Source organism: Mus caroli, unplaced genomic scaffold, assembly GCF_978045245.1.
Source record: "Mus caroli unplaced genomic scaffold, Mus_caroli_1 scaffold_3, whole genome shotgun sequence".
Classification (NCBI taxonomy): Eukaryota; Metazoa; Chordata; class Mammalia; order Rodentia; family Muridae; genus Mus; species Mus caroli.
Genome location: NW_028227258.1, coordinates 140,401,960 through 140,474,048, shown reverse-complemented (window position 1 = coordinate 140,474,048; position 72,089 = coordinate 140,401,960).

The following is a 72,089-nucleotide window of genomic DNA, read 5'->3' as shown; positions in this document are numbered from 1 at the left end:
CTGCCTGACTCATTCTGCTTGAAGTCACAGAGGATTAGCAATAGGTTCAGGTGAGGTATAGATTTGTTTACTGTGGCTTCCTAAAGACAGGGCCGGTGCACAGCACCTAATCAAGGCTATTTGCAGGGTTTGGAGGGAGATCAGGGCAGCCTGAACTTTTGCTGCCCTTTAGGTCACACCGGGAGAGGCCGCCCCTCCTTCTGTGGGATCAGCAGCAGCAGCTCTCAAACCTTTTTATAGCCACTCTGCCGCTTAAATTAACCTGAAAAGCCTTTCGTGGCCAAGCCTCAGCACAGGTTCAGGCAACACGATAAGACTTTCCTTAATTGAGATCTTTGCTGAAGGATGCTTGTGCCTTTCTCCCCAAGCCCAAGCTGAGATTTTTCTTTTCAGTTATCTCTGAGGTTCTTATGAATGCATGGATGGAAGCATATATCCGATTTCCAGTGTCCTTCACATGCTCCTTCAAAACCTACTCACTGTCACAGGTGAAAGAGAAAGGCTAAGTCGCTCAAGCCTGCAAGTGCAGGAGGAGCAGAGCAACCTTGGCAGTCACTCAGCACAGAGTCAGTCACCCAGCCACCATCGCCATCAGAGGGACTGTCTCAAGGTGTTTCCCAAAAGCACTTCAAAGTTCCCTGTTTGCTAATTAGTACCAAGTGAGATCTGTTGGGTGAGAATGTTACCCATTTCCCTCTTCTAGTGCCACTACAGCTCCTTTCTCCCTGCAGAAACAGTATAGATTATAAGTGAATTCATAGTTATGTATTTATATGTAAATATGCATATATGCATATACACACATTCATACATATGTAAAATCACTATTCCTAGAACTATTCCCAAAGGAAACTACCTCTTAAAATGGTAGTTCCTCAACAACAACAAAAAAGACTGGGTTACAGTCTTCATTGCATATTATAGTATTCAAAATATTCAGAAGGTAGTGCTCTCAGAATCCTTCTCTCCTCTTGAATGGAGCAGCAACAATGGAAAGCAAACAAAAATGGTTAGCACTGCATCCAGGCCAGGTGGCATAGACCTATAATCCTACCACTTAGGAGGAAGATCAGGAGTTCAAGACTAACCTCAGCTACATGAAGCTAATGTGGGTGACAAGCAATCCTGTTTTAAAAACAATAACAACAGCACGAAAATTTTTACATTGGTGGAGAAATGTTTAAACTAAGCTGATATTCTTTTGAGGAAGAAAAAAAATTACCATGAAGCCTTCAAGTCAAAAACAAAACAAAACAAAAGCCTTAAGGAAGCTAATTTAATCTGCTTACTTATAACCTACAACACCAAGAAAATAGTCTTAGCCAAAAATGACATGCAATTAGGTATCATACAGTGCCCTATCTGCATGAAGCTGACTTGGGAAAAGCAGGCCAGATGTGAGCAATGTTAGAGGGGAAATTCTAAGAGAAATTCAGCAAACAGGCAAACTCTTTCTAAGCTCAGATGCCTGGGTATCTCTTTCTGTGACACAACTTGTATTTTACAAATAACAGTCAAAAAAAAAAGTGATGCTAAACATGAAAAGAGTATTGGGTCACATCTGATAGAATTTTTACAAACAATGAAGGAAGAACAATGTTTGCTGGGGAATCGCCCTTTTACAGTGGTCGTAGAAAGCTTGATGCAGAGAATACACCTGAGAATCTAAACACTGAGTACTGAAACAATGATGGCTTGATAACATGGTGGCCAGCCATGAAATCATAAGAGCCTGAAGTCGAATTCCAATACCCATGTAAAAAGACAGATGCAGTTGCAGGAAGCAGAAAGCCTGTCACTGACCAGCCCACTTCACCTTAATCTGCAAACTCCAGACCAGTGTCTCAAAAAGCAGGATGGATGGTTTCTGAGAAACAATACACAAGGTTGAGTACACACACACACACACACACACACACACAGACACACTGAAAGCAGTGATTTCTCCATGTTGAACAATAGAAATATTAGTTTGCCAAGAACTTAGAATAACAAGAGGGAGAGCCTGACAGGCCTGCTCTCTGCCTTTCTTAACCCCTCTGGCACTTACTTGTACAGGACATTTTAAAGTAAACAATAGTTGGGTGATCATGTTATCAAATTCACGAATTAAAGGTGGAAAGTAAAGGTTCTGAAAAGCAAATGGATAGTTGAGTTATTTAGGCATCAGACTCACGTCTCTTCTTTCTCAGTAAGACAGTGGCAAGAACTTCTATCCAAATAGCATCCTTCAGCTGTCACACAAATTTGCTTTTGCTGAGGGTCTCTGTAAATACTTTTTTGTATTCTTGTAGGTGCTATATCAGCTGCATTTGATATACACAGGTATACATATGCAATAGTATGCATTCTGGTGATAACATTTGGGTATTGTTTTTCTCTTTTGAATATATAGATTTTAGAACTGAAATTAGATAATCAAGATTAATGATAAACATTTTTACCATTTAAGCAATTTTAACAATCAAAAACAAAAACAAAAAACAACAAAACAAAACAAAACAAAACAAAAACCCACCCAACTTCATTTTTTTACTTGTTTGATTGTTTGGTTGGATGGTTGATGTTTATAGAACATTCACTCCAGAGTCCAGATTACCCTGAAACTTACTCTATAACACAGGCTAGCTTCAGCCTCTGAAATGCTGCAATTACAGGCACATTCCAAGGACCCTGACTACTGATGAACTATGTTTATTATAAAGTAATAATTCTACCTTACCATTTCAGCCTCAGACAATGTCCATGTTGATTGGAACCCATCATGACTACCTGTACTGTGAAGATCAACATCCACAAGCAGTGTTTACAATAGTGTGTATGTGTGTGTGTGTGTGTGTGTGTGTGTGTGCGCGTGCGCGCGCGCGCGCGCGCGTGCACACTGGTGCACAGGTATGATTGAATGTACACAGATGAGTCCACAGATAGATCCAGAAACGTGTGACTCCATTGACAATAACATTTGTACTCTCCATGATAAAATGAAATATGAGGTTTGGAGAGACAGTTTAGTAGGTAAGAATGCTTATTCATGAGCGGCTGAGTTTGGGTCCTCAGTACTCGTACTCATATAAAGCAAGCTGAACTTAGCCAGGCCTGCTCATATCCCCAGTACTGTGCAGAGCAGACACAGGCACATCCTCAGTGACTGCTGTTTACACAAGGATCAGTTGGTGGACCTGCCTCAGAAGAATATGGCAGAGACTGATGGAGCACGGCACTGGATATTTTCCTCTGGCCTCCATACACATGTGTATAGTCATGTGTACCTTCATGTGCATGTGCACACAATCACACACACATATTAAAGGGAGGGAGGGAAAGAAGAAGGGAGGCAGGGCGGCTGAGAGGGAGAAATCTAGGAATTTGGAGTTCTAGTACATTAGGCAAATACAGCTGGGGATCAGATTCTGCTTCTTGTTGGCTGTGCAGTTTTGAAGGGGTTCATTAGCCTCTTTGATATGTGGATTTTCACCTGTAAAATATAGGGAACAGTAGTTACCTAAATAGTGTAGGGATCACCAAATTCTTTCAGGGGGAGAGATCATAAATATCACTCACATTTATCTTTATCATTGGTTTATCAATGTCAAGATATTCGGGATGCAACCTAAAACAAGCACTAAGATGTGCTGAAGAAGTAAACAAGGCAGAGGTTTAACACTTTAAACACACACAGAGATGCATATAAAGACCTACTTCCAGGGTGATGCAGGGGAGAGATCTCCAGCTCTGTTGAAACCTCTTCTGAATGCCCAGATATTTTTAGATAATTTTCAGAATGCAAAGCTGACACATGCCAAGAGGCATAGAACGAACACCCAGGAATATTTTGCTTTGATTTTATACAGGTTATTTTTACAGATTTGTCTTGCTGTGTGGATTTCATTGTGAATGAAATGAATCTGCTATCTTGCTTCCATGGAAACCAGTTTCTTTGTGATTGGCTGAGCCGTATCCAGGCACTTCAATTGCTCAGAAAGGACAAGGGCTGTTAATATTTAACATATGCAGTAAAACCCACCAACTCTATGGCATTTGTTATGCAACTCACATCAACAGAGTGAAAGGGATTCAGATCAGCTTAACATCTTCTCACCCCTGAAGTACTTAATGGATTTTTTTTTCCTTGGTAGAGCTCTACATAAAGAAAACCAGAAGTGGGAGTGGAGGAGGGGAGGCTCGACCAGGAGGAAGGAGCAACCCTGCAGCTCCAGGTGTTACATAAAGCCTTATCTTACTTGAAATGGACAAGACATCCATTGCATTTGTTTATAAGACAGAACAGCTTCTAAATGAGAAAGGTTTGTCCAAAAGGAATATTTCTATCATTTAACATTTAGTCGAGATTCAGAAACTATATTTCATCTCCCAGACAAATTTATGCAATCATGAGCACTCAGGGTGATTAACCAGGCTAGATGAAGAATTAAATGACAAAAGGAGACAAGGTGCTCCCAGGGTCAATGGGACTTTAGAGGGATTGTTGTTGTTTTGGTTTGGGGTGTTTTGTTTGGTATGTATATTTGAAACTCCCATCATGCCTTGAACTAAGAATAGGGTTCTTGAGGATGGAAAGATGGCTCAGTAGTTAATACTGACTGTTCAAGTCCCAGCACTTACATGGCCAGCTCAAAACCACCCATAATTCCAGTCCTAAGAGATTCAATGCCCTCTTCTGACCTCCATGAGCATACATGTGGTAAACACATGTACAAACAGGTAAAACACTTACCCATATAAAATAAACAAATAAATGAAAAGAATGCTAAAATGAAAACAGTCCTTGCAAAAACCGGGAGGAGCTGAGGATGTGGCTCAGTCAGTAGAGTATCCACAAGCACAAATCCCTGCTCTCAATACACAGCACCACATAAAAACAGGCATGGTGGCATACCCCTCTAATCTCAGTGCTTGGGAGGTAGAGACAGAAAGGCTGGAAGTTCAAAATCATTCTCAGCCACATAGTGAATTCTAGACCACCCTGGAATACATGCGCCCTTTAAAACAGAAGTTAATACATTGAAGAAAGTCTCGGTCTCCAAACATTAACTTCCAGCTCCTCACCCCCTGCTAAAAGCAGCCATTCCCCAGGTAACAGGGCAACAGCAGCCTTGAAGGCTAATATTGACATCTTTTATTTTATTTTTATATCTCATTTGAGATTGCTTTAATTTCTCAATTCCTGATAAGGAATACAATTTGAAAATGTAAATATTTATATGAAGGTAAAAACTTTTAAAAGCTTCAGAGAAAAAATTATTACATTTTGACCTCACATATAAATAACTCTAGAGATCCATTGAAAAGTGTAGTATATAGTGCTACTCTGCAAATGTCTACTCTAGAGTGATCTGAAGTGAGGTAAGAGTCCATGTGTCCTTCTAATGGCTAATATAGGATAAAACTATATATAAAATAACATCTTAAATATAACCAATTAATGTTGATTTATAAAGTACTGCCAGAATATATATTAAAATATTAATCATGATATCATGATTATTTCTCTGTATTTATACAGTTTTATAAGGTTGTTTTCTTTCATTTAATGTATATATTATCCTCATGTTTTCACAAGGGACATATTATTTTAAAAGTAAAAATTAGGTATTTTGGAGAAAGCAGCACCATTTTCTAAGTTTTCTATCTAATAATAATCTTTTGATGTATAACAGAGTCTTATCCAATTAAAATAGCATGTGTCTGATTCTTTCCAAGTACACTGCAGCCTGGGAGAAAGTATTACAGACAGTCAAATCTCACTTACAAAGAGAAAAATGAAAGCCAAGGATTAGCTGGCTTAGCAAGACAGCAGAGGCTGAGAGTTAGAGATGGAAGGTATGTAGAGACCTGAGGTACCCAACACTTAGATTATATATTATATATATTATATATATTATATATATTATATATTATATATATATATATATATATATATATATATATATATATATATATATACACACACACACACACACACAGGTAATTTTCATGTCATTTAAAGCCAAGTCAGAAATCTATTATCATGCCTTAATTCTTATGTTCTATTCTGCACATGATAATTACTGATGTATATTGTCTGAGTTAGGGCTATTACTATTGCTATAATAAACCTTAATGACCAAAAGCAATTTGGAGAGAAAAGGGTTTATTTGGCTCCCACATTATAGTCCACTACTGAAGGAAGTCAGGACAAAAGGTAGAGCAGATCAGGAACCTGGAGGCAACAGCTGATGCAGAAGTTGTGGAAAGATGATCCTGACTGGCTCATTTCTCCTGGCATGCTCAACCTGCTTTCTTATAAAATCCAGGACCACCATCCCATGGGTGACTCCACCCACAGTGGTCTGGGCCTCTCCCACTGGTTACTAATTGAGAAAAATGTCCTATAGTTAGCTAGTGTGTGTGTGTGTGTGTGTGTGTGTGTGTGTGTGTGTGTGTATACATTGTCATAATATATCTCAGCATTGTGGTGCACACCTATAGACCTAGCACTCAGGAGTTGGAGAACTTGGAGGCAGGAGAACTCAGGAGTTTAAGATCATCCTTCACTATATAGAGAAAGTCAAAGCCAGCCTCTGAGATCTTGTATCAAAAGAATATAAGAAAAAGGCATAAGGAAACATTATTTTTTATTGCTAACCCACCCCCACAGATTAAAAGACAAAAAATTGTCAAGTACCCAGTAAACATTTAATTAACTTATAACAATTATTTCTTTATTATAGTGTTTAAAACTCATTTATTTATACAGTTGAATGTAATTAAGAATTAAAAGTTGATGCTTTAAATTCGGCTTTAACTATTTTCCAAAGTTTGGAACTCAGATGTAAAACAGACATGTTTTGTGGGCATTCTCAGAGCTTTAGTGCACAGGTTACAAGTGAGAAATAACCTGACCATTTATCTAGTTATGCAAGGCAGTTAATAGTAGGCAAGGCTTGTACAGCACTAAAGAGACATGACTGCATCTCTAAGCACAATGGACATTGGCGGGAGAGAGGCAGCTTCCTCCAATTCAGCCATGTCTCCAGTCTCATTCTGGACTACCTCCCACTTTCTGGGGTTGCTTACATGTTGTAAGAGATCTGACTCCATACTATATACAATGGAAGATGGCTCTTTCTTCTGTCAGACAGAGCCAGGAGAGTCCAATGTTTCAGCATCATGAATGAAGTTGTGTTTGATGACATTCCTCCCTTGTCCCCAGAGGATTCATGTCATGAAACCAGCATGCACGCTGTCTAGCACATTCCCATTCATCATCTGGAGACATAATAAGTTGGGTATCTCTAGTGGGAGAATGGTTTGTGTGTATTTGTATGTCTGTGTGTGTGGTGTTCATATGTGCACACTTGCATGCAGAGGTCAGAGGACAGCATAGGGTATTATTCGTCACGTACCACTGACGTTTGCTTTGACAGGGTCTCACAGGCTGCAGCTAGGCTGGCTGGTGGATTCACTGGCTCTTGCCTCTGAATGTGCATTTTATATCCTGAGCACTGGGGTGCCATAATACCCAGCATTTTTTTTTCTGGATATCAAACTCAGAGTTTGATTTTTGTTGTTTTTGTTATTGTTGTTTGGTTGTTTGGTTGGTTTGGTTTGGTTTGGTTTTCTGTCTATAGTATAAGCACTCTACCAGTTGAGCCATCTCCCAGGACCTGGAAGGTAATTTGAGTCTTTGCCAACAAAGTATCATTTGGTTAATGAACTCACACACATGCACACCTGATTTATAACAAAGATGTGATTTCCAAAGCCCAGGGGTTTACGAATAATTATCCTAATTAAAAAGAATAAAATAATTTCTACCCTTTACATCATGGGCAGAACATACGTCATGCTCACTGCTGATCAGTCAACAACATGCTGGGTCTCCGCCATTTTGCCTTAGTCATACTGAAGCTGTCTCTGGTGTCATTTTTAAAAATCTGACTCTTTCTTTCCCTAGATCCTAAACCCTCCACATTTTCCCACACAGGGTACAAACTCTATTTCCTCTCCCATCCCCGTGCTCTCCGCCTCATGAATTTTAGAGTAGCAGGCAGCGTGCCATCGACTCTGAACCCATCTGGAAGCACTGCAAATTAGTTTTGTGTGAAATGTGAGTGCAGAACCGAAAGCCAACTCTGACTTTATATTTTATAATGAGACTGAAATTTGGCCCGCATTTGCTAAAAGCCATGCCAGCATTTGCTACGGGCCCATGAGCAAAAGATTCCACATTTGTTGAGAGCAAGGAAGAAGTCAGGCCTGTCTCCCAAATGTCACTTTGAACATTGACCCTGGAAAAAAAATGAGCAGAAGGTGATGCACAAGATCAGTGTGGAAGTAGACAGAATCCTGCCTTTCCATGAAGTTGGGTTTCAGCCCACCCTCTCTCCTCCAAATGAACTCCAGGGACAAATGAGCAGCTTTTTTGTGGTCATCGTGATTCTAGAGAACAGTAGTTAGTCTGTTTTCCTGAGAATTCACCTGCCAAGTTTTGACCAAATTAAATTGCAGTGGAAGGGACTCCCCTTTCCCAGTTATGACACTGATCACTATGGAATAGAGAGGCAGATTCCAAAATATCTTTTATCTGTCTCTAAGACACATATGATTCTCCCACTGTGTCTGACCCTGATATTCTCACAGAGAATGACCCCTGTTGTGTTTATAGCTTAATAAAGTGTGTTGTAGCCATATTTCTCTGATCTGGTATAACTTGAACCAGGAACAATTATAAAGCAAGAAACTATAAGCAATGAACTGGTATGTGATATGTGTGGAAATTTGGGATGGGCAGTATGACTAGCCTTATGGCCTGAGTTTGTTCCCTGAAACCCACATGTGTAAGCAGAGAACTGACTTCCAAAACTTGTCTTCTGGTACGCTCACACATACACACAAATATGCATACACCATGCACACACAATAAATAAAAAATTGGGGGATGTTGTATAAACCAGAGAAAGCATATCATCTATGCAAGCTGGAAACTGGTGGACATAATGCAGAGGAGAGGTCAGAATTAACCAGTTGGAATCAAAATGAAAATATACAAAAGAAACAACACAAAGTACAAATTTCTAAATGATGAAATAAAATAAATTCTTTTAAGGTTGTAAACAAATGGAGAAAGAAAGACATAATAGAACTCAGGGCACAAGCTTTTGTTCTCTCTGGGCTCTTTATTTAATGAGTCAGCCCGGCACATGAGAAGTATCAGCCTCAGAGATGGGTAACAGAAAAAAGAGCCCTATCTCTCCCCTGGTCCCCTGCATTGCCTCCCAGCTAACAGTTCAGTGATGCTCAAGCCTATAACACATGTGCCTCTGCCAAACACCACACATCCTGAACTTCATGTACACCCATTCCCATAAGAAAATTAGCGTTCACTCAAAAACAGGCCAGCACAAAGGTGCAACAAGAGTACAACCGGGTTGACATGAGTTCAATCCCTAGAAGCCACAAAATGAGAAAAAGAGTGATTAGCTCAACCAAGTTTTCCTTTGACCTTTGAATGCATTCTGTCACATGAACAGTCTCCTCACTCCATCTGACATACATACATCATATACTCACACAATAACAACAACAATAATAATTTTAATTATGTCGACTCTCAAAGTATATGTGTGTATAATTAATCAAACTTCCCTCCTTGGGACCTTGAAAGGCTTTCTATTCCTATACTATATTTTATACACAACTTTCTGGCTATGCTGTGCAGTTGTTTATTCACATGTGTGTACCTGCATGTGAAACATATAGGTTAACCTCAGGTATCATTCCTAAGGAGACATCTACTCTATTTTTGAGCTAGGATCTTTCACTGAACCTGGATGTTGCCAAAAACCTAGTCTGGTTGTAGAAAAAGCTCCAGCAATCTAACTGTCTCCTCCTCCCTAGCAATTGAATTACAAGGTTGTGCTACCATATCTGCTTTTTAAAATGTGGGTTCTAGGGATAAAACTAGGCCCTCACACTTGTTAGGCAAGCATTTTACCAAAAGAGTGACCTTCCCAGCACCTTGTTCGTCTCACCTTGTCAGACACGGCTGAAGAGCACCAAGCAGTACTTAGCTCATTGCTTCATGAGAAGCTAACAGAAGCTAACACAGAATCTGAGTTAGAGGGAGTATTTCCCTTGTTACTCATCCATCGTTGCTATATCTGTGTATCTTCCAAGGTCCAAGTTTATTTATGGCTGAGAACAGAAGGACAGAGTTATAAAACGAAGGGGATTCATTTCAGCATCACTCTGCTCCCCATCCGTATACCTCTGTATTATTAATTTATTCCACAAAGTAAGGCACAAGGTACTTTGCTAGTTTTAGGACCCAGAGTACAGATGACATGAACTCTGTCCTTTGGATAAAATCATTGCAATAACGCAGAGGGATATTTTGCCTTGAGAACAACTTAGAAGCATAGTGAAGGTGGAGCAGAAACGTGTGGGTCAGAACACCAAGTCTTCTGTAGATCCCATTACCCTTGGAGTCCTAGGCAGTGTGGAAGCATGGAGATAAAGCCTGATAAGCACACCATCTTCCTAACTCAGGGATGCCTAGCAAGTTTGCCTGTACACAGGCGATACTCTATATGGGCTGCACAGATAGGTTGGACCATCTTTTAGCCACATAGGCGAAGATATAACTATGGATAAACATGGATGATACCTATTTCTCTTAAAGTTTTATCCTGCTCCCCAGATGGACTTCTTAGTGCAAAGGAACCTCCCAAGAGGGAGGCTAGGCTGAGAATCTCTCCTTGTATCATCTGAGTCCCAAGAAAGGCAGTGTGCTGAAACAGAAATTAGGTGGGCACTGAGCTATCTGTGTGTTTTTCTCAGTGTCTAAATAATGTCTTGCACTGTGATTGTTCAAAATATCCAAATTAATAAATAAATGCATAAATAAAAAGGTGTGACACGATAAGGCTAGATGAGAGACACTCACACATAGACCACACTCCTACCATTTCTTACTATGTTGAAATTTCCACCATCGAAAGGGACTTTGTTCTAATACTTCCTTGCCTTTGAACTCATGCACATTGAGACGTGGAGGTGCTACAACACTTGTCTTTAAAACATATGCTGAAAGTATGCTGGGAATACAGAATAGACCATTTACTTTGGCCAGTCCTAAAGTGAAATAAGGCTTTCTAGAAGTGGGCCAATTGAGCTACTTACATTCCATATGAACCACAAAGCCTACTGAGAGTTAGTCCTCATTTTCAACTTGACTGGCCTTATAGTCACCTGGATGGCACTCTGTGAGTGCACTTGTAAGTTGTTTCCAGAGATAATTAATTGAAGAGGGAGTCCCATGCTGAATGTTGGTGATGTCATCCCAGGGGATTAAATTGTGGAATGAATAAAAAGAGCAAAAGGAATAAGCCAGCTGGGCTGGGGCATCACTCACCCCCCTGCTGCTTGCTGACCTGTCCCATGGACTAAGCTGCTTAGGAGCAATGCCTTCCCCTCCAAGATAGACTGCTTCTCTGTAACAGTCAGCCACAACCAATTCTCCCTGCTTTTATTTAATATAGTATTTAATATAGAGCACAACTGCCCTTCAGAGGAACTTTGAACCTGTACACAAGAAGACATGGGCAGGACTGTTTAGTGCTTTTAGAAAGAAAAGGAAGAGTTTTTTTTTTTCCTTTTCTTTTCTTTTTTTTTAATGGAAGCAAAGAGGAAGTTGAGAGAGAGAGAAAGAGGGAGGGAGGAAAGAACACAATTATAGATGTCAAAGTTTATTCCAGCTTCTCTGACCAGAAACATATTTTACAAGTTCAGAAAGCTGAACATGGCCATGCTCATGTGATCCCAGCATTTGAGAGGTACAGAAATTCAAAGCCACCATTGGCTAAGCAGAAAACTTGAGGCCAACCTGGATGACAAGATGCTATCTCAAAAAAAAAAAATTAAAAATAAAAGTCTCATAACTTACTCAATTGTTGAAGAGAAGCTAAAGGGAGTAAAGAAGAGGAGAATAAGAAAAAATAATAAAAGCAACTGAGATGGTTCAGTAAATAAGAGTACTTGAAGCCAAACCTTATGACTTAAGTTCAATTCCAGGAACTCACATAGTAAAAGAAGAGAACCAACTTCCATAAGCTATACTCAGACCTTACATGTGCACCATGGCATGTTTACACACACACATACACACACAAATAAATGTAAAAGTTTTAAAAATAAAAGTGATGTCAATAATACTAGGATATAATAGGAAACACAAAAGTGAATCTAGCATGTTCATCGCTTTACTGAGGACGAATGGGAGATGCTTTTCCAGCTGTATGTCATAGAAAAAGCAAGGATTTGTGAGTTGGATATCTAGGGTTTGACTTACTCCAAAGATGGACAGTTTGCATAAGAAGATGACTTCTGAAGTTTCTCAGACGTCATCATGACTAGACTTTAAGATCACAGCCTATACTCTAACAAAGCCAGTTCAACTGTCCACCTTCAATAACCAATTAAAAGAGCCAAAAAATTAATAACAATAACACTGATAATAAAAGCAAAGAGAGAGAGGGGTATATTTAAACTAGCCAGTTGCGAAAGCGGGATGAAGAGATCCAGTGAAACTCTCCCTCATCATCCTGAAATGAGATAAACAAATGGCTATGGATAGGCTGTCCTATGTCCTGTCAAGGTGTGGTTTCAGCCTAGTTGCAAAGGTTTCATTCTTTCAGAGAGCTAAGTTTCCAGTCCGGCTGGCATGTTTTGTTCTCCTACTGTGGGGAAATTCCCATTTCTTAGGGTTCCTGTTCCAGTAGTTTGATAGTCATAGAGAGACATGGGTATCTCTCTAGGACATCTTCAGCTCTGCCAGACACATTGCATCATGACTTATGCAGTGGTCTTTGGTTACCATCTCATTCATGAAAACCTGCTAATGAGGGGGTGGAGCCTAGATCCAAACCATATGCTCCTTGACAGCAGAGTGATTAAGAACTTCCCTGGGCCAAGATGTACAGAAACAGTGTAGTGTGGCATATGAAAATGTCCTTTCGGCAGTAGAGTGCCTTTGCTCAGAATATTCTAGAAATTTAAGATTCTCTATTCCCACTAATGTTGAAAGGAAGCTCCAGGGCAAGAATTCAAAGAAAATAAAACCTCTTACCCACATTACAAAGGAAATGAAGGGGAAAACTTTATGTATTTAAGAAGTTAACCAGTTCCCAAAGTTGAGTAAACTTGTATCAATCTTACAAGTTTGACCAAAGATCAGTTAAATGACAAGTGAAAATTCTCTGTAGAGACTTTTAGAGATGACTAGCAGAATGCCGTCTGCCACTGGTACCTGTGTTTCCCTCAGGCCTAACGAGTCAAGAAGAAAACTAACCATGCCAAGTTCCCTTAATTTCCCACAGAGGAACAATGTCTGCTCAAGGAGCCTCTGTCCTGAAATGACTCAAGGCCTTCCTCCCTTGAGCAACCACAGAAAAGCATGGGGGAGGGGACCCACATGCCACTTGCTAGCCCATCAAGGGCCTCATTATACAAACAGTAATGAAATGACTGGGGTTGATAAGTAACTAAACTTGCAGGTAAGTGTTCAAACTCATGATTTCATATATGTAACGTCTATACAAAATACACTTATCTCCCTTCCCCAGTCTATTACAAAGACAACAAGATTCTAATAAGGGCATCTCATTGTTCTAGACAGCAAATCTTAATTGGTTTTTTGGGGGTGGAAGTTGTTGTTTTGTTTTGTTTTGTTTTGTTTTTAATGTCACACAAGGCAAAACCTATTGTGTTTGAAAAACAAAAGCATTTTTAGATCAAAACAGAGCAGGGACTTGCAAGATGAATAATACATACAAGTAAGGCACCCACCTCACTCTTGTTGTGATTTATCAGCATGCAAGGGATGGGACAAAAATAAAGGGAAAACTATTCGATTGTTAAATCAAGCCTTCTCAGCTTCCTGGCTGTAGTCAATTTGCCAAAAGCCTTTTCTCTACTGTAATCCCATTTTTCAACATCTCATAACTAGAACCTGATTGATCATGTGGTCACATCCAGCCCAGACTCATTAGGCCAATTAAATCAAAGCATGTGTGCTGGAGATTCCAGCTCCGGGGCTGCTGCAGTGCCAGCAACAGCTTGGCTTGCCCACATTCCACAGGGTCTTATTTCAAGTGGTGTGATCCCCAAATGGATGGTTTGATTTATTAAAGGGGACATTTTGTCACTCAGAAGAACTTCTCAGGACACTGGGTGGTGGGAGAGCAGTGAAACCAGGGCAATGTGACAAAAATAGGAGAACTTGTCACCCAAACCCCGAGGCAGCTCACACACACAGCAATGTATTTTAAGCATGAAGAAAATAGACTCTGTCTTAACAGCCTGGTTCTGTCAGAAGAGCGTCTCCCAGAGAGCCCTTCTTGGCTGTGGACTGTTCTGAGAACCTTTTTCATCTTTGTTGCCAAGGCAGCTGGGGGGAGGGGAAGCTGTGCAGGGTTTCCAAAGAATTGAGCAGCCAATACTATGAGCTTCCAGAACAGTAGGGCAGTGGCAGCCTCATCCTTAAGGAAAGGGGACTAAGAGATAAAAGGAAGACTCAAGCTTGGGCAGTTTTTTAGAACCTTGCCTCTGAAGAAAGCATCATGTGAGGTTCGGGTTGAATGGGTTAGGGACTAATTAATTGGCCAAAGATCTGACAAGGCTGAGGGTGGAAAGGCTCTTGGTTTTAGGGAGTATTTGGGTGTAGGAAGCAACCCTGAAAGGTGAGCTCCCAGCCTGACTTTTAGATCCTGACAAGGAACAGTGGAGATGGAGGGAGGGAGCAGTGGAAGATTGTCTGTCCATGCTTCAGGGAAATGCCCTGACCTATTCACTCCTCTGTGCCCAGAGCTACAGCCTCAACACGCCTGAGTAGGAAGGATGTGTCTAAATCCACTCTGTGCTTTTGGTTTGTTTTTATCTTTGGTCAAAGAGAGAGAGGAGAGAGAGAGAGAGAGAGAGAGAGAGAGAGAGAGAGAGAGAGAGAGAGAGAGAGAGAGAAATAGAGAGAGTTTTAAATCTATTTTTGCCCAGGCATGAGTGATCATGCCTGTGAATCCCAGAGCGTGGGAGGCAGAAGGCAGGAAAGTGGCAGCTCACTTGAGATCCACATAGTGAATCCCAGCTAGGGGTCCATACTGAAATCTTGTCTCAAAAACACAAACAAAAAGATTCTCTTTGTGGCCACACAATTCAGTTCTATATTAGCTAATGAGTCACTTTTATGGACTTTTCAAAAAACTTACATACCACAGAACTTTAGAATTAAGAGCATTTTGGCCCAACATATTTGGTTACAAATGAGAGGACAGAGGTCTAGAGAATTTATTTCTAGAAAGAGGTAAAGAAAGCTAAGAACAGAGCTAAAGATTTTCAGATGCAAACTTAAAGCCTTACTCAAAGGCTTCTGTGATGTGGAGCTCAGGGGTGGAGCTCTATTACAGGCATGTCCCCCAGAGCCCAGACTGCTCTCCACAACCCAATTCCTACTGGTCCTTTCCTTCTGCAGTCTTCAGCATCCCTCATCTCCTTGAGTAGTCTGATGCTTCTCACTAACACTGGACTTCAGTGGGCAATCAGATGACTCTCCATCTCCACACAGTACAATGAAATTTCAGCCAGATACTTGCTTTTTCTAATCTTTCAGAAAATAAGCCATGAATTTCAAAACAGTCTCTGTGAGGCAACTGGTCATCTCAGCTTGTTCTAACCCAGGGCCCCATTCATTCAGGACACCTGGAGTGTTCAAGGAAAGTGATCTGCAAGCAGTAGGTCAGTAGGTCACACCCAGCAAGGAAATTCACCACAGGACAGACTGGAGGACACAGAAAAGTGATTCACAAAGAACCACCTCCTAGTTTTACTCTGTGAGGGTGCAGGTATCCACAGAGAACAGCAGGGGTGGGGTGGGGTGGTGAGGACCTAGAAAGGGTCCTGGTGTCATCAGCAAAGCAGGTGCTGGTGAGAAAGAGCATTGGATCATGTCAACCAGGTAAATGACACTGGTTTCCTTTAATGATTGTCTGATGCATATAGTATATTTTGATCAGATTCACTCCAGTTATCATCGTCTTTGTGTGTGATCCACTGAGTATAATCAGGATTTTTATGCAAGAGTATGGATGGGATGTTATTTACTGGAGCATAGCCATCTAACCAGTGGCTGCAGCATTGGAGAAAATGGCTCCTCTCCCCTCAGAGTTCTTAACTGCCAACAGCTCCTCGGGGAGAGAAGGGTCAGGAATAGCCGTTTAAAAGATATCTATCTATCTAGGGAGTGACTGCTGATTTTCTAAACTTCTTTTCTAATAACTGGAATGGTGTGTGTGGCAGGTGAGTTGACAGAGACTAGACTGTGAAGGCCACTGTAACAGATGGAGCATTTTAGTCAGGGTACAACCAATCTCTTCTCCCTCTGGCAAAACAAGACAACTGATTAAATGTGGTATGGCCTTCAATCTCCTGAGGTCACATGGACAGTAACAGCTCTAGAAGAACTTAGAAAAATTTAAAGAAAAATTCACAATAAGCAGCTGATTCACAGCTTTGAGACATAGCGTTACTTGAAAAAACTTCTGGAAATATACTTTTGTTATATTTTGATTAATATAATGTCATACCTTTTTCATCTTGGAAGTTCAAATTGGGGATAGTGTGGATATAGCTCAGCTGATAGAGTATCTAGCATGTACCAGGCCCTTAGTTCAAGTCCAAGGACCTTATAAACCAGGCACTGTGGTGCATACCTATAATCCCAATATTTGGGAAGGAAAGGAAGAAAATAAGTTCAAATTAGAATAAACTTCTGTAAAGGAAAAAGACAGTCACTATTAATTTTACAATACCCTAATAACTTTTGTTTCTATTCAATATTTTTCTTGATTGAGAATAGCTGGTGTCTTGAGTTGATTGTGTGTGTATGTGTGCGTGTGTGTGTGTGTGTGTGTATGTGTGTGTGTGTGAGAGAGAGAGAGAGAGAGAGAATATGCAGACCGTACATTCAGTTTACAGTCATCAAGAATGTGAAGGGGAGTGCATCAGAGCTAAAGAGATGGTTCAGTGGTTAACATCTCTTGCTACCTTTGCAGAGAACCCAGGTTCAGTTCCCAGGACCCATAAGGGAGACTTACAACCATCTGTAATTGCAGATCTGGGGAATTTGATGGTCACTTCTGGCCTCCTCAGGCACAAGGCACATAACTTGTACATAGACATTCATACAGCCAAAGCACTCATGCATATAATCTTTTTAAAAAAAAAAATTGAAGGGAAAAAATATATGTGAAAGACTGGTTTTTTAAAAATAAACTTTCCTCTCTGTTGAGCAGCAAAATAAATGAGATTATTTTAATCAAATCATAAAACTAATAACCATGCATTCAAACTGATATTTTTATATTATATTTTGAGAGTGGAAATCTTTGTGTAGCTGAGAGTGGCCCTGAACTTCTGATCAGTCTGTCCCTACCTATTTCCTGAGTGCTCAGATAAGAGATGTGTGTGCTAAGCATCAAAACCTTGGGCCTCAGCATGCCAGGAATCCCTCTACCAATTTCGGATATAGCCTCAGTTCCAAAACTGATACCTTTAAATGATTGCATTAGGCAAAGCAATAGAGAATCAATAAATCTCTTGTGCAGAAGAATTGCGAATAATTTATGTTGGCCTATCACCTTCCAGGAAGCAGGGTTTAATTATCTATTCTTTAAGTCTACTGTGCATACTAATGTATTTCCAGAGGGTATTGTTCAACCTTCCCATCAGGCTATGAAGGCAAATAACATTGAGAAGCAACTCCAGTCAAATGCTCTAGACACAACATTTTATAGTCTTTCAAAGTCCATTGGTAGAGCCTAATCATAAGAAACACCAGATACATAACAGTTGATGAACAATCTCAGAGCACCAGTCAGTTTTCACTCAAGTTGTCAATATAGTTTTAAAATACTGATGTTCTGGAAAATACATAGACAAGAAGAGTCTCTACATAGGGTCATCCACCCCTTTGACATTGAAACATAACACTGCAATTTTCAAACTTTTTAGACCCAACTCAGCTATTATAGAGTGCATGCGGCCTATTAGGTAGCTGAAGGTTGGACCTATCTGGCATTCCACAGAGACATAGGTACCAAATATAATATGGAACCATAACTGGGATTTTGGAAGAGAAAAAGATACTGGTGTACCAAGGAAATAAAGATGAAATTCAGACTTTGAATTAAAAGGATGCCTTGTTGGGTGTGCTGGCTAGTTTTATGTCAACCTGACATAGGGTATAGTCACCCAAGAGAAGGAGAAATGAAAATGCCTAGGAGCCTGGGCTGTAGGGCATTTTCTTAATTAATGATTGATATGGGAGGGCCCAGTTTATTGAAAAAGGAGCCACCACTGGGGTGTTGGTTCTGGGTTCAATAAGAAAGCCAGCTAAGCAAGCCAAGGGGAGTATGGCAGTAAGCAGCATACTTCCACAGCCTTTGTATCATCTCCTACCTCCAAGTTCCTATTTCAGTCTCTGTCTTGATTTCCTTTGATGATGAACAGTGATATGGAAACATAAGCCATATAAACCCTTTCCTCCCCAAGTGGCTTTGGCCATTTTGTTTCATCATAGCAATAGTGATCCTAAGTGACAAAGACATGGTAGGAATACTGGCATGAAAGAAGTTTACAAGTGTGTCACTGAGAGCTTCTTCTACTACTACAGCTGGAAGACTTTACTGTGAAGGAGAAGGTCTGTATAGTGGCAAGAAGCACTCAAGCAGCATGTCACAGAGCAGCCACAGTAATCTGGAAAGGCTACACACCACATCAGGAAACTATTGAAGTGTAGCACAGATCAGAGAGCCAGAGTTCAACACAAAAGCAATGGAATCATTTCTTATGATCATGTAATCCATGTCATTTATATAGTTTTTACTTAAAACTTAATATTGCTCACATACTGCAACAAACACAACTTACTAATGTACGATCCTTACTACTGTATGATCCTTACTAATATATGATGTATTTCATGAGGAAAAGTGAATGAGGGGCACATGGGAGCTCCCCAAACTGTCTTCCCCTTTTTCAGTATTTTTCTAAAACTATGAAATTAAAGTTTTGTTTAAAAATTTGCTAAACAACCAGCTGTGGGGGAAAAGAAAGATAAAAAGAAGAGTCAGAGAAATGAAGATAGAAGAGAAACCAAAGAAGAGGGAAGGATAGGGGACATGAAGAGGGAGGGAAAGAAGGGAGGAAAGAAAATGAGAGAACAGGGAAGGGAAAAAGGAAAAAAAGAAGATAAAATAGTAGAAGTGAGTATTACAATGAGTTATAAGTTAAATGTCAAAACTAGCTTTCAGCCAGTTGGGGAAGTCCAAATTCTTGTCTAAATGCTCAGAGCAATGTGTAAGAATTGCTGAAAGGGAGTCACAAGCCCAATTAGCATACTGATGAACTGGTAGACCAAACCAGACCAGGGTGCTGAGCATGTGGCCTGCAGAACACAAGTCCTGAGCTCAAAGAGCTGGGCTTGTACCAAGAACTCTCTACTGTTTTTAATTAGGAGTAAGAGTTGAATTGTGTTTCTTTAATCATCATCCTGACATTTTTTGTCACCTTCATAAATCTTTTTCTATTTAGTCACAGGCAGGGCCAGATTCTCACATCTTGAAGGTGGCCTAGTAGGACATGATGTCTGGTGCTGCTGGGCCTGACCAGCTCTGGCAGATTCTTTTTGTGGAGGGACTGAGTCATCTCATCTCTCACTTTTCCTACCAGCCATGTATTTTTAACCTACTGTCAGCCATGTGGGGAATGCAGTTTGGAAGAAAAAAGAAAGCTTGTTTTTAGTGTTTCTGCTTTTGGTTGCTAAGTCCAAGAATGCATCACTGAGAGAAAAAGAAAAAAAGGCAGGAACTTCTATCCAAAAATAATACTGGTTTGCTTAATATTTACTTCATTTTTTTCCTATGCACTAAAAGTGAGTATCTGCAACCCTCAGCAGGGGTCACCTTTTTTCTAAGCACATAACTCTCTAGTGGCCCATGCTACCACCCAACTTCAGGATCATAGAGATGGTTGTGGCCAGCCTCCTGAACCAGGAGAGCCTTTACTAAAAGGTAAGTCCCTATTGATCTGTTCTGCTAGAGATCAAAATCCTGGGTCATAAATTCTAAGTCCCAGTGCACATTCAAAAGCCTCTGAACACAAAAATGCTAAGCATCATAAAAACAATTAGTTCTAGTATATAAATGAAATTACAAGAGTTCCATTTTGCTTTTAGTTCTAAACTAAAAAGTTTAAATTGACAGACAAGAGCCATAGATGATGGAGCAGGAAGGGAATGGAAAGAAGAGGTTTGTTTCTTACCCAATGTTTGTATACAGAATATCAATCATTTAAATAAAATTTACCTCCCCTTTCTGTTTTTGCATGATACATTAAAAACTGGATTTCATTAGATGGGTCAGAAGAAGCCACAGTGGGGACTAACTATTGCAAAACAATGAAACTCAGATGATACAATTCCATGTAGTACATTGAAAAATAGAATAAGCTGTGTCTTTGGGATAGGAAAGTTAGGCTTCCTATAGTGAAGTGGCTAAGCACAAACTCTTTTCCCAGAACAGTAAACATAAAGCATAGACCAAGGAAGACAAAATTTAAAAAGTCTACCTCTAAATGTTAATCAGATGCTGGGGGTGAGGTTCTAGAGTGCTTGCCTAGTATGCAGGAATCCTTGGGTTGCATACCCAGTATCATATACGCTGGTTTCTGTGGTGCATGACTGTAGCCTTAGTTCTTAGAAGATGAATCAGAAGTTTCAGATCAGAGAATGATGACATGCCAGGTCTATAATGTGCTTGCTGCACAACTATGAGGATCTAAATTCAATCCCCAGCACTTTTGTAAAAATCCATGCGTCAAATATACTTGAAATCCCAGCTCTATCAAGGCAAAGACTGGAGGCCCCCAGGAGCTTGCTAGCTGTCAGCTTCCTAATCTTTGAGCCCCACAATCTAGTAAGACACCATGTCTTAAAAACAGGCGTACAACACCTAAGGGACAAGACCCGGGCCTATCCTCTGGTCTATCCATGTAGACATGCACACATGCACACCTGAACTCACACGCACACTAACTCACACATTGTCCATGCATGTACACATAATTCAGATGTTCAAGATCATTTTTGGCTACAACAGTGAGTGAGACCAGCCTGGGCTACATGAGATCTTGTCTCAAGCCAAAGAAAACAAAGGTGATCAGAGGATGCTGAAAAGGCTGGGAATTTGACAACAAGCCTCAGGGGGAAGAAACTGATAAATGACTCATGGTTCCAGCCAACATGGAAGAAGACTTCCTGAATCTAAGGAATACATGCCTAATGTCTGCCTTTAGATATTTTGGGGGAGACCAAACTCAGGCTACAAAAGGAAACCAGATAAGTACATATTCCAATAGAAATTGCCATATGCCACAGAATATAAACAGAACTCAGTGTTTCTATTAATCTATGTAGTATTGGTTCTCCCCATTTCACAGATAAGGAAACAGGCACAAAATGATCGATCCAGCACTGAAGCTTGCACAGCTGTCAGTGTGCTCTTGAGCACTGATCATGTTATATCCAGGGCACACATCACCAGAAAAGATCATGCATAGTCAGCTTACATTGGAGATATATTGAACTCACATAGTGAACTATGTGCTACCATACAATTTGGAGATAAAAACAAAACAAACAAACAAACAAACAAACAAACCCTTCATTTCATGTTTTCCTGAAACATGCATTGCCAGATGACAGAGAATAAAATAAATAAAAACGGAATATGAAAGATTTAGTGGCAACAAATATGGTAGACTCCCAAGTGAGATGAGTGAAATTTAAAACAGTCGAGTCACATGTGTCACTGAGAACTAAGGAAAGGGAAGGGACATGCTATCGAGACAAGTGACATTCGTCACTTGTCAATGCTATCTGTGAAAGCATTCAAAGCATGCACAGCCCAGACCCTGAGTGAGGTAATAGCCAAAGGGGATTTGGTGACTAGAATCTATTTATCTTTGGCTGTTTTGCTGATGTTTCAAAATGTTTCTAACCCTTTATACAGGTGTAAAAATCATATACACATGACATAGAAAAATACTAAAAGTATCTCTGAGTCCAGTATCCTTCCAGAAATAGCTCACAGGTCTCCAGTTACTCCAGAATCTTTTCTCATCTCATACTACAAGCACCTTGTACGTCTCCCCAGTTTCTTGGGGTGTGTTCCACCTTAAACATTGCTTTTGGGTTGTTGTTGTTGTTGTTGGGTTTTTTTTGTTGTTGTTGTTGGTTTTTTTTTTCCTTCAAGACAGGGTTTCTCTGTATAGCCCTGGCTGTCCTGGAACTCACTCTGTAGACCAGGCTCGCCTCGAACTCAGAAATCTGCCTGCCTCTGCCTCCCAAGTAAACATTGCTTTTGATTGGCTTATTAAACACTTACTTCTCGTCTTATATATTCTCATGGAAGTCAGGAACTTGGCTTACCTCCCGTTCACTGTTCAGAAAACATTTGTTGAAAAAGATTTAATGATTGCTTTTCACCAAGTGACACTGCCTTACAATAGCATGGAACTGTATGTTTTAGTTGGGGTTACTATTGCTGTAATGAAATACCATGACCTATAACCAATTTGGGAAGGACAAGGTTTATTTGGGTTATACTTCCACATCACTGCTCATCATCAAAGAAAGTCAGGACAGGAACTCAAATAGGGCAGAAAGCTGGAGGCAGGATCGCATGCAGAGACCAAATAGGTGTGCTGCTTACTGGCTTGCTCCTCCTGACTCACTCATCCTACATCTTATAGAATTCAGTGTCACCAACCCAGGGACGGTATCATTCACAATGGTCTGGGCTCTTCCACCTAAATCACTAATTAAGAAAATGCCCACTACCAAATCTTATGGAGTCGTTTTCTTAACTGAGGTTCCCTCCTTTCAGTTAACTCTAGCTTATGTCAACTTGACATAAAACTAGTCAGTACACTTTATATCTCTATTTTGTTACAAAGAGAAAACAAATTTTAATCATATGCCCTAGCAGACTGTTGTTCCCGAATTCTCATGAGTTTTTTTGCCAAGTGCTGCAATTTATCAGCAAGAATAAGGTTCAAGATAATTAATTGTGTGTATGGGGGTGTTGTGCTATGGACAGAGTACAGCCTTTGGTACCATTCTTCTCAAGACTATCATATACTGTTGGGGATTTGATTTGTGCTTACACGGGAATTCACACGTCTGCTGCAGGTCCCTGACAACAGTTGGGGATTTTTTTGTTTGTTTGGTTTGGTTTGGTTTGGTTTGTTTGTTTGTTTGTTTTGACTGTTCAATAAAGAGCCAGCAGCAGAGGTAGTGCTTTTAGGATTTCCAAGCAAGAAATGCAGAAGAGAGAAGGAGTAGAATCGCCAAAATGGAGAAGCAGAGAGATTAGACATAAGAGCCCACTGACATGTAAGAATCTGGGAAAGTAGCCTCAGGGGCCTGAGTCTACTCCAATCGAGTCTGGGATAGCAGAGATGAAATATAGATTTAGCAAGTATCACCTCAGGAATATTGGATGGGAGTGTGTTAGCCACCTCAATGGCTGGGCCATCCCTGAACTCCCATGTGTCTAACATACTCTCCTCCAGGAAAATAGCTTGATTGGTAAAGTACTGCCATGCAAGAATGAAGAGCTGAGTTTGATCTCAGACCCCTGTAAAAATGCTGGGCATGGTGACATATGCTTCTGACCCCAGTCTAAGGTGACTGAGATAAGCAGAAGGATCCTAGGACTTACTGGCCTAGGACACTTAAAAATAAGGCCAATTTTTTTTTTTTTAGTGCAATCTCACTTGGACCAGTAGTTTATGCATTATTATTTCTCAACGACAATTTCATGGCATACACGTTTTATTTCTATGAAGGTCACTGTAAAAATCTAGTGTGTGATTGGAAGGATATGTTTCAGTTCCACACTGGTTTAAAAAATGAGGAGGAAAAGCTAAGCTATGACCAAGCACTGGCCTAGCACTCACCCTGGGATCAGTCATCAACATAACTTTATTTTTTAATGAGAAAAAAAGTCTAATACAGAGCAGTATGAAATTTAGAAGAACTTGGTCTGAATCTGTCCTTATCACTATATTGTAGCAAATGCTCTTCAGTGTCACAGAACTGATATGGAATTGGCCAGGCAGGAATTTCCACTCCGTGATTATTACTGTGTTTCAAAGAGTAGAAGATAAATCTTGCAGAAGCAAACTTATTTGGACTTATTTCCTCTGCCTGAGCCTCCCTGGAAGGAAAATGATTAGATATAGCCTCATGTCACACTGGACAATAGATTATCATTACACATGCCTGAATTCTTCTGTTCAGTGGCCCATAGGAAACAGGGTTGCATGTCTCACTGCAGAGAGGCTCTGCAGGAAAGCAGGAGGCAAAGGTCTGACCATACTATAGAAACTACCACCAAGTCTATACACTGTACTAGGTTCCTTCTCCCCCATCTTTCCCTAGCTCAGTATCAAGCTTCCTCGCAAATCACTTTACTTCCTCAGTGTTCCTGGCCTAAGTGTTTTTCTCAGAACCAACAGTAGCTTTTATTTCACTATCCTTAGTCATTCCTGCAATGTTTCCAAGGTACCTCACAAAGACACCAAGTGATAGGCAAGATATCAATCCCTTATATTAACCAAAGACCAAAGGCATGAATGAGAACCCTGAAATGTAGGAAGTATGGCTCCTCTATCAGGTTCTTGAGATTAGATAGCATATTTAAAAGTACACAGGAAGAAATGCTGGTAAGAGCTGATATACAATAAGGATCTGGGGAAAGGCAAAATTGATGATAGAATCAAAGAATGAGACTTTCCAAACTCTTCCAGCTCAATAATATCATCCTTTCTCCACTGAGCCACCTCCCTCTCCCAACTTCACTGTGAACCTTAGCATTGCCCCTGCCCAGATAGCACTTGTGTCCTTCCTCAGCAATTCCCCTTTGTGACTGCAGACTTTAGTGGCTTATTTGCTTCTTTTCCTGTCTCTGTGACCAAATACTTGACAAGAAGTGACTTGTAGGAGGAATGGTCAATTAGGGCTTACAGTGAAACACAGGATAGTCTATCATGGGAGGGAAGTTATGATGGCAGACACTTGAGATAGCCCGTACGATTGCATCTAACATCAGAGTGGTGGTTTGAACAAGAATGCCCCCCCCCGCCCCCCGGGCCAGACAGTGGTGGCGCATGCCTTTAATCTCAGCACTCGGGAGGCAGAGGCAGGAGGATTTCTGAGTTCGAGGCTAGCCTGGTCTACAGAGTGAGTTCCAGGATAGCCAGGGCTACACAGAGAAACCCTATCTCAAAAAAAGAAAGAAAGAAAGAAAGAAAGAAAGAAAGAAAGAAAGAAAGAAAGAAAGAAAGAAAGAAAGAAAGGTTCCCACGGGCTCAAATAGTTGAATACTTTGTCCACAACTGGTAGAACAACTTGGAAAGGATTAGGAGGTATGGCCTTATTGAAAAATATTGTGTCACTGGAGTGGGCTTTGAAATTTCAAACGTCTATAGGATACCCAACTAGCCTTGTGCTTGTGGACCAAGCTCTTGGCTATTGCTCCAGTACTTTGCCTGCTGACCTACTGTAATGCTCCACTCCATAATGGTAATGAACTCACCCTCAGAAACTATCAGCCCCAAGTTAAACACTTTCTTCTAAAAATTGCCTTGGCAGAATGTCTTATCCTAGCAGTAAAAGGAGGCCAAATTCAGCTCTCAGCACTTGTTCTAGGAGCACATGACTACCTGTAACATATGTTCCAGGGAAGCTGATGCCCTTATCTGACCTCCAAATATACCTATATCCATGGCGATGCATACTTATAATTAAAAATAAAATGAATCTTAACAAGAAAAAGAAGCCATATTACAAGAACTGAGGAGGTGGTTCAGGCAGCAGATTTCTTTCCACAAAGCACAAGGGCCATAGTACACACCCCAGAACCCTCTAACAACTCTGACATGGTGGCAAGATTTGTAATTCCTCCACTGGGAAGGAGAAGACAGGAAGATGCTTGGTACTTATTGGTTACATACTTTTAACTGGTGCTAATTGGTCCGACAGACTTAACTACATGGCAAGTTCCAGCACAGTGAGATACCCTGTCTCAAAAATCAAAGTGGACAACTCCTGATGAGCAGTGAGGTTAACCTCTGTCCTGTACACACACGTACACACACACACACACACACACACATGCACATGCACTCGCACACACACACGCACATGCACTCGCACACACACACACACACACACACATATGGAGAGAGAGACAGAAAGAGAGAGAGAGATTGAATACAAGAGGAGGGGAGGGGAGGGGAGGGGAGGGGAGGGGAGGGGAGGGGAGGGGAGGGGAGAGGAGGGGAGGGGAGGGGAATTAAGATTAGGAGGAGTTTTGCACATCCATAATGTAGTGCTAGCATTACTTATGAAACTCTACTCCCTCTCGCCCTTTTTTCTTTTATTATACAATGTGTCTTGATTATTATATAGGAGCTTCCTCTCTTTCTCTACTCCTCCCAGTTCCTTTCCCACCTTGTCTCCCCTGCAATCTACTCCCTTTCTTTCTTTCATTAGAAAACAATAGGCTTCTTTTTTTTTAACTTTTCATTGATTCTTTGTGAGTTTTCCATCATGCACCTCAGTCTTGCTTATCTCCTATTCCCTCATATCCTCACTTCACCTTATAGCCTCCCCACTAAAACACAACACATACACACAAACACAAACAACAATGCATAGAAGAGACCTCATCGTGAAGTCTGTAGTATGTCACAGTGTGTATCTTTCTTGCTCTCATGCCTTGGGGTCTGGGCAAGTAGAAAGCTCAACTTCACCCATGCCTCCAGAGGCAGTTCTACTGTGTTGCCCAGTCAGGGTATAGGCACCCACTCTCCCAAGTGCTTTAGACTATGAAAGGCTTTCTCATGCCCTCCCTGCTGACTTACCTGTGACTTTGCCATCAGGGCCAGCTTCACTGTGTTAAACAGGGAAGGTACAGGGCCCACTCTTCTGAGTGCTATTACCAGTGAGGGTGGCAGGGCTAGGTCTCCTACTCTCATGACCTCAGGGCTACCTCTCTCTGCTACTGCAGGTGGCAAGGGTTGGGGAGACAGCATCACCCCTGCAGGCATGTTACTTCACACCAATGAGTGTTGGGGCTGATCTCCTATGCTCTTGGCCTTAGGGCTGGCTCATCTGTGCCCCCTCAGCCATGACCAGCACAACCCTTCTGCCCAGGCAAGGTGTAGGGCCTGCTTGTCCCAGTGCTGCAGACAGAGAGGGACAAGGCTAGCTCACCTGCTCTTATGACTCCAGGGCCAGCTCTCCCAACTGCCTCAAGTGGTGAGGGGTGAAGCAACAGAGGGCACCTCCCCATACCCATGTCACCTCAGCAGAGGAGTGTCAAGGCCAGCTCTCCTGCACTCTCACCCTCAGAGCTGGCTCACCTGCCACCTACCACTAGGGTCAGATCTACTGTGCTGTCCCAGTGAGGTGCAGGGCCCAATTTCCTGAGTGTTCCATTTGTTGAGGGGCAAGGATAGTTCTCCTGAGCTCATGGCCTTTCCTGACCGTCAGAGGTGTCAAATGGCTGGAGGGAGGACATCACTTCTGCACCTATGCCACGCTACAGCAGATGAGTGACAAAGTCAGCTCTCCCACACTCATACCCTCAGGTCTGACTCAGTGACACCTGCTTCCTGCCACCACCACCACTCTATGTCCCCAATGCCCAGCATGACTAGCTCCATTGTGCTCCCTGGGAAAGGTGCAAGGCCCACCCTCCCAAGTGCTGCCTCTACTGAGAAATGTGGCCAGCTATTCAGAGTTCTATATCCAGTAAGATACAGAGCCAGTTATGCATAGCCCCTGGACATCCCCATGGTGCCCAGCAGCTACTGTGACCAGGGACATGCCTATATTCTGTAGTGAGTCACAGTCATTGACACCAACCGCTTCTTCTGTATAGCCATGGACTCAGACATGGCCCTCAGTGGCAGTAAGCAGGTGTCTATGGCCTGCTTGTGCAGTGCACTGGAATGAAGTTCTGTGGGTGAAATGGCAGCCCACAGGTCTCTATCTCTCCTCCTCCTTCCACACTGTATTGCCTGGATTTGGTTTGTTTTGATTGGATTTTATGAGTCCTAGGCATAAGACAGCTTTGGCTACTAAACCAGGCATCAAGTTAGAATGAATAATGGACTGCCATCTGTTTTTGCCTCTGACTGACATAAGAACACCACTAATAAGGTGCTTTTTGTGCCCATTGCCAGAGGAGCAGACTTCTAAGAGGTAACAACCAAACATACAAACTAAAATATAGTAAGATGAAGAAAAACTGTCACATTGAAGTTGGACACAGCAAGCCAATAGGGGAAAAGGAGTCCCAAGAACAGGCACAAGGGCCAGAGACCCACTCATTGTCACAGTCAGGAGTCCCATAAAAATAATAAGCTTATAGCTATAACATGTACATAGAGAACCTGGTGCAGACCTGTGTAGGCTCTGTGCTTGCTGCTTCATTGTCTGTGGAGGAGAAGGTTTTCATGCTCCACTAAGCTGGGATCAGGGAGGAATGGGAGATAATTGGGATGATAGTGAATTTCCAGCTACAGAGAAGGATGACAATGGAGCCACAATTGGATCTCAGGAGCAGTGGGAGAGGTGTGGATCTTCTGTCAGCCTCTTGTTGCCCTGGGAAGAGCTGCCATTGGATTAGCAGGGCATGTCAGTTGGAGCAGGGGCTGGGATATTGAAATGAGTGAGGGGAAGGAGATTAGGAGGGAATGGACTGTGGGATCCATAATAGCTATGGGGAGCAGCGAGGGCAGACTGCAGCTGGTGTTTTGTTGCAGTGATAGGAATGAGGATGGAAAAGTGGGTCTCAGGAATAGAGATAGAAGGTCTGTGAGGAGCCTGCTTGGTTTTCTGGCAAGAAACTTACCCTCTTTTTATTAGCAGGTGACAGATCACATGCCAAGAGACATCCCATAAATCCAAATTATCTTCTTTCTCAACCCCTTGAGAAAATTCCCAGTAACCATCTATACACAGGCAGTAATGAATCCCCTGTTCACACTATCCTAATGATACACCACTCTGGCTGATGAATTTACTCAAAGTCTATAGTATGGTTTTTCTGAACTGTAAATTTTTGTCAAAAATTAATAACTCCCAGCTGTCTTAATTAGGGTTTTGTTACTCAGAAGAGAGACCATGACCATGGCCACTCTTATAAAGAGACACATTTAATTGAGTCTGGCTTACAGTTCAGAAGTTTAGTCCATTATAATCATGACAGGAAGCATGGTGACATGCAGACAGACATAGTACTGGAGAGGGATCTGAGAGTTTTTTCATTTGAATCTGCAGGCAGCAGAAAGAGACAATGCCACACTGGGCCTACTTTGAATGTCTGAGACCCCAAAGCCTATCCCCAGAGATACACTTCCTCCAAAAATGCCTCGTCGCCTAAGAGTGCCATTCCCCTATGGGCCTATGAGGACCATTTTCTTTCACACCACACCAGCCTTTCTAACAGAGATGCTAATAGGAGTGCTTGAACTATATGAGAGCTGTATTTACTCAGAAGATGTATTACATCAGACATTACCAGGCTATACCTAGTTTTCTCAAAACTAGGTTGTCAATCCACGTGATCAGGAAGTTACTGTGGAGCCAGAGATCCCAGTGCTAATTCCAGTACTACATTGATAGCCTTGAGCTTTAATATTGTACATGGATCTCAAGTGTGCAGTGCATGGTAAATTAGAGGAACTGAAGCCAGAAGCCTGCATACAGTATCATTCCATTATGTGACAGTCTGGGGAAAGGAAAATTTTAGAACAAAAACGGATCAGTGTTTGCTGCACCTGGAAGCCAAGGCTGGGAGCTCATTAGAAATGGGGGAATGCTCAGAGATGAATTGACATTGTCTTGTGTCTTGATTGCCATGTCTTATTTCTCAAAATTTACAAAAATATACAGCAAAAGAGCAAGTGTTGCATGGCTGGGAAATAATTCAGTTTGTAAACGGCTTGGCTCTGCAAGCACAAACACCTGAGTTTGATTCCAGGAACTCACATTAACAAGCCAGATATAGAGGCTCAGAGATGGTCAGCTTTTTAGAATACCAGCTGCTCTTGTATAGGTTTGATTCATAGCACCCACAAAGGGGCTCACAACCATCTGTAATTCCAACATGGACATCAGGTACACATTCAAGGTATGAATGTACATGAAAACAGGACACTTAATGCATATTTTTAAAGTCAGATACAGCGACTCATGCTTGTTATCCTAATATTAAGGTAAGAGGGACTATACAGGCAGATCCCAGTGGCCCAGCCAGACTAACCTAATCTGGGACACAGTACAAACAAATCCTAGAGAGAAACTTTTTTCTACAAAACCAAGAAAGGATGACACACAGGTTGTTCTCTGGCCTTTACATACATACATACATACACAGAATAATTTTAATTAGATGTAAAATTAAAAAGAAAAATTCAAGGCTTTTAAAATTCCCATTTTGCCATTTAATTAGCTCTGGTTGCTAAATTTCAGTGTGCTTCACTTTCTTTATGTCAAAAGGTAAATAAAAGCAGCCTCATCTAAGAACCTATACAGAGCTGGTTGAGTTACTATGAAAAAGGCACTGTAGTCTGAAAACATGGCAGACCTGTACAATGTGTCATTGTTATCATCATCATCCTCACCACCCTAATGTCCATCCTCTTGCCTGGTCTACGTCTGGTCTACTGGCTTCTGATGACTCTGACTCGATCCACTCGTAATTCTGTTCCTACACCTAGGTTTTACTCATTACTCTGTTCCTATCCCAAGCCCAGATGCTTCCTTCTCTAGGAGTTTGCTTCCAATACAGCCCACCAGCCAATCATGGATTTTTTCATCCTGAGATATGATGATACAAATGCCCAGTTTCCTTGCTAAGCTGAAAGACCTTCCCAGTCCTAGAATCCCCTGTCCTGTGAGCTAGGTTTTGTCCTCAACTAACATTGCACTGCAGGCAAACATCACTCACCTATGATGTCTTCTTTTTCCTCTTCTTCCTCTTCTTTCTTTCTCTTCTTTCTTCCTCTTCCTCCTCTTCCTTCTCCTCCTTCTTCTACTCCTCCTCCTCTTCCTCTTCCTCCACTGCTGCTGCTGCTGCTGCTGCTGCTGCTGCAGTAAACTGAATAAATGTTTGGATTCTGGGACCAGAAAACCTAAGTTCATTTCCTGGGATGACTTTAGAGATATCCACATTACTAGCCTTACTCTGTGCCTGTTTCTTACAAGATTTAACATGGCTCAAATGCATAAAGGGGAAAACCTATTGAACAGTTTCTCCATGTATATAGCACTGTGGACAATTATGCAGATAACAGAGATTCAGAACAAATCTGTGGTTTCGTAATCAGTGTGATTGCAACAGTACTCCAGACCTTAGTAGTCCTGGACATCTTAGCACTACTCACTCCATGTCAGAATTATTATTCAGGCCATAAAACTCAGTATGTTGGTGGTACCACTTGCCAAAAAGTAAACAAAGCCCTAGTCCATCAAAATCCACAGTTCTGGGAATGTCTCTACTACACTAACCTTGTTTCTGTAGTTCTGCTTCCAGTAACTGTTCTTGTTAAGTGAAGTATCTCAACCCAGAATGTGGATTTTGTACTTAAGAGCTCATCCTGAGAAAGGCTCAAGGCTACAATGCGATCCCAAACAACTAGTGTAGTCATCAGCCTGCTCTTAAAGACCTTCTATTGGATTAAACCTATGTGTGAGCCATATTCTCTGGTGTATACACCACATTTCTTGAGGCCATAGCAATATCCCCAGTGACCAAACCTTTAGATACGAGGGTTTTCAGAGCCTCATGGAATGAGGAAGAGTGTGGTAATCAGAGGACACCTAGAGGCTGCACAACTGGAAATGGTCCACTTCCCCAGGGTTCCCTTTGGTCTGTCAATGTCTAGGACTTCACATTGGTCTGACAACTCTACCCCAAAAGGAAACCAATTAGAAAGTCTGTCACCATCAGGGGTAAGTCTGGTTAAGGCATCTTGCCAAAGCTTGAACACACAGGAGAGGTTGGATATGTCTTTGTCTGTTCAAGTGTATGAATGTGTGGTAGCCCCATCTGATTGTCCTTACTGTGTGTGTGTGTGTGTGTGTGTGTGTGTGTGTGTGTGTGTCAGTGTCTGTGTGTCTGTGTCTTTCTATGAGTGGCTGTTTCCCTGTACTGAACAGAGGCTTTCTCTCACTTGAGAAGCCTCTATCTTAAGACCAATGCCCGTTCCTGTTAGAGAGCTAAATCATTTTGGTTTTGCCAGGTCTCCTGTTTAGAGAGGTACCTGTGTGGAGGTGAGGAAGGGCATGGGCTCTCATCCAGCACCTCCAGCCATCTATGTTGAATGTGCAAACATCGAGAAAAAAATAATTCCTCCAGGTGAGCATTCCCTCTTGCACTAAGCAGCCCTGAAAGGAAAAGAGACAGTTCCACTTCTTTCTCTTTCATAATTTATGTCTTCTTCTCAACCAACAATCCTTAAATTTACCATTCTTTGACAAAAAGTAGAAAAACACACCCCTAGATTGGGCACAGTAATTGCTTCCAAACCACACAGTCTGGGCAGAATACATTTTCTCTTCTGTTCAACACTGACTAAGAACACTTTAAACAATTTTCACTAGGTCCATTTTAATGAATTAAAGACAACTGCTAAAATGATTTCCTTTGTCAACCAGTTGGTTCCAGATATTAGAAAAAGAGTTATAAAAGTTAGAACAATTCAGAGGGTGGTTAGAGGCATTTCCCACAAGCAACAAAAGGTTTCAGACAGTCTCTGATCTCCTTCTCCAAGAGATCATCCCCTGGTTTGGTGTCCCAGACTCTCTGCAGTCAGACAATGGGCCCAAATTTACTTCCCAAGGTTCTCAAATTCTATCTAAGGCCCTAGACATCTCCTGGTATTTTAATATTTCCTACCATCCACATTCTTCAGGTAAAGTAGAAAGAACTAACTGCTCTCTAAAAACTACTCTTGCTAAGCTGTCACAGGAACTTCACTCAATTAGGTAAAACTCCTACCTCTGGCTCTTTTCAGGCTACGAGCTTTCCCCAAGCTACCTCTTCTTATCTTACCCTTTGAACTCATGTATGGACATCCAGTCCTAACTCCTGGTCTTTAACCTAAATGTTCCCCCCTCCTAGACCATCTACTCACCCCATTACTTTGCCACCTCCATTCTCTCCTATGGAACTTTGCTGACCACCATCTACCACAGCCACATACTGTCTCCTGTCCACTGTCTGTCAACATTGGAGACCAAGTCCTGCTATCTCCTCCAGATCATTGGCCCTCACCCCTCTCTCCCAAATAGAAGGGCCCTTTTAAGGTAATCCTCGTGATCCTTACAGCTTCTAAACTCGAGGGACTATCTTATTGGGTCCATCTGTCTCACCTCAAACCTTTCATTCCTCTACCTAAAAATTACTCTTTTTCATACACATCAACCCTAACAGGACTGTGCTCTGTTAAGTTCTGGAAGACATCAAAACCACCCACATTGTCCACAATCCCAGAAAATAGGACTACACTCCAGCAGCCAAGCTCAACCTCACTGGATTAGACATATGTTTATCTTCCCCCCCCCTCCCCCCCGCTGTTCATTTCCATCCAGGGTAGCCCTTACATCTGGAGATTTGAAGTCCAAGAAACACCCACAGATAACAAACAGTCTTTCCAGATAGGATCAGGAAGCTGCTCCATAGCTGGATGCAAGGAACCAATCCAAATTGCTATCATCCCTGTATCTGTTACCCCATCTGTCTTAGTCAGGGTTTCTATTCTTGCACAAACATCATGACCAAGAAGTAAGTTGGGGAGGAAAGGGTTTATTCGGCTTACACTTCCAGCTTGCTTCCCCTGGCTTGCTCAGCCTGCTCTCTTATCGAACCCAAGACTACCAGCCCAGATATGGTCCCGCCCACAAGGGGCCTTTCCCCTTTGATCACTAATTGAGAAAACACCTTACAGATGGATCTCATGGAGGCATCTCCCCAACTGAAGCTCCTTTCTCTGTGATAACTCCAGCCTGTGTCAAGTTGACACCCAAAACCAGCCAGTACACCATCTAAATATTATGATCTCTATACTTGCATTCTCTTTGACCAGACAAAAGATTATTGTAGAAAATGGCCAGATGAATATGGGGGTTGCCCATATTGGTCTTGACAAATACATATTCTAGGATCATGGACCAATCATTTCTTCTATCAATTCCACAAGATACTTTTTTTCTACATACAAGACCCATGGGATTCTAGGTGAGAGACAGGAGTTGTTGAAACAGATAGATTCTTTGGCAGCTGTGGTGCTTCAAAACCAAAGGAGGCTCGATGTCCTGACAGCTAAAGAAGGTGGTCTTTGCCTGTTCCTTCAAGAAGAATGCTGTTTCTATGTCAACCAATCTGGGATAGTGAGAAATAAAATCCAGGAACTACAGTCAGACATAAAGAACTTAAAGGACCATAAGACCTACAGTTCTGGGATTTTCTAAAATCCTATATGGAATTGGATACTGCCTTTCATAACACCTTTACTGGTCATCTTCCTGGCATTATTATTTGCTCCCTGCCTCATTAATCTTGTTTCTATATTCCTCCAACAAAAAAAGAAATTCTAAACAAACTATTAATCAGCTCCTGTTACAGGATTACCAGCCACTGCCCACAGAAGAGCCACTGTCCACAGAGGAACTAGATGCGAATGTTTACCAAGTGAATCCTGATGGTGAAAGTCAACTACACCCCAAAATTGTCGATGCCCCTAGATAGCAGGAAGCAATTTAAGAGACATGGTGCCCTCGTTCCCTTTTCACCATCAGCTTCCCCCTCCTCTTTTTCTTCTCTTTATAATAACAAGAAGGGAGTTGTGTTGGTATCAGGACCTCCTAAACCTGTGACATCACATAGGCAACAGCTTGACCTACACACCTGTTGCCAAGACAATGGCCACCATATTCCCAGAATCCATTGGGCTCATCTCCCACCTTTACCTATGACCATGTCACCATCCATATATATAAGAAGAACCTCTCTCTCTCTCTCTCTCTCTCTCTCTCTCTCTCTCTCTCTCTCTCTCTCTCTCTTTCTCTCTCTCCCTTCCCCTTTTCTTTCCACTGCCACCTTCCTTTCTACTCTCTCTCCCAATAAACCTCTTGCACATGGAACTGTTTTGGCCTGGGGTGCTGTGTTCAGACTCGAGCTGCTATTGTAACACATCACCATCTGTCAGAAGAATACCTCCTAGCTGAAAGTTCTGCCTAGAATCAAAAGATACAGTTGCTTATCTCTTAGATTGACAACCAAGAGTTCAGAAATATGGACAGAAACCAACATGCCAGGACTGGCTCAACCCCAAATGCCTATAATTGCTCAACTAACCACTTAAGCTACAAATTAAACAATACTGACCCTGTGTGGTTTCCCAAGCCAGATGAGGGATATAGAGCACTACCTATACCACAGACAGCTCTCAGACAGCATGGCAGGAGTGGAGACACTCCCTACCCAAACAAGGCATGGGTCAACTCAACTCCATAGAGACAGAGGCCACATCATGATAAAGCCAGTTAAACTTCTTTTCCCTGTCAGAGAACTGGCTTCTCAGAAATGTGACCCGCAGTTGGCTAATCTAGCTGATATGCTTGGAAGTTCCCTGCCTTCACTGTAATACTTCCTCCCTTCCCTTACCTGCCCCTGCCACTCACACGACATAGTCTAGCCCCCCTCAATTTCAATAAACAGGTTGTCCACAGTCTCATGGGTCTTTTATACCCATCAAATGCTCTACAACTTAAGACTCCTGAGTTCCTAAGACCTCCACATCCTGAGATATCAGGTGTGCATTGGTTGATTGAGGCCAAAGGCACCACAACTCCGGAAGCAAAATGGGAAATTGCAGACCATATTGCCCAGCTTGAAGAGACAGGCATTCTAGTGCCCTGCCAATCACCCTGGAATATGCCTCTTCTGCATATAAAAGAACCTTAGACCTCTGATTCTTGTGTGTCTAATTCTTCCATAGAAACAAGGGTTCATTGTTTTAAACCTAAAATGTATCCTTCAGCCTCCTATTGACAGAAGTAAGTCAACCTATCTTTGCTTTTACTACTGGGCATATTCATAATATGAGCTATATAGAGAGGGCTTCTCATCCCCTACAAAATACTGTACTCCACTGCTAGGCTGCTGACATGGCTGCCCATCAAACAACCCTAAGACCAGTGGGGTCTATTGAGTCTGGTGACATCTCATGACCCACTGCTGTCTGAGACTGCACGGTAGAAAAGAAACAACTGGTAGGACTTTAGTAACTGACCTTCCCCGGCCTACTCATCTGGGGCCCACAAAACATTGAGGAGTTCAGACCAAGGTATGTAATACCTAAACTGGATAACTAGCATAGGATGTCTCAGCCAGATGCCATGTTTGTGCTCAAATAAATCCAAAACAGAGAGAGAAAACCTTTACTCATGAAGGGCTTCAAATGAGAGACCAACACCTTGGTTATTCTGTGGAAAATTGACTTCAAACAAGATCTGGGTAGTTGGAGGGGGATAAAAGAACTTGGTAGTTTTTACAGATACTGTTTCTGGTGGGTTAAAAGCATTCCCAAAGTGGACTGAAACTGCTCAAAGAGTAGGTAAAAAAAAACAAAACAAAACAAAACAAAACAAAACAAAACAAAACAAAACAAAACAAAACAAAAAACTCCTCCAGGAACTGGATCCCTAGTGTCCTGGCTTTCCTAGCAAAACTCTTTCAATTAATAGTTAAAGCTTTAGACAAAGATTGAAAACTTCATTGTGCCTATAGACCTCAGATTTCTGACCAGGTAAAAGAATAAATAGGACATTAAAAGAAACTCTAACAAAACTCTGATTAGAGTCTACCAAAGGATGGATAAACCTCATTCCTTTGCTTTGCTTTTGCCCCACTAACCCCATAGAGAGGGATTTACCCCACTATGAGATTAATTTTGGAAAACCTCCCTTGCTGCTTCTCAGGCTCAGAGACAAACAGTTTAACAGAACTCTCTAACAATTCCTTTTTAAAGTCAATACAGGTCCATACAAGCTATTCACAGAACTGTCCAAGAGACCTAGTTGACCTCTGAGTCTATCACTAATTTCCCTTCATTTGACTCCAGTGATTGTGTCTAGTTCAAGCAAGTAGCAAAAGGGGTGCTCGAAGCAACCTGGGAAGGTTTTTACGACATTACTTTCTCTACTGCAGCAGTAAAGGCAGCTGGCATTACACTATGGATCCACCACACTCAGGTCAAGAAAGTGGAAGCCACAGATGCTATTACAAAATTGACTGTCTTTGAACTATGTAACCCATTAAATTAAGGTTTCCCTGGGCCTCAAGCCCTTACATTCCCTGCCCCTCTAACTCCTCATGAGTCTTGTATTTTGCACTGGGGTATAAATACAGGGTCATGTTCCAAGCCCCACAGACATCAGGCCTGAACTGCAAACTGAGGAAGTCAGGTAAAGAGAAGCCTAATGGTTAGGGTGACTACAAATAAGTGATCCATATTCCAACTTGGCCTTTCCTTGTTGATGCCCACTTTAATGTCTGGTTGTATGGAGAAAGGAGAAGATGTAGGATTTCCTTTCTGAAATAGGAATATAGAGCTTATAATTCTAAGCATGCCCTGCTGCTGGGCCTCCTTGTTGCCAGAATCCAGAGTTTCTATAGCAAAAATTGGGGTTGTAAAACTGAAGCCTCCTGAAATGTTCCATCTAAGAGATTCTGGCCTTTGGAAAACAGCAAAACCCTAGGGAAGCAGACTCTGCCACAGGAAGGAACCTTAATGATAGAGTTACTCTTTCACAGCCAAAAATCAGCCAAGATTTTTGCTGGTTATGCTTAGATACTTGGCCCCTATACTATATAGGTATAAGAACTATCCAGACTGTCATCCCATTTACTTACAAAACTCACTGTGAGGAGCCCAAATTAACATTGGAGAACTTACAAGAGGCTAAGGCTTATCTAATATCTAAAACCTTTAACCTAGGCATTCCCCCTTGTTCTGAGGGCTGCTATTCTGCCTTATGAGTTAATTCATCTATATAACATTAATATTACCAAGTATCTGAGAATGCTTGGTGGACACGTGCCCACCAAGTATGTACCTAAGGGCCTGAAAAACTATGCCTCTTCTGGTTCTTTACAAAATAATTAGAAAGGTTGACCAGGACCTTGCAAAAATGATACTTGCAAGGTATCCTTGCAAAATGGAGAGTCTTAGAATTACGTCCCATAGGATCAAGGAAATTATGTCTAGCTTTGGTGAAAACCTGTTATTTCTATACTAATTGATCAGAAATTTAAAAAGAAAAGATCTTCCCATGGTTGGAAAAAATATCAAACAGAAAAAGAGACAAATGCATAAAGCAGACAATTGATACCTGTCTCTGTTCTCTTGGTCCCCTTGGATAACTACTCTACTATCAATACTGATTGAACCCTTAATTCTCATTTTGATTGGATCAAAAGTGGGCTTCTGCATCTTGAACTATATGGCCAATGGTATATAAGTTCAGTAAAATTAATGGTCCTTAGGACCAACTTCCACCTCTGTAGAGCAGGATGAGTCTCCAGTTTGAACTCTTTATAAAGACCAATGGAGAATGTAACAGGGCCCCAGACATTAGCAGGCCCCAAGATCTTTGTACAACTGACTCCATGACAAAAAAGCCATTCAAGCCATAAAACTCAGGTCAGAGACAGTACCACAAGCCAAAACAAAACCAAAGACCTAACTCATCAAAGTCTGTTGTTCTGGGACATTGTCTAATGTCCCAACCTTGCTTGTTATATACTCTCATTATCTTTTTCACTTAGATTAATCTAGAATGTCTTCTTATTTATATCTTAGCTTCTTCTAAGATTGTCTGATTTTCTGTACCTTTTGTTTTTCTCGGCTTTCCCTAACCTAAAAGCAAAGACAGTCACCATTCTTTTTTGTTTGTTTGTTTTTTGATCTGTTTTTATTAGATATTTTATTTACATTTCATTTTTATTATCCCCTTTCCTAGTTTCCCTTCTGAAAACCCCCTATGACTTTCCCCCACCTCTGCTCACCAATCTGCCCACTCCCTCTTCCTGGTCTTGGCAGTCACCTATAATGGGGTATATAACCTTCACAGGAACAAGGGCCTCTCCTCCCATTTGATGACCAACTAGGCCATCCACTGCTACATATACAGCTGGAGCTACAAGTTCCACTATGTGTTTTCTTTGATTGGTGGTTTAGTCCCAGGCAGCCCTGGAGATACTGGGTTAGTTCATATTGTTGTCCCTCCTAGGGGGCTGCAAACCCCTTCAGCTACTTGGGTACTTTCTCTAACTCCTTCATTGGGGACCCCGTGCTCAGTTCAATGGTTGGCTGTGAGCATCCACTTATGTATTTGTCAGGCACTGGCAGAGCCTCTCAGGAGACAGCTATATCAGGCTTCTGTCAGTAAGCTCTTGTTGGCATCTGCAATAGTGTTGGGATTTGGTGGTGGTTTATGGAATGGATCCTCAGATGGGGCAGTCTCTGGATGGTTGTTCCTTCAGTCTCTGCTCTACACTTTGTCTCTGCAACTCCAGCCATGGGTATTTTGTTCCCCCTGCTAAGAAGGACCGAAGTATCCTCACTTTGGCCTTCTTCTTGAGTTTCACCTGTTTTGTGAATTGTATCTTGGTTATTCCAAGCTTCTGGGCTAATATTCACTTATCAGTGAGTGCATATCATGAGTGTTCTTTTGTGATTGGGTTACCTCACTCAGGATGATTTCCGGTCCATCCATTTGTCTAAGAATTTCATAAATTCATTGTTTTTAATAGCTGAGTAGTACTCCATTGTGTAAATGTACCACATTTTCTGTATCCATTCCTCTGTTGAGGGACATCTGGGTTCTTTCAAGCTTCTTGTTATTATAAATAAGGCTGCTATGAACATAGGGGAGCATGTGTCCTTATTACATGTTAGAACATCTTCTGAGTGTATGCCCAGGAGTGGTATTGCTGGATCCTCTGGTAGTACTATGTTTAATTTTCTGAGGAACTGCCAAGCTGATTTCCAGAGTGGTTGTACCAGCTTGCAATTCCACCAGCAATGGAGGAGTGTTCCTCTTCCTCCACATCCTTGTCAGCACCATTCGTATTTATTTGAGTACACAAAGTAGAGAGAGAAGGAAATTTATTGGCTTGCCCAGGGTCATATAATCAGACTGTGCTGAGCCTGCTTGAGTTCAGAATTTGGACATTTGCGATTATACAACCCAAGTTACATAAGGACCTGCTGAAACACTGTTCCTCACACATTTCCTTATTAAACTCAATGTAGCTCCACTGTAAATCTAACAAGGAAAAAATTATGTACAAAATGAAAAAACATTAAAGGCGATGTTCTTTCTTATCAATACTATATTCCGAATAGCTCCTTAGCTGACTGCCTCTGAATATTTTCAGTAATAAGAAACTCAGGGCATGGCCTTCTAACATTGAAGGGAACTATATTAAACTACCTTGCTTGCCATTTTTTCTTCATGGGTCTAACTTGTGAGGTTTTTCCTATTTTTTTTTTTTCATTTTTTCCTTTTAGATCAAAAGTAGCTATCTCACCAAGGGCCAATATTCCATAAACCATCCACTCCCTGCAAAATTTTTATTCAAATGTTTTTTTCTCCATTAATTTACTGATTTATTTATTTTACATACCAATCACAGCACCCCTCCCCCCATTTCTCCTGAGATTTCTCCTCTCATGGCCCCTTCTCATTTACCTTTTAAGAAAAAGGAGGTCCTCCTGGGTACTGATCCACACTGGCACCTCAAGTCACTGCAGGACTAGGCACATCCTCTCCCACTAAGGCCAAACAAGGCAGCCCAGTTAGGGGAACAGGATCCAGTTAGGGCAGCAGAGTCAAGGTAGCCCCGCTCCAGTTGTTGAGGAGCCACATGAAGACCAAGCTGCACATCTGCTACTTATGTGAAGAGGCCTAGGCCCAGCCCTTGTATACACTTTGGTTGGTGGTTCAGTCTCTGGGAACTCCCAAGGGTCCAGGTTAGTTGACTTTGTTGGTCTTCTTCTGCAGTCGCCATCCCCTCCTGGTTCCTCAATCATTCCCCTAATTCTTCTATAAGACTTCCCAAGCTCTGTATAATGTTTGGCTGTGGGTCTCTCCATGTTTTGGTCAGCTGATGGGTGAAGCCTCTCTGGGGACAATTATGCTAGGATTTTCTCTGGAACCATATCTGAATACCATTAATAGTGCCATAGATTGGTTCTCTGGTCCATCTTTGTCCCTGAACTTTTTATAAGCAGGATAAATTTTGGGTCGAAGGATTTTGTGGAGGAGTTAATATCCTTATCCTTTCACAGGAAGTGGCTACAGGAGGTGGCTACTTCATATCTGCACTGCTAGGAGTCTCAGCTAGAGTCACTCTCATACACTTCCCAAGCCTCTGGTCCAACATAGATGTCCCACTCCCCACTCATTTCTTTTCACTCTCTCAAACCTCTCTCCTCAGTTCTCCCTACACCTGACCTGCCCCTTGCCCATCCCCCTCTTCATTCTCTTTCCCACCCAGCTCCTTCCTTCCATTTACCTCAGATGACAACTTCATTTTCCCTCCGAGTGAGAGTCAAGCATCTTTGCTTGGGCAGTCCTTGTTATTTAACTTCTTTGGGCCTGTCGATTGTAACATGGGTATCCTGTACTTTATGGATAATACTGACTTAAAAGTGAGTATATACCATGCATATTCTTTTGGATCTGGGTTACCTCAGTAAGGATGATATTTAGTCTAAATTTTTATTGTCAAAGGAGAAAGTTACTAGAGGCTTGCACCAAGCTCAAGAAAAGCCTTGGTTACCTTGAATTTTAGACGAGTCATAGATATACAACAAGACGTTTTCTCAAGAAAAAATAAAATATTTTAAAAGAATTGCATTTTCATAAAATATGTTGTTAGAGAAAATGCAAAAACAAATAAAGAGGACTTAACAGATGATTAAATGACGAATTTGGGATTTCTCTGCTGATTATAAAGGGTTGTTTAGTCATGTAAATAAAGAGGACAAAGAACCACCTAACTTTCTAAATTAGCTTGATACAAACTTAGGACATAGGACATAGGATCTTTCTGTTTTGTTTTGGTTTGTTTTGTTTTGTTTTAGATATTTTCTTTATTTACATTTCAAATGTTCTCCCCTTTCAAGGTCTCATGTTTGGAAACCCTCTATACCATTCCCCCTCCCCCTGCCTCTATGAAGGTGCTCCCTACATACACACACACACACACACACACACACACACACACACACACACCTTCCTGTCTTCCCAAGCAGGCATTCCCCTGTATTAGGGAATCAAAAACCCTCATGCCCAAGGGCTTCTCTGCCCAGAGATGTCCAACAAGGCCATCTTCTGCCACATATGTGGCCAGTGTCATGGGTCCCTCCATGTGTATTATTTGGTTGGTGATCCAGTTCCATGGAACACCGATGGGTCTGGCCTGTGAACACTGTTGCTCCCTCAATGGGGCTGCAAACCTCCTCAACTCCTTCAATCCCTTCTCCAACTCCACCATCAGGGATTTCTGCCCTTAGTCCAATTGCTGGATTCAAGCATCCTCCTCTGTATTTGTCAGGCCCTGGAAGAGCATCTCAGGAGACAGTCATATCATGCTTCTATCAGCAAGCACTTCCCAGCATCAACAATAGCATCAAAGTTTTGTGGCTGTATATGGGATAGATCTCCAGGTGGGGAACTCTCTGGATGGCCTTTCCTTCAGTCTCTGCTCCACACTTTGTCTCCATATTTCCTCCTGTGAGTATTTAGTTTACCCTTCTAAGAACCTCTGAAGCATCCACATTTTGGTCTTCCTTCATATGGACTGCAAATTGAATCTTAGGTATTCTGAACTTTTGGGCTAATATCCATTTATCAGTGAGTGCATATCATGTGTGTTCTTTTCTGACTGAGTTACCTCACTCAGGATGATATTTTCAAGTTCCATCCATTTGCATGCAAATTTCATGAAGTCATTGTTTTTAATAGCTGAGTAGTATTCCATTGTGTAAAGGCACCACATTTTCTGTATCCATTCCTCTGTTGAGGGACATCTGGGTTGTTTCCAGCTTCTATTATAAATGTGGCTGCTATGAACAAAGTGGAGCATGTGTCCTTATTACATGTTGTAACATCTTCTGGGTATATGCCCAGGAGTGGTATAGCTGGGTCCTCAGGTAGTACTATGTCCAATTTTCTGAAGAACTGCCAAACTGATTTCCAGAGTGGTTGTACCAGCTTGCAATCCCACCAGCAATGGAGGAGTGTTCCTCTTTGTCCACATCCTTGCCCGAATCTGATGCCCCCTGAGTTTTTGATCATAGTCATTCTTATTGGTATGAAGTGGAATCTCAGGGTAGTTTTGATTTGCATTTCCCTGATGACTAAGGATGTTGAACATTTTTTTAGATGCTTTTCAACCATTCCATATTCCTCTGTTGAGAATTCTTTGTTTAGCTCTGTACCACATTTTTATTTGGGTTTTTTGGTTCCCTGGAGTCTAACTTCTTGAGTTCTTTGTATATATTGGATATTAGCCTGCTATTGGATTTAGAATTGATAAAGATCTTTTCTTAATCTGTTCCATGCTTTTTTATGTTATTGACAGCATCCTTTGCCTTACAGAAGCTTTGCAATTTTGTGAGGTCCCTTTTGTTGATTCTTGAATTCTTACAGTACAAGCCATTGGTGTTGTTTAGGAATTTTTCCCCTGTTCCCAAATGTTCAAGGCTCTTCCCCACTTTCTCCTCTATAAGTTTCAGTATATCTGATTTTATGTGAAGGTCCTTGATCCACTTGAACATGAGATTTATCCAAGGAATTAAGAATGGATTGATTTGCATTCTTCTACATGATAACCTCTACTTGTGCCAGCACCATGTGTTGAAAAAGCTGTCTTTTTTCCACTGGATGATTTTAGCTCCTTTGTCAAAGATCAAGTAACCATAGGTGTATGGATTCATTTCTGGGCCCTCAATTCTATTCCATTGATCTACCTGTCTGTCACTACATCAATACCATGCAGTTTTTATCAAAATTGCTCTGTAGTACAGCTTGAGGTCAGGCATCGTGATTCCCCCAGAAGCTCTTTTATTGCTGAGAACAGTTTTTGCTGTTCTAGGTTTTTTGTTATTCCAGATGAATTTGCAAATGGCTCTTTCTAACTCTGTGAAGAATGGAGTTGGAATGTTGATGGGTGTTACAATGAATCTGTAGATTGCTTTTGGCAAGATGGCCATTTTTACTATATTAATCCTGCCAGACTATGAGTATGGGAGATCTTTCCATCTTCTGAGATCTTCTACACTTTCTTTCTTCAGAGACTTGAAGTTCTTGTCATATAGATTTTTCACTTCCTTAGTTAGAGTCACACTAAGGTGTTTTATAATTTTTTGTGACTATTGTGAAGGATGTTGTTTCCCTAATTTCTTTCTCATCCTGTCTATCCTTTGTGTAGAGAAAGGCCACTGATTTGTTTGAGTTAATTTCATATCCACCTACTGCACTGAAGCTGGTTTTCAGGTTTAGGAGTTCTCTGGTGGAATTTTCAGGGTCACTTATATATACTATCTTATCATCTACAAATAGTGATATTTTGACTTCTTCCTTTCCAATTTGTATTCCCTTGATCTCCTTTTGTTTTCTAATTGTTCTGGCTAGGACTTCAAATATTATATTGAATATGTAGGGAGAGAGTGGGCAGCCTATTCAATTCAATTCATTTGCAGATGATATGATAGTATATATGTGACCCTAAAAATTCCACCAGAGAACTCCTAAACCTGAAAACCAGCTTCAGTGCAGTAGGTGGATATGAAATTAACTCAAACAAATCAGTGGCCTTTCTCTACACAAAGGATAGACAGGATGAGAAAGAAATTAGGGAAACAACATCCTTCACAATAGTCACAAAAAATATAAAACACCTTAGTGTGACTCTAACTAAGGAAGTGAAAAATCTATATGACAAGAACTTCAAGTCTCTGAAGAAAGAAAGTGTAGAAGATCTCAGAAGATGGAAAGATTTCCCATACTCATGGATTGGCAGGATTGATGTGTTCTTGAATTTAGTTTGTGAGAATTTTATTGAGTATTTTTGCATCAATATTCATAAGGGGTATTGGTCTGAAGTTCTCTTTCTTTGTTGGGTCTCTGTGTGGTTTAGGTATCGGAGTAATTGTGGCTTCATAGAATGAATTGGGTAGAATGCCTTCTTTTTCTATTGTGTGGAATAGTTTGAGGAGAATTGGAATTAGATCTTCTTTGAAGGTCTGATAGAATTCTGCACTATACCCATCTGGTCCTTTGCGGTTTTGGTTGGGAGACTTTTAATGACTGCTTCTATTTCTATAGGGGTGATGGGACTATTTAGATTGTTAATCTGATGCTGGTTTAACTTGGGTACCTGGTATCTCTCAGGAAAATTTTTTATTTAATCCAGGTTTTCCAGTTTTGTTGAGTATAGGCTTTTGTATTAGGATCTGATGATTTTTCTTTTAATTTCCTCAGTTTCTGTTGTCATGTCTCCCATTTTGTTTCTGCTTTTGTTGGGAGCTATTAAGACAACTCAATTGTCCTGATCTCTGAATTGGGCCTCTCCCCCCAGAAGAAAAGGGGGTCAAAAGCGGGCCACTAATGCACCACTCTGAGAACAACCACAGATTGTTCCAGCCCTAAGTCAGCGCCGGATGTCCTGACTACAAGATGTACCCTGATACCACCAAGTTCCTGCTTCCCTGTGTAGTCGCCAAAAGAAAATTTTCCGTTGCCCCATCCCTCCTGCTGAGAAGTACTTCCTCCTTTGCTTGTGCATTTAAGCCTTGAGCCTTGCTGAATACAGGGACACCTTGATGCTAACCAGACTGTTTCCGTGTGTTCTTGCACTTGGTGTCTGTCTTTCTTTCCCCTGATTTGGTTCTTAGGAGAAGGTCCCCTCAAGACCCTCGAATAACTGGACCTGCTGGACAGGTCATGCTTTTGCTGATTAGAATACTGTCTCTGTGCCTCTAGTTAGTCTGACTCAGGGTTTATTTATTTTGTTGGTTTTCTCAAAGAACCAACTCCTGGTTTTGTTGATTCTTTGTATAGTTTTTGTTTGTTTATTTGTTTCCTCTTGGTTGATTTCAGCCCTGAGTTTGATTATTTCCTGTCGTCTACTCCTCCTGGGTGAATTTTCTTTTTGTTCTAGAGCTTTCAGATGTGCTGTCAAGCTGCAAGGTGAAGATCCTTTCCCAATCTGTTGGTGGTTTTTTTGTCTTATTGATGGTGTCTTTAGCCTTGCAGAAGCTTTGTAGTTTCATGAGGTCCCACTTGTCAATTCTCGATCTTACAGCACAAGCCATTACTGTTCTATTCAGGAATTTTTCCCCTGTGCCCATATCTTCAAGGCTTTTCCCCACTTTCTCCTCTATAAGTTTCAGTGTCTCTGGTTTTATGTGAAGTTCCTTGACCCACTTAGACCTGACCTTAGTACAAGGAGATAGGAATGGATCGATTCGCATTCTTCTACATGTTAACAACCAGTTGTGCCAGCACCATTTGTTGAAAATGCTGTCTTTCTTCCACTGGATGTTTTTAGCTCCCTTGTCGAAGATCAAGTGACCATAGGTGTGTGGGTTCATTTCTGGGTCTTCAATTCTATTCCATTGGTCTATTTGTCTGTCACTATACCAGTACCATGCAGTTTTTATCACAATTGCTCTGTAGTAGAGCTTTAGGTCCGGCATGGTGATTCCACCAGAGGTTCTTTTATCCTTGAGAAGAGTTTTTGCTATACTAGGTTTTTTGTTATTCCAGATGATTTTGCTGATTGCACTTTCTAATTCGTTGAAGAATTGAGTTGGAATTTTTATGGGGATTGCATTGAATCTGTAGATTGCTTTTGGCAAGATAGCCATTTTTACAATGTTGATCCTGCCAATCCATGAGCATGGGAGATCTTTCCATCTTCTGAGATCTTCTATAATTTCTTTCTTCAGAGACTTGAAGTTTTTATTATACAGATCTTTCACTTCCTTAGTTAGAGTCACGCCAAGATATTTTATATTATTTGTGACTATTGAGAAGGGTGTTGTTTCCCTAATTTCTTTCTCAGCCTGTTTATTCTTTGTGTAGAGAAAGGCCATTGATTTGTTTGAGTTAATTTTATATCCAGCTACTTCACCGAAGCTGTTTATCAGGCTTAGGAGTTCTCTGGTGGAATTTTTAGGGTCACTTATATATACTATCATATCATCTGCAAAAAGTGATATTTTGACTTCATCTTTTCCAATTTGTATCCCTTTGATCTCCTTTTGTTGTTGAATTGCTCTGGCTAGGACTTCAAGTACAATGTTGAATAGGTATGGAGAAAGTGGACAGCCTTGTCTAGTCCCTGATTTTAGAGGGATTGCTTCAAGCTTCTCACCATTTACTTTGATGTTGGCTACTGGTTTGCTGTAGATTGCTTTTATCATGTTTAGGTATGGGCCTTGAATTCCTGATCTTTCCAAGACTTTTATCATGAATGGGTGTTGGATCTGTCAAATGCTTTTTCCGCATCTAACGAGATGACCATGTGGTTTTGTCTTTGAGTTTGTTTATATACTGGATTACGTTGATGGATTTCCGTATATTGAACCATCCCTGCATCCCTGGGATGAAACCTACTTGGTCAGGATGGATGATTGTTTTGATGTGTTCTTGGATTCGGTTAGCAAGAACTTTATTGAGGATTTTTGCATCAATATTCATAAGGGATATTGGTCTGAAGTTTTCTATCTTTGTTGGGTCTTTTTGTGGTTTAGGTATCAGAGTAATTGTGGCTTCATAGAATGAGTTGGGTAGAGTACCTTCTGTTTCTATTTTGTGGAATAGTTTGTGAAGAACTGGGATTAGATCTTCTTTGAAGGTCTGATAGAACTCTGCACTAAACCCATCTGGTCCTGGGCTTTTTTTAGTTGGGAGACTATTAATGACTGCTTCTATTTCTTTGGGGGATATAGGGCTGTTTAGATCATTAACCTGATCTTGATTCAATTTTGGTACCTGGTATCTGTCTAGGAACTTCTCCATTTCATCCAGGTTCTCCAGTTTTGTTGAGTATAGCCTTTGGTAGAAGGATCTGATGGTGTTTTGGATGTCTTCAGGATCTGTTGTTATGTCTCCTTTTTCATTTCTGATTTTGTTAATTAGGATGCTTTCCCTGTGCCCTCTAGTGAGTCTGGCTAAGGGTTTATCTATCTTGTTGATTTTCTCAAAGAACCAGCTCCTTGATTGGTTGATTCTTTGAATAGTTTTTCTTGTTTCCACTTGGTTGATTTCGCCCCTGAGTTTGATTATTTCCTGCCGTCTACTCCTCTTGGGTGAATTTGCTTCCTTTTATTCTAGTGCTTTTAGGTGTGTTGTCAAGCTGCTAATGTGTGCTCTCTCTAGTTTCCTTTTGGAGGCACTCAGAGCTATGAGTTTTCCTCTTAGAAATGCTTTCATTGCGTTCCATAAGTTTGGGTATGTTGTGACTTCATTTTCATTGAACTCTAAAAAGTCTTTAATTTCTTTCTTTATTCCTTCCTTGACCAAGGTATCATTGAGAAGAGTGTTGTTCAGATTCCACGTGAAGGTTGGCTTTCTATTATTTATTTTGTTATTGAAGATCAGCCTTAGTCCATGGTGATCTGATAGGATGCATGGGACAATTTCAATATTTTTGTATCTGTTGAGGCCTGTTTTGTGACCAATTATGTGGTCAATTTTGGAGAAGGTACCATGAGGTGCTGAGAAGAAGGTATATCCTTTTGTTTTAGGATAGAATGTTCTGTAGATATCTGCCAGATCCATTTGATTCATAATTTCTCTTAGTTTCTCTGTGTCCCTGTTTAGTTTCTGTTTCCATGATCTGTCCATTGGTGAAAGTGGTGTGTTGAAGGCTCCCACTATTATTGTATGAGGTGCAATGTGTGCTTTGAGATTTACTAAAGTTTCTTTAATGAATGTGGCTGCCTTTGTATTTGGAGCATAGATATTCAGGATTGATAGTTCCTCTTGGAGGATTTTACCTTTGATGAGTATGAAGTGTCCCTCTTTGTCTTTTTTAATGACTTTGGGTTGGAAGTCAATCTTATCAGATATTAGAATGGCTACTCCAGCTTGTTTCTTCATGCCATTTGCTTGGAAAATTGTTTTCCAGCCTTTCATTCTGAGGTAGTGTCTATCCTTTTCTCTGAGATGAGTTTCCTGTAAGCAGCAAAATGTTGGGTCTTATTTGTGTAGCCAGTTTGTTAGTCTATGTCTTTTTATCGGGGAGTTCAGTCCATTGATATTAAGAGATATTAAGGAAAAGTAATTGTTGTTTCCTGTTATTTTTGTTGTTAAAGTTGGCATTTTGTTCTTGTGGCTGTCTTCTTTTAGGTTTGTTGAGGGATTACCTTCTTGTTGTTTCTAGGGCGTGGTTCCTGTCCTTGTATTGGTTTTTTTCTGTTATTATCCTTTGAAGGGCTGGATTCGTGGAGAGATAATGTGTGAATTTGGTTTTGTCGTGGAATACTTTGGTTTCTCCATCTATGTTAATTGAGAGTTTGGCTGGGTATAGTAGCCTGGGCTGGAATTTGTGTTCTTTTAGTGTCTGTATAACATCCGTCCAGGATCTTCTGGCTTTCATAGTCTCTGGTGAAAAATCTGGTGTAATTCTGATAGGCTTGCCTTTATATGTTACTTGGCCTTTTTCTCTTACTGCTTTTAGTATTCTATCTTTATTTAGAGCATTTGTTGTTCTGATTATTATGTGTCGGGAGGTATTTCTTTTCTGGTCCAGTCTATTTGGAGTTCTGTAGGCTTCTTGTATGTTCATGGGCATCTCTTTCTTTAGATTTGGGAAATTTTCTTCTATAATTTTGTTGAAGATGTTTGCTGGTCCTTTGAGTTGAAAATCTTCATTCTCATCCACTCCTATTATCCGTTGGTTTGGTCTTCTCATTGTGTCCTGTATTTCTTGGATGTTTTGAGTTAGGATCTCTTTGCATTTTACATTTTCCTTGATTGTTGTGCCGATGTTTTCTATGGAATCTTCTGCACCTGAGATTCTCTCTTCCATCTCTTGTATTCTGTTGCTGATGCTGGTATCTATGGTTCCAGATTTCTTTCCTAGGGTTTCTATCTCCAGTGTTGCCTCATTTTGGGTTTTCTTTATTGTGTCTACTTCCCTTTTTAGGTCTAGTATGGTTTTGTTCATTTCCATCATCTGTTTGGATGTGTTTTCCTGTTTTTCTGTAAGGACTTCTACCTGTTTGATTATGTTATCCTGTTTTTCTTTAAGGATTTGTAACTCTTTAGCAGTGTTCTCCTGCAATTCTTTAAGGGATTTTTGTGCTTCCTCTTTAGTGTCCTCTGCCTGTTTAGCATTGTTCTCCTGTATTTCTTTAAGTGTGTTATTAAAGTCCTTCTTGAAGTCCTCTACCATCATCAGGAGATATGCTTTTAGATCCGTGTCTAGCTTTTCCGGTGTGTTGGGGTGCCCTGGACTGGGCGAAGTGGGGGTGCTGGGTTCTGATGATGGTGAGTGGTCTTGGTTTCTGTTAGTAAGATTATTACGTTTACCTTTCGCCATCTGGTAATCTCTGGGGTTAGTTGTTATCGTTGTCACTGTTAAAAGATTGGAGCAGAATCTGTGTTCCACTCACCAGCAGTCCCAAAATCCTGCTGCGGTGGTCGTGGGTAGCTGGCGGTTGTCAGGCAACCCTGCACTCCAGCTACCCCTGCGCTGATCCGGCCGGATGAGGCCTGTGGCCCTACTCAGGCCGGTTTCTGCTTCCCTAACTAATGCAGTCTCAGGTCCCGCGCACAATTGGATTGGAGCAGAAGCTGTGTTCCACTCACCAGAAGTCTTAAGATCTTGTGGCGGGTGTTGTGGGTAGCTGGCGAGTGTCAGCCGACCCTGCGCCCCAGCTGCCCCGGTGCTTTTCTGACCGGAAGAGGGTTGTGGCCCTATGTAGGCTGGATTTCTCTCTCCCCAACCAGAGCAGTCTCAGGTCCCGCGTGATTGGACTGGAGCAGAAGCTGTGTTCCACTCACCAGCAGTCCCAAAATCCTGCGGCGGGGGTCGTGGGTAGCTGGCGGGTGTCAGGCAACCCTGCGCTCCAGCTACCCCGGCGCTGATCCGGCCGGATGAGGCCTGTGGCCCTACTCAGGCCGGTTTCTGCTTCCCTAACTAATGCAGTCTCAGGTCCCGCGCACAATTGGATTGGAGCAGAAGCTGTGCTCCACTCACCAGAAGTCTTAAGATCCTGTGGCGGGTGTTGTGGGTAGCTGGTGAGTGTCAGCCGACCCTGCGCCCCAGCTGCCCCGGTGCTTTTCTGACCGGATGAGGCTTGTGGCCCTATGTAGGCCGGATTTCTCTCTCCCCAACCAGAGCAGTCTCAGGTCCCGCGTGATTGGACTGGAGCAGAAGCTGTGTTCCACTCACCAGCAGTCCCAAAATCCTGCGGCGGGGGTCGTGGGTAGCTGGCGGGTGTCAGGCAACCCTGCGCTCCAGCTACCCTGGCGCTGATCTGGCCGGATGAGGCCTGTGGCCCTACTCAGGCCGGTTTCTGCTTCCCTAACTAATGCAGTCTCAGGTCCCGTGCGCCTCATTAAATTTTTAAGTCTTTAATTTTGATCTTTATTTCTTCCTTTACCAAGTTATCATAGGCCAAACTCATCAGATAATTCATTAAGATGCTTTTCCTAGGGGACTTGAGAGACTTCTCAGCAGTTAAGAGCATTTGCTGCTTTTGCAAGAACCCACCTTCAGTTGCAAGGACCCACATTTAGTTGAATGGGTAACAGTTCTGTTCTCAGAACCCAAGTCTGTGGCTTGCAATCACTTCAAAATTCCAGCTCAAAGAGGATCTGGTCTTTATGGGCACTTGGACTCACATCCACATCATCCTCACTCAAACACACACATGCATACACATAAGAAAATAAAATAAATCTTAAAACAATGTTAAGACTCTCTTCTCAGAGGTTCCAGGTTGTGACAGGTTGACAGTAGAAATCAACCACACATGGAAATCAGTAAGAAAGGGAAATGGCAACATTGTGCCAAAGAGTCTCAAGGCCTTGGTATCCGGTGGAGAGACATTATATAGTATTACCCATAGAACCTATCACCTAGAAAGTAAATTGTCACACCTCTCAGACTGTTGAATTTCCCCCCATACACACAAAAGGTTTTTATTCCTTAACCACCACATAAAAGATGCAGACAGGAAATGAGCAAGTCTAGTTCATTACCATCAGGCCATTCACAGTTCCACCGCTCATTTTATCTACTGCCATTCAGAATCATTTGGTTTTCTTGCAGCGTTTGCTGGCTTTGTGAAGCTTCTTAAAGAAGAGAATGTTGGTTCTAATATACACATTGGAGATATTTGGGTTACTCACAGATGTTTCATCTCTTTGTGCTTGAAATACTTCCTATTTCAAAACCAGCTATCCAGTAAGTATTGTGCTGTTTTTTCTCTGGCTCCTGTAAGACCTGACAACCCCAAGAGCTGCCATCAGGTTCAGGACAACAAAGACTGTTCTCCTTGAGCATGAAGTATTCTGAGACTATTATCAATACTGCTAGGCGAGAGTTTTGTATAACATTTGTTTCGGAACAGATCTCTGACAGGAGCTGCCAAATGAGAGAATACCCAACACCTGCAGACAAAGCCCTGGCAGCCGCATGGTCTCCTTTTCCTAATGTGTCCATGTAAACTAAATCGCTGTTCTTTATTATTACTTATTGGTTTCATTCTAGTGAGAATAGGTAACCAACCCTGGGTTGTTTGGGCAGCTAGGGCCTATGCTGTGACTCTGCACAAATTCACCAACACCCATGTGACGATGTCTGGGTTTGGGGAGAAGCCTTGACTGAATGTGTATTCTTGACATGGGCATAGCTTTGTCAAGGACCAATACATCAGACTCCTATAAGTTTAACAAAGCCTTCCCTAGGGTTTAGGTTCCCAGGGATAGCAAAGCTTTGCTCCAGTCTGAGTGTGAATGTTGCTGCTCTGTGTGAGTACCAGGGTTTAGAAATGACAGACCAGTATATGCAAAGACTGGCAACTGCAGTTTCCTCCTCCAGGATGTTTATACCCTGAGACAGCTCACCTACAGAGATTTACTACAAGACTAGCTAACTCTTTCTGCTAGGTTAAACATAATAATGAATAATAAACATAATGAAGATTTAGGCTTGCTGTGTGGTTAGTACCACTCCATCAGAATGCTCACAACCCACTTGACCCCAGCTTTTCTGTACATATCTCCATATGTCTCTTCTTTGTTCATTCTCTCACCACCTCAGTCAGGTCAAGTCCAAAGACGTGCAGATCAAGGTACCTATGGTGGAGTCGGAAGCCATCCTATACTGGTATTCAGTAAATAAGTGGTCTGGTAGTCCATAGAGGACATGTGCTCACAGATAAGCACTTGAAAAATCAGAATTTTTAACTATGCAGGCTTATTTCTTCATGAAAGAAATTGACAGCTCTTTTCCCTCCAGAAGACTGTGAATGGGTGTGTTAATATCCAGTAATATTTGCTATTCTGTACAGACAGCCCTCATCGGAAGACCCCAGAATTCTGAACATTATCAACCAATAGAACCCATCATCTTTGTGTTTATTACAAATACTCCCTCCCTAGACCCTTATCCTGAGCAGCTTCTCAGTTAATAGAACCAGTTCTAGTGGGAAAAGTCACAGGTGCTTTGGTAAAGGCATGATGAACTTTGCAGGGCAGACTTAATGTAGCCCCACACCTTAAGTTTTGTTGTGATAATTTCTAGGATGAAACTTCCCCCCAAAGTTTTACTATATTTAAATATATAAAGAATACATTTCTTGGTGTCAGACTCCAGAAGTTTTCACCCAACACTGGCTAAGTCATGCTGACCCAAGGTTCATGTTTAACCTAACCCAGATCATCTTGCTGCCAGCCATTACAGTAGTCATTTGAATAGTGAGCAGCAGTCTTCTTTCCTGGTTTTGTTCATCCCCATGTCCAAAGCAATTGACAAAGGCATACAGCTCTTATGACAGTGTACCAAAGGTCCTAACAAGTGCCCTGCAAACTCTTTACCTTTTCTTCCTGCTCCCAGGGAAGTTGTTTGTTTGTGTATTTGGTAGCTTCCATAGTGAATCAAGATCACATACGTCCCACAAGCACCCTAGCAAGGACAACCATACAGAGAAGTACAATCAAGGAAATTCAGTGAGCCTTTTCCAGGACTGAATGGTAACAGAACCACAAAATGAGGCACTGAAATTAGGAGTAGAAATATCCCTTACAAAGGCTTCTTCCAATTCAGTGATGGAAGCTGCAGACCTTTTTCTTTTCAGAGCATTGCCAGTCATCAAACAAGAGGAGAGAGTTTAGAAACATAGGCAACACATACATTCAGAAGACACTTGCTGAAGAGATTAGTAAAAATATTTAGAGAACAGAGGTGCAATGCACATTTGGATGGTAATTGAGTCAGAATATAGCATGTCTAGGAGAGCAGTAGGAAAGAGCTATTACGAAGTCAAAGAGAAAGGGACCAATTATTTCTAAACATTTATGTGAGCTAGCTACCCAGAATATATACACAGATAAACACAAGGCATGATTTATGTATTTAAGGAATCCCCTATGTAGTGGAAATGCTTTTAACTTGAAGGGTCATTATATAGTCAGCATTGTGATAAAGATTGCAATGAGTTTCATTTGAAAATAGTTAAGTGACCTTTCCTGAGAAGACATGAACAAATGTCCATCAGCTACATATAGGATAACTAGGACAGACCAGAAGAAACTATGGCACTCATGTCCAATTTACCAAATCAGTAAATTGCTCATAGGTATTACTTATAGGAACATGGGTGACTCAGAGTCACTATAGAGGATGAAGATGAAAGCTGCATCCCTTAATTTCCATGCTCAACCTGTAGGCAGTTCCACAAGAGCCACTTCTTCCCTAGCAAGGCTTTACTGCCTTGGTTATCTTCTGGTACAGTCTTGTGGATCTTGTAACTCTTTGAAATTGTCAATTTCAGTAGCTTGAAATTGAGTTTATGAATCCATCTCTTTGGGAAGAAGCCAAATTTTACTCATAGGCTAAACGTATTCATTCTTTGATTGAAACAGTTTTATATACATCCAATTATGTGAATGTTAAGAATTTACAAAGTTCAGATCTTCTTAGTAAGGAAAAAAAAACCCAAGAACTAGATCAGCTACATAAACAAGGTTGGTCTTCAAAGTTCACTCATTCTTTTCTTCAGACACGTGTTGTTGTTGTTGTTGTTGTTGTTGTTGTTGTTGTTGTTGTTCTTCTTCTTCTTCTTCTTCTTCTTCTTCTTCTTCTTCTTCTTCCTCCTCCTCCTCCTCCTCCTCCTCCTCCTCTTGTTTGGTTGGATTTAGTGGGGTGGAAGGAAGATTGGTTGTGGTTGCTGTTGTTGGTGTGTGTGTTTGGTGTTGTTAAAATAGGATCTCACATATGCCAAAGTAGTACTGAATTTATTCCCTATATAGCCAAAGATTATCTGAACTTCTGATGCTCCTACCAAGTGCTAGGATTACAGGTAATAACCACCATACCCAGGTTATGCTGTGTTAGATATTTAGCCCAGGACATCATGCATGATAGGAAGCATGCATACAACCAACTGAGCTATGTCTTCAGCCCATATTTTGCCATAGATTCATCAGTTCTCTCTCTCTCCCTCTCTCTCTCTCTCTCTCTCTCTCTCTCTCTCTCTCTCTCTCTCTCTCTCCTTTTGATCTAACCCCCTGTTCCTGTCTTATTTCCATTCTCTACTCTTTTTTTGTAGGATACACTGTGTGAGATAGATGCATGAATGTACAGGAGTTAGATACCTGAAGGCACAACATGGCCAGTGGTTTACAAGACAAGTCTAACCCCACTATTGTAGAAGATTATTTTAATAACAGATTCAGGAATAAAGCTGGTATGGACTTTTAGTTTAGATGTTTGTATTAGTCACTTTTCTGTTGCTGGGATAAAAAATACTGTAACCAACACAACGTATAAAAGGAAAGTGCAAGCTCACATCTGGAAGCACACACTAGAAGCAGAGTGGGCAAATTGGAGTAGGAATAAGTCTCTAAACTCTCAAAGCCTGCCTCCAGTATCATACCTCCTCCAACAAGGCAACACATAAAGCTCCCTAATCAGCATCACAAACTGGAGACCAAGTATTCAGCTACACGAGCCCTTGGGAGACAGCCGAATTCAAACTACCCAAAATCTTAATTCTAAAGGTACTTTATCATTTGGAACACTCAAACATGTCCCTAACTAACTCAGGTCTCACCAGAGAGACTGCACCACCTTGCTGAGGGATCCAATCTACCCTATCCATATATTGGACTTGATTCTAACACCAAGGGACTGTGGCAACCTACAAGAGCCAGCATATTATGGACTGAAATTCTAATTCTATGAGTCTTAGGTCACTCTGATAATATGCTTTAAAAACTATTTTTATTACAGCATATCTCATAAAGCTTTCAATGTGGAAATATTTTCAGTTCTCTAGTAGTAGTCAATCCTAGGATAGACAAGAGTATCTCCTGTAGGGCCAGCAAAGATGTCACAGAACTTCATCTTCAAGGAATGGTTTGGAGAGGACTACAGAAAACTATGTAGGAAAGATGGCTAGGAATGGAAGCTTAGAGATATTCCTCATCACAAAAACAACATCCCGTGTAAAATCTCCCTGCTTTGGCCATTTCCTTACCTCTTTCTGTCCCTTACACTTTTTGTCCCCAGTCCTTCATCCATCACCAATGGAAGCACATGTTCTCTCTGTGTGATTATTACAGGCAGGAGAACCAAAAGTCCTCTGTTCTTTCCAACTGTACCCTCCCAGTCTACCCAAGTAAACCATAGGCATTGTCACTGGGACAGCATATTTATTTCATTATTTTAGCTAGAGTACTCAGAATCATTTGGTCTTAATGTTTCATATTTTCCACCAAAAGTTCCCTAATCTATTCTCCACAGAAATGGATGTTTTTCTATCTATATATTCTAAGCTTAAAGTACAACACTTATCACAGACTGTCCTCAAATACAATGGGCTTGTTTTTGTCTCCTCTACATGCTAAAAGTTTCTTTAGCAGCAGAAAAAATGTGCCTGCTTATTTTCAACTAAACTGAATTGGCCTTTTGAATTAAGATTTTTTTATGACAAAGTGGAAAGGTAGGCATGAAAGTATTTGTAGTTATTAGTAAGTGATAACATGGAGGGAAAATGGCTTGAAAACTAATTGATAAGGTTAGAGAGATAGCTCAGAGGTTTAAAACACAGATTGCACTTGGAGAAGACATGAATCTAGTTCGCAGCACCCATGTGAGGTGACTCACAATCAACGATAACTCCAGCTTCACAGCATCTGATGTCTGCTTTTGTCTTCTGAGGGAATCTGTACTCCAGCACACATGCACACACATACACACACACACACATACCACTAAAAGTAAAATAATTAAGGGCTCAGTGGGGATACTGACAGAAATTTTGTATGAATAAGATTACAATTCATGTCTTTCCAACACATTGGGGGTTATCACCTTAGACCCCAATCTCAAAAGCTTGTTTCTTGTTTGTGTGCTCATTATGCATATTCTCACCCACATCTCAAGGGGCAGGAGTTTTGCATTAAGCATAGTCATGAAAGAAGAACATACCCCTTATTCTATCCATGAACAATGGGAAAAGATACCGCAGTCTGCTCCAAAGCCAGAGAAGAAATTCAAGGAATCTTTCTGTACTAAGTATGACTTAGCTCTTTATGCTCAAATAAAGAAGAGCTAAGGACTTGTGAGTAAAACACTTTTAGGCTGATTGAATACATATGTTAAGACATAGATGGCCTCTCAAACCCCAGAAAGTAATCACAGTAAAGAAGCCAAATTCTAGATGAAGAAAGCTAGAGTCATGAGGACCATGAATTTATTACTCTGGATTAGACATAGGGAAGTGACTCTGACAGTAAAGCTCTTAGCATAAGAAGTGATCAAGAAGATTCCTTAAGATATCCTGGTGTCTACATAACTGACGAAGTGGCTCTTGGTATGGCAAGAAGATATTCTCTTTACAGTCTCTGTACATGGAACATCTGCTTGAAGGGTCAAAAAGTGGGTCTATATCTTGGTTACTATTGCTGTGAAGAAACACCATGGCCAATGCAGTTCTCATAAAAGAAAACATATAATTGGGCAGTTGCTGACATTCTTCGAGGATTAATCCATTATTATCATGGCAGAAAGCATGGCAGAAGGTTGGCAGGCAGAAGCTGAGAGCTTACATACTGATACACAAGCATCAGGTAGAAAGAGAGAGAGAGAGAGAGAGAGAGAGAGAGAGAGAGAGAGAGAGAGAGAGAGAGACTAGGCCTGGTATGGGCCACTGCATTCTCAAAGCGCACCCCCAGCAACACTTTCTTCAACAAGGCAACATTCCTAATCCTTCTAATCCTCTCAAACAGTTCTCATACATGAAGACTAAGAATTCAAATATATGAGCCTATGGGAACAATTCATATTCAAACCACAGGCAGGAAGTTCTAGGAAACATTCTCATAGATGCCCAGAAGAATTAAAGCAATTTTTAGTGTCTTTGATGATATGACTAGTAATATGGAATAAAACCCTAATACACAGCAGGTGAAGGAAAACAGAACGCTGGCCATAGATGGGGCTACTTAACAGAAGTATACCACTTATTTCAGCCAAAGGTGCTGAGCCTTTGTGGATGATGTTAGTTGCTCTAGTCCATCTCTCCCAGTGACCAGAAACTGCCTTACCTGCATTTGACAGCATAAAATTCAGCTTCTCCACAAAGGTTAACAAGGATCTGAAACAGTACCATAGAACAAATCAGTTCCCATGAGCCTCTTTGAGACTCCCTCTAACCATTGCATTTCAGAGTCTAAAAGTTGGCCCTATGGATCTGCATTTGAATGTTGTCAACCTAAACTTACTGAGTGTTTATCACTGTAGTTCAGGGATATCTTGAATGTTGTGGAGGATAATGTGCTGGACACTCCAATCACCTTTTCCTTTTTTCCTACACTAAGCCTTGAACTTCATGGAGTTAAATTGATGATGGCCCAGTCCAGATGCAGATGGCTAGAAATGAGCGCAAATCTCAGGGACCTCAAAGTTTGGAGAAAACCTGTGTACCAGACCCTGAAAATGGACTGGCTACTACAAGTTAGAAAACAGAATGCAACAACTTGATTCTGGAAATTAAACAGTTTCACAATTAATTGATCATAAATCCAAATGACTTTGAACTCCTTATTCTTCTGACACAAATATCTCTGATAAATTTTTCTCTCTAAACAGAGACAATCCAGATTATATTGATTTTCTTCTGGCCTATAGAGTGCTATAGACAAATATAAAATAAAATTTGCATGAAATGAACCATTAATTTCCAAAAATTATGAAATTTTTTTTTACAAGTAAGAGAGAGTAGAATAATCCTGACTCTGGGACTAAATGAAAATCTGAGACTCTGCTAGGTAAAAAGGCATCTTTGTAATAGGATTATCTAAATTATGGACTGAAATTCACAGTGATGATTGGCTTGGACCATGTTTAGGAACAGTGTTCTTGAGGTACTGCTTGACCCAACATCTAGTTATCTACATTATCAGGCCTACATCTTAGCCTTTCCTCAGCTTCACATAATTAAGCAATGTAAACCATATTGCTAGTGAACTATAATTGGGATAATAGTAACTCACAGATCTGGGCTGAATTTAGCCATCCCTCTTTATGTATGTAAAAATTTCTGGTGACACTTATGTAAAGTTATTGTATATAGTTTCTGCCAAAGGTTATGAAAACAGGAAAAACATAGACAACAGATTTTTAAACTTTGCATTGGTCATGTTGTAAAAAGTCTTCATTTTCATTTTCAAAGATGTGTCTTACTAAAATGGGTTTCTGTGCTGTGTTAGACACAGAGCCAGTTCAAAGGATATGGCTCCACCTACCACACCTCCTGAATTTCTAAGTTATTTTATTATTGGAAAAAGCTGACAGGATTATTGCTGAAAAAAAGTCTAAGCATACCTGTAGACATTAAGTATCTTTACTTTGTAGCATGGAATTGTTTATACACAAGCCAATTTAGAATGCATGAGTTAGTTTTCCTTTAAAGTTAATAAGGGTCTGAAGAGAAGGCTCATCAGGTAAAAGAACGTGTTGCCAAGCCTGACCTCAGTTGTCTTTTTTTGTTTTGTTTTGTTTTGTTTTGTTTTGTTTTTTGTTGTTTTTTTTTTCCTGAAATCCACATGGTGGAAACAATAAAATTCCTGGAAGTTGTCCTTTGACCTTCACAGATGTACTCTGTCATGCGTATGGACAAACATATATTCACAAGCACAAAATAAATAAGTATGAATAATAAGAAGAAAGTATATAAGTTTTGAAGTATTACATCCTATATAATTGTATTATGATTTTCTACTGAAAACAAGGTACCCAAAACAAAACAACTTTAGCATACTCTATGAAAAATCAGATTCACTAAGTCATATAAATTTTACCTAAATTGTGTGTGTGTGTATGTGTGTGTGTGTGTGTGTGCATGCGCACGCGTGCGTGTGCATGCAAGTGTGTGCAGTGTGCATACATGAATATTGATTATACTTCTCTATCACACTTCATTCTATTCCCTTGAGGAAGGATTTCTCACTGAACACAAGGGCCACTGTTTTGGAAAGGATGACTCCCAGCATATGCCTGGCTTTGCCTCCCTACACTGGAGATATAGATATATGCAGCTATGCCTTGGGGAAAACAAAACAAAACAGAAACAAGAACCATGAAATTGAGAAATTCAAACTCAGATGTTTAAGCCATCTTCTCATTCTTTAAAATAGTTTTCAGAGAAGAAGCTCTGCTCACAGGTGCTCTAACATGCCCAGGATCATAGGATCAGAGGTGAGGAGGACACAACATCTGTTGCAACACCAGGAGGAACTGGGACCAGTGGGATCTGGGGACACAGTAACTATGCCCAACCAGTGGCATGGGTTCCTTCCATTCTGGGCCAGTGCCCTGAGAAGACCTTGGGCATGAACTCCATAGTCAGTCCCACAACACTCAGAGGAAGCTCCACTCCCAGGCACTCTAACAAGCCCAGGAGCCCAGGAGCCCAGGATACAAGGAGCTTATGCACACCAGGATCTCAGGTTCCCAGGGGCAGCTTGACTCCCAGGAGCTTTGACACACCTAGGATCTCAGGATCCCAGGATCCCAGAATAACAGGACAAAACAGAGAGCTGGACTTTGAAGAGTACTGACAGAAGCAGGATTTCAGGAAGGACAGGTTCCAGTCAGATAGAGAGAGGGCAGGTAGGACTATAGATAACCAGATGGCAGTAGGCAAGTGTAAGAACACAAGCAATAGAAACCAAGGTTATACACCATTACATCAGAAAAGCAAGATTCAGATAAAAAATCATGATGATGATAGAGGATTTTAAGAAGGACAAAAAAAAAAAAAAAAAAAAAAAAACTCCCTTAAAGAAATACAGGAGAACACAAGTAAACAGCTAGAAGCCCTTAAAGAGGAGACACAAAAAAATCCCTTAAAGAATTACAGGAAAACACATTCAAACAGGCAAAGGAAAGGACCAAAACTATCCAGGGTCTAAAAATAGAAATAGAAACAATAAAGAAATCACAAAGGAAGACAACACTGGAGAAAGAAAACCTAGGAAAGAGATCAGGAGTCATAGATGCAAGCATTACCAACAGAATACAAGAGATAGAAGAGAGTAGCTCAGGTGCAAAAGATACCATAGAAAACATTGACACAACAGTCAAGAAAATGCTAAATTCAAAAACATCCAGGAAATCCAGGACACAATGAGAAAACCAAACCTAAAGATGATAGTTATAGAAGAGAGTGAAGATTCCCAATTTAAAGGGCCAGTAAATATCTTCAACAAAATTATAGAAGGAAACTTCCCTAACCTAAAGAAAGAGATGCCCATGAACATACAAAAAGCCTACAGAACTCCAAATAGACTGGACCAGAAAAGAAATTCCTCCTGACACATAATAATCAGGACAACAAATGCACTAAATAAAGACAGAATATTAAAAGTAGTAAGGAAAATGATCAAATAACATATAAAGGTAGACCAATCAGAATTATGCCAAACTTCTCACTGGAGACTATGTAAGCTCGAAGATCCTGGACAGATGCCATACAGACCCTAAGAAAACACAAATGCCAGCCCAGGCTAGTATATTCAACAAAACTCCCAATTAACATATATGGAGAAACAAAGATATTCCACAACAAAACCAAATTTACACATTATCTTCCCACAAATCTAACCCTACAATGAATAATAGAACTCACCAACAGAAGGAGGGAAGCTACACCCTAGAAAAAGCAAAAAAGTAGTCTTTCAAGAAACCCAAAAGAAGATAGCCACACAAACATAATTCCACCTCTAACATCAAAAATAACAAGTAACAATCACTTTTCCTTAATATCTCTTAACATCAATGGACTCAATTACCACAAAAAGACATAGACTAGACTGAATATGTAAACATTTGCCTGCATTTTACCGCATATAGGAAACACACCTCAGTAACAAAGATAGGTACTACCTCAGAGTGAAAGGCTGGAAAACAATTTTCCAAGCAAATGGTCCCAAGAAACAAGCTAGAGTAGCCATTCTATTTGTCGAATAAAATGAACTTTCAACCAAAAGCTATCAAAAAGAATAAGGAAGGGCACTTCATACCGATCAAAGGAAAAATTGACCAAGATGAACTCTAAATTCTGAACATCTCTGCTCGAAATGCAAGGGCACCCATTCATAAAAGAAACTTTACTAAAGATCAAAGCACACATCTCATCCCACACAATAGTAGTGGGAGACTTTAACACTCAACTCTCAGCAATGAACAGATTATGGAAACATAAACTAAACAGAGACAAGGTAAAACTTACAGAAGTTATGAACCAAAAGGATCTAACAGATATTTATAAAACATTTCATCCTAAAACTAAAGAATATACCTTCTTCTCAGCATCTCAAGGTATCTTCTCCAAAACTGACCTTAGAATTGATCAGAAAACAGCCCTCAACAGAATCAAGAAGATTGAAGTAATCCCATGCATCCTATCAGGTCACCAAAGACTAAGACTGGTCTTAAATACAAACAAAAACAATGAAAAGCACACATACACATGGAAACTGAACAATGCTCTACTCAATTAGAAAGAAGAAAGAGAGAGAGAGAGAGAGAGAGAGAGAGAGAGAGAGAGAGAGAAAGAAAAAAAGAAAGAAAGAAAGAAAGAAAGAAAGAAAGGAAGGAAGGAAGGAAGGAAGGAAGGAAGGAAGGAAGGAAGGAAGGAAGAAAGGAAGGAAGGAAGGAAGAAAGAAAGAAAGAAATTAAAGACTTTTTAAATTTAATGAAAATGAAGTAACATCATACCAAAACCTATGGGACAAAAATGAAAGCAGTACTAAGAGGAAAACTCATAGCTCTAAGTGTCTCCAAAAGGAAACTGAAGAGAGCTTACACTAGCAGCTTGACAGCCTACCTGAAAGCTCTAGAACAATAAGAAGCAAATACACCCAAGGGGAGTAGATGTCAGAAAATAATCAAACTCAGGGCTGAAATCAACCAAATAGAAACAAAAGGAACTATACAAAGAATCAACAAAACCAGGAACTGGTTTCTTGAGAAAATCAACAAGATAGATAAACCCTTAGTCAGACTAACTAAATGGCACAGAGACAGCATCCAAATTAATAAAATCACAAATGAAAAGGGAGACATAACAATGGAAACCTTGGAAATTAAAAAAAAATCATCAGATCCTACTAGAAAAGCTTATACTCATTAACATTGGAAAATCTGTATGAAATGAACAATTTTCTAGACAGGTACTGTAGCCTCTTGTAGCTACATGAACTGGGTTCCTCTGTGGGAGGCTGGAGCTGTATGGGAGGAAAACAATGGGAGAAATAATGAGACCAAGACAAATTCTGATCAAGGCCCAAGAGTTTACTAAGAGTTTGAGCTTATAAAAGGGGAAAGCCCATCCCCCACTATGCCAGGCTCTTGATGCTTTGTTGCCAATCTTTCAGCACTTGGTCCAGGCTGTTGCTTATCTCAGGAAGACAGGTTTAGCCTGTCATTGGGTAGCTGTGTCTTGAATAAGAGCACAGGTGGCAGAACAATAGACCTATCTAGGTCAGAAGACTCCATCCTAGGTGGTCTTGTTCACAGTGGCAGAAAAGATCTAAGCCAGCCTACTCAAGGCTGGGGGAGGCTACAAGATACCAGTTGCCAAAGTTAAAACAGGAGCAGATAAACCATCTAAATAGCCCCATAACTCCTAAAGAAATAGAAGCAGTCATTAATAGTTTCCAAACCAATAAAACCCCAGGACTGGATGGGTTTTGTGGAGAATTCTATCAGACCTTCAAAGAAGACCTAATACCAATACTCTTCAAACTATTCCACTAAATAGAAACAGAAGGAACACTACTCAATTTGATCCATGCAGCCACAACTATGCTTATACCTATATCACCTGAAGACTCAATAAAGAAAGAGAACCTCAGACCAATTTTCTTTATGCAAAAATACTCAATAAAGTTCTCACAAACAGAATACAAGAACAACTCAAAACAATCATTCATCCCACAGATACAGGCATGGTTCAATACACTGAAATCCATCAACATAACCCACTATATAAACAAACTCAAAGAAGAAAATCACATGATCATTTCATTAGTTGCTGAAAAAGCACTTGACAAAATTCAGCATCCTTTCATGTTAAAAGTCTTAGAGAGATCATCAATTCAAGACCCATACCTAAACATAGTAAAAACAATATACAGCAAACCAGTAGCCACCATCAAACTAGATAGAAACTGGAAGCAATCCCCCTAAAATCAGGGACTAGACAAGATTGCCCACTCTCTCCCTATCTATTAAATATAGTAGTTGATGATGTAGCCAGGACCATTAGACAACAAAAGGAGGTCAAAGGAATACAAATGGGAAAGGAAGAAGTCAAGATATCACTATTTGTAGATGATATGATTGTGACTCAAAAATTGAACCAGAGAATTCCTAAAGCTGATCTACACCTTCAACATTGTGGCTGGATATAAAATTAACTCAAACAAATCAGTAGCCTTCCTCTACTCAAAGGATAAAGAGGCTGAGAAAGAAATTGGGAAAACAACACCCTTCACAACAATCACAAATAATATTACATACCTTGCTGTGGCTCTGTCCAAACAAGTGAAAGATGTATATGGAAAGAACTTCAAATCTCTGAAGAAAGAAATCAAAGAAGATCTCAGAAGATAGAAAGTTCTCCCATGCTCGTGGACTGGCAGGATTAATATAGTAAAAATGGCCATCTTGCCAAAAAGCAATCTACAGATTCACTGCAATCCCCATCAAAATTCCAACTCAATTTCTTCATAAAGATAGAAAGAGCCATTTGCAAATTCATTTGGAATAACAAAAAACCTAGGATAGAGAAAACTATTCTAAACAATAAAAGCACTTCTGTGGGAATCACCATCCCTGGCCTCAAGCTGTACTACAGAGAAATTTTAATAAAAACTGCATAGTATTGGTACAGTGACAGGCAGATAGATCAATAAAATAGAATTGAAGACCCAGAAATGAAGCCACCCTGCTATGGTCACTTGATCTTTGACAAAGGAGCTAAAATCATCCAGTGGAATAAAGACAGCATTTTCAACAAATGGTGCTGGTTCAACTGGTGATCAACATGTAGAAGAATGCAAATTGATCCATTTTTATCTCCCTGTGCAAAGCTCAAGTCCAAATGAATCAAGGACCTCCACATAAAACCAGATACACTGAATCTAATAGAAAAGAAAGTAGGGAAAGTCTCAAACACTCAAACACGTGGGCACAGGAAAAAGAGTTCCTTTACAGAAAATCAATGACTTATGCTCTAAGATCAAGAATTAACAAATGGGACCTCAGAAAATTACAAAGCTTCTGTAAGGCAAAGGACACTGTCAATAGGACAAACTGGCAACTAACAGACTGAAAAAATATCTTTACCAATCCTATATCTAATAGAAGGCAAATATCCAATATATTCAATGAACTCAAGAAGTTAAACCCCAGAGAAAGAAATAACCATATGTAAAAATGGGGAACAAAGCTAAACAGAGAGCTCTCAACTGAGGAAACTCAAAGTGCTTAGAAGCACCTAAAGAAATGTTCAACATACTTAGTCATCAGAGAAATACAAATCAAAACAATCCTGAGATTCCACCTCACACCACTCAGATTGGCTAAGGTCAAAAACTCAGGTGACAGCAGATGCTATGGAGGATGTGGAAAAACAGGAACGTTTCTCCATTGTTGGTGGGATTGCAAGCTTGTACAACTACTCTGGACATAAGTCTGGAGATTCCTCAGAAAATTGGACATAGTATTACCTGAGGACCCAGATATACCACTCCTGGGCATTTACCCAAAAGATATTCTCACATATAACAAAGACACAAGCTCCACTATGTTCATAGCAGCCTTATTTATAATAGCCAGAAGCTGGGGAAAAACCAAGATCTTCAACAGAGAAATGGATACTGAAAATGTGGTACATTTATACAATGGAATACTATTCAGCTATTAAAAATGATGAAGTCATGAAATTCTTAGGCAAATGATGGAACTAGAAAACATCATCCTGAGTGTGTGTCTTAGTCAGGGTTTCTATTCCTGCACAAACATCATGACCAAGAAGCAAGTTGGGGAGGAAAGGGTTTATTTGGCTTCCACTTCCATGCTGTTGTTCATCACCAAAGAAGTCAGGACTGGAACTCAAGCAGGTCAGGAAGCAGGAGCTGATGCAGAGGCCATGGAGGGATGTTCTTTATTGGCTTGCCTCCCCTGGCTTGCTCAGCCTGCTCTCTTGTAGAACCCAAGACTACCAGCCCAGAGATGGCACCACCCACAAGGGGCCTTTCCCCCTTGATCACTAATTGAGAAAATGCCTTACAGTTGTATCTCATGGAGGCATTTCCTCAACTGAAGCTCCTTTCTCTCTGATAACTCCAGCTATGTCAAGTTGACACAAAACTAACCAGTACAGTGTGGTAAGCTAATCACAAAAGAACACGCATTGTATGCACTCACTGATAAGTGGATATTAGCTCAAAAGTTCTAAATACTCAAGATACAATTCATTGACCACATGAAGCTCAAGAAAAAGAAGAACAAAGTGTGGTGCTTCAGTCCTTCTTAGAAAGGGGAACAAAATACTCAACAGGAGCAAATATGGAGACCAGGTTCAGAGCAGAGACTGAAGGAAAGGCCATCCAAACACTGTCCTACCTGGGGATTTATCCCATATACAGTCACCAAACTCTGACACTATGGTGCATGCTAAGAAATGCTTGCTGAAAGGAACTTGATATAGTTGTCTCCTGAGTGTCCCTGCCAGAGCCTTAAAAATACAGAGTCAGATGCTCACACAACCTTTGCACTAAGTGTAGGGTCCCCAATGGAGGAGTTAGAGAAAGGACTAAAGGAGTCAAGGGGTTTTGTAACCCCAAAGGAAGAACAACAATATCAACCAGTCAGACCACCCCAGAACTTCCAGGGACTAAGCCACCAACCAAGGAGTACACATGGCTCCAGCTGCATGTGTAGCAGAGGATGGCCTTTTCAGGTATCAATAGAAGGAGCAGTGTTTAGTCCTATGAAGGCTCTATAGATGGCCCAGTGTTGGAGAATTGAGGGCAGAAAGGCAGGAGTGGGTGGATAGGTGAAGGAACATCCTCATAGAAGCAGGGGATGGGAAAGGTCTTTTCCAGGAGGGGGAAATCAAGGTAAGGGGATAACACTTGAAATGTAAATAAATTAAATACATAAATAAATAGATAAATAATTAAATAAAAAAAATCGAAGAAGATCTCAGAAGATGGAGAGAAGAGATCTCCCATGCTCATGGATTAGCAGGGTTAATATAGTAAAAATGGCCATCTTGCTGAAAGCAATCTGCAAACTTAAAGCAATCCCTATCAAAATTCCAAATCAATTTTTCATAGAGTTAGAAAGTGCAATTTGCAAATTCATTTTTAATTAAAAAAATTAAAACAGAAAACAGGATGGGGGTTTCTGGGAGCAGGGGAAACAGAGAAAGTAAATAACATTTGAAATGTAAATAAAGCAAATATTTAATTAAAAAAAAGAAAAGAAATAGTTTTCTCCATCTTTGGTAGCAAAATTAGCTGATTATTAACTCTATTATGTCACCCAACAAACTGGTAGTAGGTGCCTTATTAGACATTATACATCAGCCTTTGTGTCTTCACCCTAAAAGGGGTGAATCAGTCTCTCTTGCTAAAATCCACGTTTTCAACTCCTAAACATTGATCTTATTTTTCAGTCAACCACATCTCCACATTTAAGCATAGCATTACATACAGTTAGAATATAGCATTGCTAAAGACTGATTCCAGAAAAGTGTCATGATTCTTCATCCTTTCCAGTAATGTCAGCCTGTAAGACTAGGAACTCCCTCAGAATCTATGATGTCTCTCAAAAATGTATGGTGTCTCCTCCAAGGAAACTGTAGCTGTAGTTGATTAATCCACTCTTATCTCCCTGGTGAAGGCAGCAACAGTGCGAGTTCCTTGCTACCCAGCCTAATGCTCTGGATTCTCGAATGAAAGATATATACGCAGCCTTATATTTCATATGCCTTAATGAGCTCAATGGCTGGGCCATTCCCAGACTACCCCGTTGATAATTCCTCTCTCATACTCCTTAATTATTACTTACTAAAATTCATATTCCATTTTTCTTACCCTAGACCCAATTGTATGGGGGTTGTAGGGCAGACTGAGGCCACTCCTCCCTGGCTCATACATAACTGTATGCTTTCTCTTCTGCAGCCTCAAGCCTGAATTTTATTTCTTTTCTGGCATGACAATTCTGCTTTTTCCCTCCTCCTGTGTTTCTTGCCCGGGAATCCTAAAAGTACTGCCTCTGTCTCCCTGCCCAGCCACTGGCTGCTGGCAACTTTTTTTCACCAATCAAAGCTAACTGGGGACAGGGACTCTTAGTATCATACATGGAGACATGTGAATTCCCATGCAAATTTAGGGACCCAGTTAACATAATACAAGCAATAAATCAAATCCACAACAGAAAAAAAACTTTATAAATTACTAACTTTTATTAATCTAGACAAAAGTAGCACAATAAATCCTGGCTCTGGCAAATTTAGAGTGATTCTGGTGATCACATTCAGTTCATAGTTGGAGGTCGCAATAATTAAGAGACATTGGATATTGAGAACCGAAAAAATGTATATCTGTCTCATATGTAAAATTAACCTGAAAGTTTTTATTACAAGTCTCCATCAGATTTTACCATGGTGGATCTTGGCTGTACTTACAAGCTACATGTGTTCTCATTGAACTATTATAATCGAATTATTTGGAGGGAATTAGAAAAAGGTAGATTGCTTCATTTAGTGAATAAGGATAAAACTATTCAAATGTTATTTCATACATTATTTATTCATACAATTGCATACATCAAGCCTCTTTCTTAGAAGGATTTCAGTTTGTCCTCTGAGATATATAAGCTTTAAAGCATTTTTAAATGGTAAATCGGTATTTTAAAAAATGAGGATGTTAAACTGAGATGAAATCAGAGGCAGGCTGAATGTGGAATTTAGCTTCTCAGTAGTAACGGGAGGTGTGCAGAGGGAGAAATCACTCACAGTGTGAATGAGGAAGCAATGGACTTATAGGGACCACAGCCTTGCTGGATACTACAGCCTGAAAGAAAATCCTCTGTGATTGTACTGGGATCAAAGAGACACTACCAGAGCATGTGGGTACTGCGTCTACCTCCCTAAGCCACACAGAAGCTGAGACAGTGAGGGAGGTTCAAACGTTGGGTTCATTGGGGAGTTTGAGTATGTTCTCTCTGCCTCTCTGGTATTCTGAATTTCCCATCTTAGTGGGAGGGACAGAGATCTTGCATGCTTTGTTCCAAACAATCTAGAGAGCAGCAGCTGATCTTGCCACATAGTAAAATTGATAGTTAATGATAGACTTTTTTTTTTTTAGCAAGAACCTGTTTATCTTCTTACTTTAAAGGGAATCAGAACCAAAAGCCTGACTTGATAAGAAATTATCAAGGGAAGGATGAACATTTTAAAAGTACACAGGTGTTTCAACCCCTCCTCTGCCTGAAGCTTATCTTTCATGCTCTTCCAAGTCACACTATAAGGGCTTCTGGCCCTTCCTTTGTCTTTGAATTCTGGAGGCTATTTCATGAAGCTGGAAACCACTTGTATCAACCTTGGTTCCCTGTGGTTGCCACATGGCCAAGAATGTGTCCAGAAAAATACTCTGAAAGCTTCTTGACAGAGTGTCCAAGAGAAACTCAGATCCATGAAACACTTCCTTGGAAGGAATCCTCTGTATTTCTCTTAAAACATTGTTTCCTTTCACATATTTCTCTTCTTTATACAAATAGGTCTGCTGTGAAATTTGACAATCTCTAACACTCTTTAAGAACACACTTTAAATATATTTACATAGCTATTGCCTAATTAAATAAAGTTTGACAATTTACACAGAGCAAAGAGATTGAGCCTAGAACACCCACTGAATATTTATAAAGTACTAAGATTGCTATATGAAAATGTTCCACTTATTACTAGCTAGAGCAATAAGACAACAAAAGGAGATCAAGGGGATAAAAATTGGCAAAGAAGAAATAAAGGTATCACTACTTGCAGATGATATGATGATAGTACACATAAAAGACCCCAAAAATTCTGCTAGAGAACTTCTCTAGCTGATAAACAACTTCAGCAAAGTGGCCAGATATAAAAATTAACCCAAATAAATCAATAGCCTTCCTTTATACAAATGATAAACAAGGCTGAAAAGGCCACTAAGGAAACAACTCTTTACAGTAGCCACAAATAATATAAAATATCCTGGGGTAACTCTAACCATCAAGTGAAAGGGACAAGAATCTCAAGTCTCTCAAGAGAAGTCAAAGAAGATCTCAGAAAATGGAGAGATCTCCTATGCTCACAAATTGGCAGAATTAACATAGTAAAAATGGCCATCCTACCAAAGGCAATCTATAGATTCAGTGCAATCCCCATCAAAATCCCAACACAATTCTTCAAAGACATAGAAAGAACAATTCTCAAATTCATCTGGAAAGGCAGAAAACCAGAATAGTAAAAACAATTATTAACAATAAAAGAGCTTCTGGGGGGAAATCACAATCCCTGACCTCAAGTTTTACTACAAAGCAATAGTGGGAAAAAAAAAAAAAACTGCAGTGTATTGGTACAAAGACAGACACGTTGATCAATGGAATAGAATTCAAGACCCAGAAATAAAACCACACACTTATGGACACTTGATCTTTGACAAAGAAACCAAACATAGACAATAATAAAAGAAAGCATCTTCAATAAATGGTGCTGGTCTAACTAGCTGTATGTATGTAGAAAAATGAAAATAGACCCATATTTGTCACGTTGCACAAAGCTAAATTCCAGATAGATCAAGGACCTCAACATAAAATGAGATACACTGAATCTAATAGAAGAGAAAATGGAGAGAACCTTGAACTCATTGGCACAGGGGGAAATTTTCTAAACAGAACTCCAATGGCTCATGCTCTAAGATCAAGAATTGATAAATGAGAACTAATGAAACTGGAAAGCTTCTGTAAGACAAAGGACATAGTCAATAAGACAAATCAGCAACATACAGCTTGGGA